Source organism: Abrus precatorius, unplaced genomic scaffold, assembly GCF_003935025.1.
Source record: "Abrus precatorius isolate BTA unplaced genomic scaffold, Abrus_2018 Scaffold10, whole genome shotgun sequence".
NCBI classification, from domain to species: Eukaryota; Viridiplantae; Streptophyta; class Magnoliopsida; order Fabales; family Fabaceae; genus Abrus; species Abrus precatorius.
In genome coordinates, this window is record NW_020874292.1 from 27,519,897 (window position 1) to 27,582,139 (window position 62,243).

General features: G+C 30.8%; 6 protein-coding genes and 1 non-coding gene across 7 annotated transcripts; 5 read left to right on the top strand and 2 right to left on the bottom strand.

Annotated features, from left to right (window-relative positions):
- The first annotated feature begins 2,940 nt into the window (after positions 1-2,940).
- Positions 2,941-7,424, top strand: LOC113852167 (arogenate dehydratase/prephenate dehydratase 1, chloroplastic-like). The gene is made up of 11 exons (XM_027482411.1): positions 2,941-3,220; positions 4,285-4,349; positions 4,429-4,521; positions 4,613-4,813; positions 5,051-5,131; positions 5,224-5,319; positions 5,911-5,988; positions 6,060-6,149; positions 6,245-6,312; positions 6,663-6,744; positions 7,371-7,424. The coding sequence occupies exons 1-11, from the start codon at positions 2,941-2,943 to the stop codon at positions 7,422-7,424; spliced, it is 1,188 nt and encodes a 395-aa protein (XP_027338212.1).
- A 4,546-nt stretch (positions 7,425-11,970) lies between these two features.
- LOC113873406 (lactoylglutathione lyase GLX1) lies at positions 11,971-15,158 on the bottom strand. Its single transcript, XM_027511515.1, has 9 exons — positions 15,064-15,158; positions 14,455-14,586; positions 14,242-14,366; positions 14,051-14,115; positions 13,750-13,962; positions 13,064-13,111; positions 12,843-12,950; positions 12,585-12,737; positions 11,971-12,242 (listed from the first exon to the last, which is right to left on the bottom strand). Exons 2-9 carry the CDS (start codon positions 14,562-14,564, stop codon positions 12,201-12,203), a joined length of 864 nt encoding a protein of 287 aa, XP_027367316.1. The 5' UTR covers positions 14,565-14,586; positions 15,064-15,158; the 3' UTR covers positions 11,971-12,200.
- A 9,755-nt stretch (positions 15,159-24,913) lies between these two features.
- LOC113847166 (5'-adenylylsulfate reductase 3, chloroplastic-like) lies at positions 24,914-28,033 on the top strand. Its single transcript, XM_027476084.1, has 5 exons — positions 24,914-25,072; positions 25,185-25,340; positions 25,467-25,590; positions 26,415-27,222; positions 27,333-28,033. Exons 1-5 carry the CDS (start codon positions 24,982-24,984, stop codon positions 27,561-27,563), a joined length of 1,410 nt encoding a protein of 469 aa, XP_027331885.1. The 5' UTR covers positions 24,914-24,981; the 3' UTR covers positions 27,564-28,033.
- An 11,310-nt stretch (positions 28,034-39,343) lies between these two features.
- Positions 39,344-42,241, top strand: LOC113845836 (glucan endo-1,3-beta-glucosidase 1-like). The gene is made up of 3 exons (XM_027473473.1): positions 39,344-40,876; positions 41,598-41,625; positions 41,731-42,241. The coding sequence occupies exons 1-3, from the start codon at positions 39,559-39,561 to the stop codon at positions 41,903-41,905; spliced, it is 1,521 nt and encodes a 506-aa protein (XP_027329274.1). The 5' UTR covers positions 39,344-39,558; the 3' UTR covers positions 41,906-42,241.
- A 614-nt stretch (positions 42,242-42,855) lies between these two features.
- On the bottom strand, positions 42,856-42,928 carry TRNAF-GAA. The gene has a single exon. It is a non-coding gene; the product is annotated as a tRNA-Phe (tRNA).
- Positions 42,929-48,102: 5,174 nt separating this feature from the next.
- Positions 48,103-50,789, top strand: LOC113852168 (L-ascorbate oxidase homolog). The gene is made up of 8 exons (XM_027482412.1): positions 48,103-48,249; positions 48,365-48,474; positions 48,586-48,856; positions 48,957-49,059; positions 49,144-49,489; positions 49,764-50,129; positions 50,378-50,456; positions 50,559-50,789. The coding sequence occupies exons 1-8, from the start codon at positions 48,103-48,105 to the stop codon at positions 50,787-50,789; spliced, it is 1,653 nt and encodes a 550-aa protein (XP_027338213.1).
- An 8,372-nt stretch (positions 50,790-59,161) lies between these two features.
- LOC113852169 (glycine-rich cell wall structural protein-like) lies at positions 59,162-59,635 on the top strand. Its single transcript, XM_027482413.1, has one exon. The coding sequence runs from the start codon at positions 59,162-59,164 to the stop codon at positions 59,633-59,635; it is 474 nt and encodes a 157-aa protein (XP_027338214.1).
- Positions 59,636-62,243: the final 2,608 nt, after the last annotated feature.

A 62,243-nucleotide genomic window follows, 5' to 3' on the forward strand; every position in this document is an offset into this window, starting at 1 on the left:
TATGTATAGTTTATTTTTGTCGATCAGTACAATCTTACCATTTTATTTTTGTTAAGTCTTCATGATGCATTAAACCATTTTAATTCCTTCCTACTCATAAATTCTCAATAAAGATATTAAATTTAAATTTTGCATTTCACAAAATCTTTCAAATTTCATTTTTTTTATTTTTAAACTTTTAAAATTATTTTATCTCAAATTTGTCTTAAAACTCTAATTATTTGATAAGAAATTAAAGATATGAGGATTTTATGTAAAAAAAAGTGAAAAAAATAACTTAATTATAACAATTAAAAATTGAGAGATTATATTACAATAAAAATCAATTGAAAGGTGAAAATTTATACATTAATCCTAGTGGAATGAGGAAAATTTTGATTAAGCCTTGCATATTTTTAATATATTGAACGATACACCTAAGGCAAAGTGAATGTGTCGAAGAGTTAGGGCCAGTAACACACGTTCTTAATATTGCAAATGAATATGTACCCAAAAAATTCAACATGAATAAATCTTTAAATAGAAAGTTTAATGCTATCTTTCATTCTATTTATAACACATAAATACTTAATTTATTAAGACCAATAAAAAGTAATATTAAATTTCAAAATTATAATTTATTCAAAAAATATTCATAATATTAATTATTGTCTTGTATACTAAATGAATGAATATGTCCAATTATATGGACAAAGGGTAAGTACTTTATTTACACAAATTTTATAATAAATAAAGGTATCATTTTTGTAATCATTAGCACATATAAAAATATGTCTTTATTTTTATAATTAAAATAAAAAATGTATTAATAACTTTTTTTTTATAAATGGAATGAAAGGTAACAGTTTATGTTTTAAGTGTTTAAATGTTTATTATGACTTTAATATTTTGTTTAATTTTATTCCAAAATGTTATCTTAAATATTTTTGTTGATTAAATTAATAATATAGATATTTTTTATAAAAATTATTTAAATTAGAGTGATGGTAGACATTTCTTGAAATAAATTTTTTAAATGAAATATTTGACTCGGTATTTTCGTGGCAAGGTTGTGATATTAACTTTTAAATCAGGAGTAAAAATTTAAGTAAAGCTCATTTTTAAGGCAGTGATTCTAAGCGACTATCAATACAATTTGTTGAAAATTACAGTCCAATTTTACCACAACTTAATAATTTCTGGGTAAATATGTGTCTATATACCATAAAAGAAAATAATTTAAAGATATTTTTAGAAGAGGGAAAAATTACTCTGATAATCTCCACATTTTAAGAAGGATTAATTTTCAATTGTTAGCTGCTATATTACAACCAAATAAGAAAGTAATTTTCAAGTTTTTTTAAAGTATTAAATAAATATATTTTTTATATTTTTTAAACTAGGTAATTGAGATGATTGTCGGCGTAATTATTTAGTAACATTTAATATTTCGCCTTAATTATGCTGTGGTCTAATTCTTCAATTTATTCAATGTATGTAATAGTTTTTTACTCAGTAAGGAAAACAAAATTAAAGACTGTATGCCTGTATCCATTTAAATTTAGCGGAGGGATGATTTGGACTCACAGTTTTTTTAATAAATTATTCATAAATTGAATTATAGAAAAAGAGGAGGAGCAGCAAGTTTGAGGTAGCCTCCTGGTTTAATCATAGTGGTTAATTATTGTGTTTTATAAAAATAAATGTTTAAATATAGTTTTTTGTCAAAATATATCAAAATTTAATTTTGTTCTCTTCAAAATTACTTATTCAAAATTTATATTTTTAAAATTATTAATTTTGATTCAACTTATTAATCTTCACATAAAAGTGATACATGGCAGAAAAATACACCTGACAATATTTAAGTTAATCACGTCATTATTTAACAGTGACTAAAAGAACAAAAGCAATAATTTTTTAAAATATTTAAATTTAAATTAAAAAATTATATAGTTAAATTAGTAATTTATACATTAAATATATATATATATATATATATATTTACTTAGAAGACTAATAAGTGAGTATCTTATTAATATAATTTTTATAGTGAATAAATATTAAAATAATAATTACTATATTTTAAAACTTTTTTATTTTATATAAAAATATTATAATAATTTTTTTAAAAATAATAGTAAGCAATTAATTACTAGAAAAATTTCTGCTTCATTCCACATTTAGATCTTTTAATAAGCTTTACATAAATAACAAAAAAAAATCTATTACATATTACTTTTATATATTTTTGTTTCCAAGTCTAACAATTAACAATTATGATTCAAACCTTTCCACATTCCTTACCATTTTATCTCTTACTGCCATTAATAGCATATTTTTTTATACTTTTAAATATTTTATTCAATGTAACTTACAAATAATTTATTTAAAAACTAAAAAATATTTAAAAAATTATAAAGAAGAATGTGGTGTTCCTTTTTAGCATTATATATAGACTTATAGTCAAAGAAAAAACTGTCAGATAGAAACAATAATATAAGATTCAGGTCGCCTAACCGTTGGTCTTTTACAACAGGTGTCTTGTGTAGTGGTGACTGGTGAGTTCATTGTTCAATTCCCAATATCTCATTTCATTCCAGGTACAATTCATTTCATAACTGATATCATATACATATTATATAGTAGTACATAAATCCATTTTTTTATACATTATAAAATAATAAATTTAATAATATTATATAATCTTTAATAAAAAAATAGTATATATATATATATATATATATATATATATATATATATAAATTTTTATTATATATCCTTAAACTTGTAGTTAATTTGTCTACTTATTTTGCGGGTCCAACTCAGTCTTCTTTCTCCTTGAAAATGTCATGTCATGTCTAGAAATCCTTCACCAACCCAAAGCACTTTGATGGGCGTGGACTTCTTCTCTGACTTCCATCAGACTCTACACTTTTGAGATTGGACTAACTGAGTTTGATGGCTCTCAAACTGAATGGTTGTTCCAAACCTCCTCAATTGGGCTTTGCAACTCTTGAGCGTGCTAATTCTAGGATAAGAGTCGATTTAACATGTGATCTTGAGAAATGCCGCAAGTGGGAATGTTCTTGTTTGAGTGCTTTGGCACATAGAGCTTTGACACCAGTTGAAGACGGGAAGCCTGATGTGAATGGAATTGAGTCTTCTGGGGATGCTGCTTTGGTCCGTGTTCAGCTAAATGAGTTGAAGGGGTTTCACAAGGATGTTAACCTGCTTCCTAGTGAGTTATACTTATACATGTCTCACATTTAGCATTTCTGTGGCTTGTTGGCATTTTGAGAATGTTTTGTATTTTTTTACTGATTTTTGCTATGTGACCATTTTATTCATACTCATATCAGTCTTGCATATCTCAGAATTGTACCTTGCATATTAACTTTTCTATGTTGAATAAACCTTTTTGGGCATAATTTTTTTATGCATGCCTTTTGTTTTTACAAAGAATTTGTAGTTGCAGCTATTTTGTTCTTTTTAGCGTTTGTGATTACACAATACACTTCTTGTTATCTTTCAAAATACTTATGTGATAATCTTTCACGTTTCTGTTAATGGATTTGGTCTTTCAAAATACCTCTATCTCTCTCTCTCTGTCTCTCTGACACACACACGCTTGACTATTCTCGATTCGTTCTTCACCTCTCCGTTGTTCAAATACTCTCTCTCTGTCTTTTTTATATAATAGACGATCTAAAAGTGTCTTATAAAAAGGATTAGAGTGATTAGTTGGAAATGCATACCACCCTTAAAAGAGATTAATGTTAGTGATATGATTAATTATGTTTGTAAATGAAAGATCAAAGAAAATCAATTGAGGAAATGCACTTGCATGAATAGGACATTCTAAATGTGCCGTAAGACACTAAATTTTTCTTCATGCTTAATCATGTGTACTGCATCTGTTCTCTTTCTTAAGATCCATGTGGAATGGTGAACTCAGGTGATACACTATCTAAAATCTTGACTCGGTATGATGAAATTATGAATTTTATCACAGCTGCATATGTTCAGTTGAATGATCATTGTCCCCACTCAACCAATAAATTAATGCTGCTCAGCTAATTATACTTCCATGTTTCTTGTATGAAAGTTATTTGTAATAATGAATCTTTAGATTTGTACCCTACTTTTTAGAAATAGCAATACGCTTCAAACTGTGGGTTCATGTTGACATGCACGCACATACACATGTTGTGTGAGCATGCAAAAAAGGGAAATTATATTATGCAACTTCCTATCCTTTTTCTCCTTCCTTTTAACATGATCATGCAACTTCTTTAATTGCAGAGCCATTAATGGCCAATGATTTTTCTTCTTTAAGAGATGGATCAAAGGTGCGGGTTGCTTATCAGGTACGAAGGTTGGTATTTCTTTCAAATAAAAGATTCATGGCATCACTGCCACTCCTAACTAGTGAATTACCTAATACAGGGCCTTCCAGGAGCACATAGTGAAGATGCAGCTTTTAAAGCATATCCAAAATGTGAGACAGTGCCATGTGATGAGTTTGAGACTGCATTCAAGGTTCCACCTTGTTTCTCTATGACCTCTCTCCCCCCATTTGATACATTGACTAATAGATTCTGCAATGATATATTTATATTCTTTTCTGCAGGCAGTTGAGTTGTGGTTAGCAGATAAAGCTGTTCTACCCATTGAAAGTTCAGTTGGTGGAAGCATCCACCGTAATTATGATTTACTTCTTCGCCATAGACTACACATTGTTGGGGAGGTGCAGTTACAAGTTAACCACTGCCTCTTAGGATTGGCAGGTGTAAGAAAAGAGGAGCTAAAAGGGGTTGTAAGTCATCCTCAGGTTGGTTGTCAAATATAATTCTTTTCCATCTTTTTCACACACAACCATGCTTTAAGATGCCAACAAACCTCACATTGGTACACTTTATTGGATTATATCTCAGGTTTACTGTCACTGTTCTACTATATAATTTGATGAATATTTTCAATAGATATGTCAGCTTATCTCAACATGCCATCTCTTAAGTGGATTTATGTGATTGCACAAACTTTATAATGATCTTATTCTTATTTGCAGGCTCTTGCTCAGTGTGAGATGATGCTTAGTGGTTTAGGTGTTGCCAAAATTACTGCAAATTGTACTGCTGCGGCTGCTAAGGTATATAACAATTTTTCTCTGCTCCACTAAAAGCAAGCGTTGATTAGGTTGTAGTGTAGCAGGTTCTAATAATTATTGGGACACTGTGACAGGCAGTGGTCTCAACGGGAATAAGGGACACTGGAGCTATTGCAAGTTCTAGGGCAGCAAAAATATATGGCCTTGACATTCTTGCAGAAGGAATTCAGGTAAAACTTCAGTTCCATGTTTTGGAAGACTCAGCTACTACATCATATAGGGGTGTTAGGAATTAGGAAGAGCTTATGAAAATAGCTTATCACTTCGAGAGGTTTTTTTTTAATTTGTTTCGATAAATTTTTTTGTATAACTTATCAAAACAATTAAGATCTTTTTAACTTATTCTACTAAATTTCAAGATCGAATGTTTGTTTAAATAAGTATTTAATTAAACTGTTTACCTAAATACATCTATAGTCTTGGTGAATGATTTTCTTTTATTGACGCAGTTTTAATATGTGAAATATGTGCGCATTGGAGTTAGGAGCTTATGCATTGATGAGCACTTCCAACTTATTGCTTTCCTTAGCTAGGATGCATGTCGCTTATTTATATATTTTTGTTCAGTTTCTATACTAGTTTTCTATGCTCGAGGATCTTACCCATGCAGATATGTGCATGGATGTCCAAAGAAAAGGCATTTAAGATTGCACTTCTTTCTGCTAATTTTTTACACCATTTTTAGCTATATCAAAAGACATGTTTGTTATTGTTGGTTATGTCAAGATTGAAGTTAAGCTGATTCATTTCCATCTTCATAGGATGATGATGATAATATCACTCGCTTTTTGGTACTTGCAAGAGAGCCTATAATTCCAGGAATTGACAGGCCCTATAAGGTAGAGAAAAAATAGTTATTTTATATTTACTTTTTAAGAATTTACTGATGAATGCATGGCTTCTCCACCAGACTAGCATTGTTTTCAGTCTAGAAGAAGGTCCTGGTGTACTATTCAAAGCCCTGGGAGTATTTTCTTTGAGGAACATTGATTTGTCAAAGGTGTGCTATAATAATAATAATAATAACAAGAATTAATTGAAATTTGAAGTTAAAATCTATGCTTCATTGCTCTCATTTCTTTGGAGTAATTTCAGATAGAGAGCCGTCCACTGAAGCAGTGTCCATTAAGGCTTGTTGATGATTCAAATGAAAGGAGTGCCAAGTGAGTAATGGATTTTGTTTCCTATTTGAGATTTTCCATGGCAGAATCGTGTAAAATATAGATTGACAATGCAATTAAATGATCATAACAGCTAGTAAGAGAAAAAATTGGAGGGCATTAGATGGCTCATAATATGTAGAAATCTCTTTAGTCATTCGAGTTAATAGATAATCCAACATATTGTATCTTTACTCTGAAAAGCATATTTTCAATTATGTAGTTCAAAATAGGATGGTAAAGCTTGGAAACGGGGGTTTTGTTATACTCCATTGGTACACTAATGATTCTGTTATTCTGGGTGGAAGCGTGTTGTGAAACTGTGACTTAGGCATGAAGTTTTCTGGTGGCAGGTACTTTGACTACCTTTTCTATATTGATTTTGAAGCTTCTATGGCAGACCCTCGTGCACAATATGCTTTAGAAAATTTGCAGGTAATATCATATTATTCTCTTACCATTCTATTTGTCTGTGAACTCATAGTCAACAATGCCTTTTCCTGTTCTAAACCTTGTTTTTGTTTTTAATTATTTGAGTGTCCATTCCAGCTCTCACATGTTTTATTGTTTCTCTGGCTTAGACTAGTTTGCATTCTACAATGTTGTATTGATGGTGATATTTCCTTAAGTGATTGATGATGTATAGAATCCTATGTTGTACTGCTTCATATATTAGTGTTGTTTCTACCTGCTGGTGGGCCCAACATGTCCCAAAATGTTGCTAGGAAGCAGCATCTTTTTTCAATTTTCTCCTTTTTTCTTTGTTTTTATTTTCGTTGGATAGATAGGAAAACAAAAACATCTAAGTTAGACAAAAATGCTCCACCAAGTGGAGCCCTCTCTCCCAAAACACACCAAATCAGTTGCATGCAACATTCTTAAAATTTCTGTGCTACATCTGTGCATGGTATATTCTTAAAATTCCAGCAGTCCTCACTATGTTTGCAAAAGGAATACTATTGGTATCTTTTTCTTTGCTGGCTTTAAACCTTTTTAGGACTCTTCCAATGTAGCTGTTAAATATTAACTCAAATTGTTTTTGGTTTTTTCCCTCATTACAGGAATATACAAGATTTATTCGTGTTCTTGGTTGTTATCCCATGAATAGATTATAAATGTCAAATTTCTTAGCAAGGAGCAACAGTCCGTGCTGTACATTTTACTGATCTTGGTGTAAGCCCTTACTGCCAGAGGTTCATCTTGAATCAGATACAAGAGTAGATAATATCCTTTGAAAACATTTTCCCTTTTACCTCATTCAAAGTTTTTTTAATCTCCAAAGGAGGAGTTTTGGAATGTCATCATAGTTTTAACAGATGGGGTGAATTCTAGTACAGGCATTTAGTTATTTTCTATCAACTGCAGATGTAATAGCATCAAAATTAGATACCTTCTTCAACTGTAAGGTCCTGGATAGTAGCTTCTATAGTTGCTTTTGATTTCTTGATTATGGCTTTTTATCTTAGACCCATGATATACATTTTAGAACCGTTTATAGTAAAGTAATTGCAGTAGAAACTTACCTTCTCAGTTTGCAAACTATATATAAAAACAATGCTCCATTCAATAATGGCAAATAAATAAATGACAAAAGCAGCTCGAGTTTCCTTTTTCATGAACTGCTACACCAAATCACCACAAATATTTTTTTTTGTTTCCCATCAAGTTTAATCCCGATCCGACCAAGTCGCACAACTGGATATGGTAGGTGAGTTTACAAAAATTTGGTATGTACTTGAAACTTTGCTTAAGTAATATCGAACCATTTGTTACTTGGACCAACTTCCATTAGTAATGTGCATAATATATGTTAAATATTAATATCAATTGGGTTGGTTTCATTAGAAAATGATAAGAATTGAGAACACCTTATACTAAAACAAAAAAACCTTTTTCTGAAAAGACAATTTCTCCTCATGCAAACTCACTTAGCGTTAGAAATTTGGAAATCTTGTAATTACAGTTTCAGGGAGGGGAAGTGTAGGAGCAGCTTGAGCTTTCATCAAAATTTGGTAAATGTATAAATAACATTTTTCATCACAATTTGCTGCCAAGAAAGCTGCACCGCTGTTTGACATCTTAGCTCCCTAAAGTTAAACTAACTTTCCCTTAGCAGTTGTATGATATATTAAATTCTTAAGTTCCTGTCCTACACAATAAACTAGCCAAAGGTATATGCTGATATCTTATTTATGGTGGGTTTAGCCGTTGTCCATGTCATTGGTTTTGCATTGTTCTAAAGACAACACTCTTTTTTGGAGTGAATTTGTTTCTAAAGTGCATAAGGATATGTATTCTAGTTATATTTTGTATCCTCATTTATCAAATTAAGCATGGTACACCCACATGTAACCTAATCTATTATAATTTTCCTTTTTCCATTCAATGCTTAATAGTTAATTTTAAAAGAATTACTTTGTTACTGAAATATTGTTTTATAAAAAAAACCTAAAAGCCCCTTATCAAATTTGGCATCCAATCAATTCATAAAAGCGAAAGAGGTTTGCTAAGTAGAGTACTCTTTCTCTTATTTCAATTTTCCTTTTATTTAAAACTCTTTCATTTCAGTATGTGTGTACTTATGCTGTCAATTCTCACGATTCGTGCTGTGTGTTATGGGCTTATTTCTCAGTGATCTTATATTTTCAATAGATAGTGCATAGTTGTGAATTGGGATGCTGACTTATCCGAAGGAGGCTAGTAATTGATAGGCTATTTGCCCTGATTATTCTCATGGCATATTTTACAGTTGCAAGCCCGATGCCCAACGGCTGACGGCTGACAAATTGAGCCAGGCCCGACGGTTAGCCCGCCTAGTCCATTGAAAATGGTGGGCGGATTTTTTGGCCCATTTAGCTCATCCTCAAAGCATAAGCTGGGAGGGCCTGGTACACCCATTTTTAAATTTTTTTAAAAAATTATTAGTTTAATATTAGTTATTATTAATATAATTTTTTTAAAATATTTTTAATTTTATGTTAATTTTAGACAAATGATCTCGTTAACCCATTGAATCTTGCAACTCATTTTTATTTTTTATTTGTAATAAACTGACATATTAGTCTGTTAACACACCTTTAAATACATTGAGTTAAAAAATTTAACTCACTTTAAAAAATAAGATAGAACAAGTTTACTCACTTTATAAAAAGCTTTTAACATGACTGACTCACTTTCTCACCCTTACTTGTAACAATGATTAACATATTGTTATAGGTTTTATATATCAATTTTTTAATATGTAATAATGGATATGATATAAATCTAAATATAATAATTTATATTAAATATTATAAATTTAATATATTGATACAATTAAATATTATATTTTTTTAATAAAATTTTAGTATTTATTAATTTTTTATTTTATGTAGAATTAAACAGGATAAAAAAGGAACCATATATGTAAGTTTATATAATAATTTTTTTTTAAACTTTTATCTAGTTGCAAGTTGGTATCTAAGAAATAAATTTTCTTTTTTTCTATTTTTCTTATTTAGGATGAGAATAGATTAAATCGCTCATCCAGAACTTATAGCTTAGTCTATTTAAGGCCTAACCTGTCTCAACTTGTTTATTAAAAAAGTTAAGTTTAGACTTTTGAAAAAATCTATTTAAATAAAGAGGTACATAAAACTTTTAAAAAAAATAGGCCTATTAAGCTAGCCTAATTAAATAATTATATTATTTTATAATTTTTATTTATTTGTAACAATTTAATGTAAATATAATTATCCAAAAAAATTACATATATAGATATATATAATATGTAATGTATAATATAATTTAGTACTTATACTTTAATAATATAATAATTATAATTATACTATTAGAGTACCAAAATTAAAATTTATTGTAAAAAAAAACTACCAATTAAAATATTGTCTGATTTCTAAAATATCTTAATCCATCATTAGAATTTATTCTTTCTTAATTTATATTCTAGTCTTTTTAATTTAAATACTTTTCAACTTCTTAATCTCATGACTGAATAAACTAAAAATAAAAGTTATTTTTGACAATTGTTTATTGAGTTCTACGTTCTAGTATCATATTTAGTTTTCTTTTCGTAATAAATATCATAATTCTTTACTTGGTATTCAAAATTACATAATATAGACATGTTACTTTTTAGATTATTTGAGATATAAAATTTTGTAGGTTTATTGAATATAATCATGTTGAAATATGATATTTGTGAAGCTATTTATGTATAATTTTTTTTACTAAACATAGTATTTAAATATAATTATTTGTCATATATTTTTTATTTTACTAGGCCTTTTAGCTTGCTAGCTCGTTGGCCTATTGGCCTGTTAAATTTAAATTTTTAGTATTATTTGAAAGTTTTAATATTAAATAAATTATTAGACCAAGTCAGATTTCTAAAAAGGTCAAATCAACCTAAAAATTTGGCCTATTCCATATTATAGGTCTAAACTAAAACTTTAGTTTTATATAGTAAGTCAAATTCATTTAACCTTAACCTTAGCTCCACTTAACTCATTCTCATCCCTATTTTTATTAAGGGACTATTTGATTTTAATAAATATTTATAATTTTAAAATTTAATTATAAAATTGTAACTCTTTTTTCATTCTTTTTTAATTTTAAAAAACACCAAAAAATATTTTTACTATTTTTTATCCAATTCTTTTGAAAAAAAAATAATTTCTTATTAAAGGCAAAGATAGATAATAAAAATAAAACATTTTTTTATTCAAACAAACCCTAAATTTTAAATTTTCATATTTTTATATCTCAATAATTATAATAACTTTATTTTATAATAGAACGGGCACAAGACATCTGATTTGAATATAAAGAAGATTATTGAAACCCAAATTTTATTTTTAATGTTATGCATATTGTTTCATAATATTGCTTCCATGTCATTATTTTTTTAGGTGCAATATCATTATTTGTTCATATATTTATTTAGGATGATAATTTTTTAAACATACATTGCCATATTTAAATCAGACTGAATTGCTTCAGCATTATATTTAAAATAAAAATAGAATTTTATTTCCTTATAAGCATTCGGCATACCTATGAAAAATCATAAAATTAGCTGGAACAACCCTGCCAATTAATCCGGCTCAGTTATAATTTTTTTTTCAGTTTAATGTGTTTTGATGATTCGTTTAGCTTTTTCCTGCTGAGCTTAAAACAGTATTCAAACTATATTTGTCAAATGTTACTTATTCCGTTGCGTTCTTAAAAAAAAAAAAAATCAAAATAAAGATGCTGAATGTTTTAGTTTATTTTCTATATGATTTCAAAATATTATTAAAACAAATCATACACGTGTAATTGTAGCACAAAGCAAAAGTCATTTAAAATATTGAATTACAAAATAGAAGCAAAAATACTCAAGTACAATACTTTTAAACCTTTCTGATATTAATCAAAATTTAAATTTCATTTCAGTAATTGAGATAATAGTTGATATTAAAGGTTAGTATTGGTTTTTAAAGTGAAACTTCAATTTTTATTTTTGAATAATTATAAATCCTCTTACCTTTTGTTTTTATGTATCTACTTCATTACTAAATGAAAAAAGTATAAGTTTTATGTTTTTAAGTTAATAAATTCATACATTTTTTATTTGATAGTGGTAGAAATTTTATGGGACAAGCAAGCTAATGTGTGGCAAGGGAGTGTGGGATGTCACTTCAGATTGTCTAGAATCGCAAACAAGCACTTGATAAGGATAATGAGCAAATGGAAGTTTCAGCTGAGTCTCGAGTCAACTATAGCCACCACATCAGAGAAACCATACAGAAAGACTATTACACCGATAACCACATGCTGATCACTCATCAAGCCAGACAACTTATTCATACAATAGTATTAGGACTTCATACTTCATGAAAAGCCAGGACTCTTCACTCCAATTCCTTCAGAAAATCTTGATTGTCAACCAAGACCTACAAAATTCATACAAAAATCAATCATATCAGCTACCTACCATTGATGATGGCAGCGAATTTAACACAAAAATATGGCACATGTTCAAAATGCAGTGCACTTCATTTATTTACCTCAACTATGCTTCCATATGATGAAGCATAATTATCGAAACAGATACTAAATATTAAACATGAATGGATATTTATAAGTTGAGACATGAGATTAAGCAAGGTTCTGTTAAAACTATCTACTATTATTTCAGCTCATATGCATAATTCTATAGTAAAACAAATTGAAATTAAGTCACACCCTCATTCAATATAAATTTAAAGAAAAAGCAAAAATATAAAAAAACTCACAGTCTTCCATCCATCTGGATCTAAGAAAGAAGTGATCTTTGTGTTAATGCCAGGGAGCGGCCCTGGTTGCCGAGTAATCTTCCCTCCAAGCTCTTGTGTGACTATGTTGACTACCTCACCACTCTTGTATACATCATCTGTACCAATAGCGACCTGTTATATGCACCAAACAAATTTTATCATCAAGGAGTAAAGACGTGTTTTGTGTTAAGATAACAAAACAAGGCCGCTGGAAGGAAATAAAACCCATAAACTAACCTGTGCATAAGCATTTCCCTTGGTGTATTCCGTGACACCATAGTTATACGTCAGCTCCAACACAGTTGTCTCATGCTCCTCTGCATACCCAAGCATGGCTAAAGTGTACTGTAGAATATGAATCATAATTTAGGAAGATCATAAGCAAGTAATGGCACTGGCATGAAGTATGTCCTGGCCAGTAAGTGCATTCCTAAGATCAAGTTCAGGAGGAAACTCACCTTGTATTCCGGTCTATCAACCTTCTTTACCACCCTCAAACCCAAAGCCTGAATAAATATTATAAGATAAGCACAAAGCCTAAGTTAGTTAAACCCACATGATTCAAGATATAAAAAAGTCAAAGTGTATCAAATGCAGTGTCATGGTTTCTTGTGTCCGTCACAAGCAAAAGCTCACAGTTCTCAACCCAAACCAAATCCTCAATGCCACACAATATAGAAGTTATAATTCAGTCTTTTTGTTGTTGCTTGAACAAATAGTAAACCACAACAATGTAGTTGCTCTACTTCTAGCATTGAAAGTTTGAAACTAATCAATGAAACTGATTTCTCAAAATCCTCGTGCAAAATTTCCACTGTTTCGGCCCACATCCTAGAATTGTTTTGCTAGTTTCCTATTGGAGCATAATCAAGGCAGGAGATCATCAGATGGACTTCATTCTTTTGTTTTAATCTTAGGGAGGTGATACCAAGAAGTATAGCATCAAAATATCAGCAGAATGTAAAGCTTCTGCACCGAAATCAAATAGTAATAATGACAAATTTATAAAATTTAAGTTGACAGACAATAATATTTAAGCAACTGTACTATAAGTGAAGAACCTAAAACAGTCTTGAAAGAAATGAAAGTGGTTTAATCATATTAAAAGGCATGCTCATGAAAAAAAAATGACACGGGCTGTTACCTTTTCATAAAACTTAATTGAGCGCTCTAAATCACCAACGCGAAGCATTACTTGGCACAATGGCTCAGGGGTTGAAGCTCTTTGGATGAGCTCAAAAGAGTATCCATCAGGATCCTTGACAAAGGCTATAACAGAGGTCCCACCCTTAACTGGACCAGGCTCCCTAGTGATGTTTCCACCCTTAGCTCGGATGTCTTCAACCAGTTTGTAAACCTATGAGTGGAAGAGATGCACACGTAAATTTCAGTACAGAAGTGGCAAATAAATGGTCAAGTTTTTGTGAAGGTAGACTCTAGCTTACATCTGGAGTTGCAATAGCAAAATGTCCAAAGCCAGTTCCAATATCGTACGACGTCACCCCATAATCTGACCAAAAAATAACATGTGCATATAAGCCATGTCCAATTCAATCCTCAACACATAACAGATAGTAAGTAGAATACATGTAACAAGAAAAGCTAACATATAAATAAGAATCAAAGCGCAACATACTATATGTTAATTCCACAACAAAATGTGATTGTTCAGGTCCAAATCCAAGAAAAGCATTGGCATATTTCTCTTCAGGAACATCCCTTTTCCTCAAAAGCTTCATACCAAAACATTCAGTATAAAACCTGATATAACAGTAAAAAAAGCGTGAGCATCTTAACAGTAAACACACATCATGGTGCATTTCAACGACCCAAGTCAACAAAATCCTACTTAATGGTGCGATCAAGATCACCAACACGGTATACAGCATGCAGGAAGCGGCGCCTATCTTTCTTTGGCCACTCCAACAACTCAGCATTAGGTTGTGTAGCATCAGCCATATTCAATGTGATTGCAAATGCTCTGCAACGCCATCAACAAGCCGAATTTAACATGGCATAAAATTCATATCACACAAGTAATGACCAGAAAAAAAAAAGTCAACTCGTTAACATAAATTACATACATAGTTAACTGAGTAACAAACAAACTGACCATGTACCCTTCACAGGTTTGGAATTAAAAATAAGTTTATAACTCGTCATTTGCCAAATGAATTTAAAATAAAATCAGAATTGAGAATATCAAATCGGATTAATTAAAGTTTAGGGTAGAAACAAAAGGTTCCTTGACGATTTAACAAGATGCAAAGCGATGGAATAACAAGGGTATATGGCTTTCTTATCAGCAATGGTGTCTTTTAAATGGTAAACACACCTAGGAATCACAAAATCTCATGATGGAAAGCACCAATTGTAGATAAGTGTTTTTCACAAAATCAAAGAGGGAAAAAACCCATTTCCATTGAGAGAGAGAGAGAGAGAGGGAGAGGTATCTAACCAGTGAGAATAGCGAAGACTGGAAGAGAAAGAGCGACAAGCGAATACGATCTGAAACATAAAACAATAGAGGACGTGTTGCTTTATGGTAGCATTGAGGGTGAGTGAGTGTGGGAGTGATGATAAAATAACAAGCTGTCACTTAGGTTCTCTACGTGGCGACTGGTTATGAATTAGTGTATAGGGACGGAGTTGCCGGTATGGTGAAGAATTGATGTCAACTTAACATTGCCCAACTAACCTTTGATTTTTGGGTGCGTGTCTGGCTTGGTTTCGGGACACCTTATGCAAAAACTGTTTTATTTATTTCAATATTAGGTAAAATTAATACTAAATTATTAATACTAAACATAACTCAGATATATATATATATATATATATATATTCAATATAATTTTAATTATAAATTTTATATTCAGTGATTCCTATGGCATGGGAAATTAATTCTTAGCGTAAAATTAACAGGCCCTAATTATTTGACTTGAACGTAGCAAAGTATCCTGATATAAATGACTTTTTTTTTTTTTTTAATTTAGGATAAATGTATAAAACTATAAAGCGAACATACATATTTGATTTAAATAAACTACATGTCTACAAATAAACTTAAAAAATATTTCTTTGAAAGTCTGATGCACTATTAATATAAACAATGTACTATAAGATCATTCAATTACGTTGATAATGTAATAATTAATCCTATAACAATGTCATTTAAAAAAAAATGTAGAATCAAATTGATATCTTCTTAACTGTTTTTTTTTTACTTGCATTTATTATTGACAATTTACGCATAAGATAAAACTTACATTTCAATTAAAATTAAAAATTTATTTTAATAAAATATTTATATTTAATGTTATTATAAATCACTAAAATAAAACTCTAATTTTAACAGGAGAATAACACTAAAAATATCTATACTTTTGCATCTATATTTTGTCCTTACATATATGGTATAATAAATCTTTTTAGCTATATTATTCATTTGCTTAAGTAGTATTAATTTAGTGTTTTCACCCATGTTACATTATTTTCCAATTCCGATTGTCAATACTTTCCACGACCGACATGTAAAAGTATTTATTAAATTCATATATCAAAGAATTAACATGACTTGAAAATATTAGTTATTTACGATTTTGTTTAAATATCTATAATTAATACTATTTTTTTCTTTCCAAAACCAACACTTGCGTGAACCACTTAGCGATGATTTCAAAGCCAAACTCTTTTTTAACAGAGTAAGTTTGTTTTAACATTTAACATTATGTCACCAATGAATCTAAAGTAAAGCGAATAGAAATTGAAGTCACATCCTCACTCGATCTACAAGTGAAAGAAAACTTAACAGTAATTTCCATTCATCTGGATCTAATAAAGAAATGATTTTCCTGTTAAGGCCAGGAATTGGTCAAAGTTGCTAAATAGTCTTTCCTCCAAGTTATAGTATGACTTGGTTCACTACGAATTAATTTTATCATTAAGAAGTAAAGAGAAGAGAAAGAAACCAAAAGAGAAGAGAAGAAACCAACTTAGGCCTCCGCAATCCTAATAAATTATTCGACTGCTTTAGCCTATTTGACTTCAGTTGCTGTGCTTGTTTACCATGCAGCGTATAAATTACTTCGTTCAAATCATTTAACATTGATCTAAGAAATGCCTAACACCCTCTATAGTGAAGGGCTTCCGGTTGCTTTTTCTAGTAATTGTCAAAGCGATAACTGTTCTCAGAGAACTGTATTTTTATCTAAAAGATGATTCTTTATGTCTGGATGATCCTCAAAGCTAGTGTTTCCAGCTTGTTGCCACCAATGTGTTAACTGGGTATATGATTAGCATTAAATTGATCTATCGTTAATACTGTTTTGCCAAATTGTTCTATCACTATAGAGCATTATATGTTTAGGTTTGAGAATGTTTATATGATACTTTTAACAGAGATTGGTGCAGTGGACATTCTGGTCAAAGACGCTTGCTCTTGTTCTTGACTTCTTGTTTTTAGTCTTTCTGGTCTTGTTCTTGTTTTGTTGGTCTTACTCTTTATCTTGTGTTTTCTTTGGAGTTTTTCAAATATTAGAATGAAAATGTTCTAACTCCTAATTCACACTTTTCCTCGCCTCATTTGAAGCCGACTTAAAATTTTTTGGCGTTCTATTTGAGTCCTTCAGAGGGAGCAGGGTGGTGTGATCATACAGGGATAATTTCTTTTTTTTTTTGGTTAAACAGACACAAGGAAATTTTTGTTGCAATACAAAATTTGGGATAGTGTTATTAGCGAAAACAATAGATGTGAAAAGTAACCCAAAAACGCTAGGCCCAACTATGAATTCTAGGAGTCGTCAGCTGTCATCATATTCTAAAAACTTGGCCCAAAACGTTTCTATAAGCTGTTATTGTTTGACCAAAATAAATAATGTTCTTGATCACCAAAAACTAAAAATAAAGTGTTCTTGGTACTTTTTTTTGGTAAAAGGAGGAATAGAATTACAATTTGCATAAATTAATTATAAACTATCGGCATATTTGTTTACCAGGTTTTCAACGTGTAGTTGACCAAAAAAAGTTTTTTAATATGTTTAGAGACACTTAATAAAAGTTTATACAATTATTTTATTAAAAATTATAAAATATTAACACTATAAAATATAATTTTTAATAAATAACATTATTTATTAAATTTTTTATTGTATGTGACTCGTTAAAAAATCATCAATTTCTATTACTCATCTTTTTTAACTCGTGTAACTTATTTGGCACCATTAATTAACCTTTTTTTCTTTCAACAAAAGATGTAGTAAAAGTTAAGGCAGTCTCCAAATGTCCATTTCCAAATACCACTCGTTTGTGTCGGCGATTTTATAATCGAAACGGCTTTGGCGTCTTGTAAGAAACTCATGGCACCAATTTGCCCAATTATATTTCAATTTCAATAATAACCAAATAATTAAGGGTACGGTAAAACTAATGATAAACATGATTAACATGACCTGCAGTAGCAATTTGGAAATGAACTCGATAATTTGTTTACTATTCAAATTTAGTCAATTAAATGATTCATTAAGCTTATGAATTTAATTATTTTTAACGAGGAAATATGCACCTCTTTTAAAAGGAAGTTAATTAAAATCTTCTAATAATATTAATGATGAATTGTTATTGTTATATAACCAAAAATTATTAAATTTTTATAATAAAAATTAAAAAATTTAACCTCAACCTTTAAAACTTAATTTAAAAATTAATAATAGCAAAATTTATTTACAAAAAACTAAATTTAGTCTTCTTTGTAAGAAACAAATACTTAATTTATCAATATCAATAAACGTAATTATATGTGATAAAGGTATATTTTCTTCTAAAAATATTCACAATATTAAATAGTCAAATAAATGTATTAAATTAAATGAATAAATGCATTCATTCTAATAGATGAATGGTAAATAGTCCACTGACACAAATCTTACAGTATAAAAAAAATTAAACAATTAATGCATTTAAAAAGAAATTTTATTTTTATATTTAAAAATAAAAATATTAAACTGTATATTATAAATAGATCTAAAGGTAGTAACATTAACTACACTTTTATATTTTTAACATAATAAATATATTTTTAATAAAATTTTGTGTATTTATACTCAAACCTAAAAATTAAAATTTATTCAACTCTTAATTTAAAATTTATACTTATTATATATTTTAATTAATTTATAGAGAAAATATATTAAAATTAAACTCTTTTATATTTCAACTGAATAATATAAAAATTTTGTGTAATTATATTTCATTTGTCTGTTCATGTTTAAATAAAAGCTAGTATAAAGGTTTAAGGTGAAAAGCAATTTTTAGAACTACTGAAAATGGATCCTTCATTTTATCTAACATATTTGAAGTATTAAATTGATCTTCTTTATTGGCATGAATGTTGGTATGGTTGTACATTGGATTAATTGAGATGGAGGTACCTGACAGAATTATTGCGAATACACATGGGGTTCGCTTTGGTTTTAAATGAAGATTGGCTTGTTTAATTGTCGAGGATTGGGGAGCGAGGTGAAGCGAAAGAAGGTGTGTGAGATTGTTTGCTTTGAAGATCTAGAGTTTTTGGCAATTCAGGAAACAAAACTTGAGATATGTAATCGCAACTTATGTGCGCGTCTGCGAGGTTCTATAGATTTTGATTGGATTGTCTTACCATCCATTGGCAGAATTATTGTGATGGAGGTACCCGACAGAATTATTGCGAATACACATAGGGTTCGCTTTGATTTTAAATAAAGATTGGCTTGTTTAATTGTCGAGGATTGGGGAGCGAGGTGAAGCGAAAGAAGGTGTGTGAGATTGTTCGCTTTGAAGATCTAGAGTTTTTGGCAATTCAGGAAACAAAACTTGAGATATGTAATCGCAACTTATGTGCGCGTCTGCGAGGTTCTATAGATTTTGATTGGATTTCCTTACCATCCATTGGCAGAAACGGATGTATGCTTTCACTTTGGGATACATCCAAAGGTAAAATATTTTTCTCCTTTTCTAGTACTGGATTCCTAGGTGTTTACTTGCAAGTATTGGCTACTAGAAACCTATGTGTTGTGGTGAATGTCTATGCGTCTTGTAGATTAAGTGAGAAGAGAAAGTTATGGGATGATTTGATCATGACAAGAAAGGGTTTTGGCAAATTTATGTGGTGTATATTGAGTGACTTCAATGTTGTGAGATAAGTGAACGAGAGGAAGGGTTGTCAAGCAGACCATGGTATCTCTGAAATGGATGACTTCAATTCTTTCATTCAGGAAATGGAGCTTGTGGATCTTCCACTTGTGGGTAAGAAATTTACACGGATAAGGGGGGATGCTTCTATGATGAGCAGGTTGGATAGAGTCCTTGTTTCTAGTTCTTAGATTGATTATTAGGGAGATAATTTTATTCATGTTCTGAGCAGAGATGTGTCTGATCATTGTCCCATTATTCTAAAGCACAAAGTAGTTAACTGGGGTTCAAAGTCATTTCGATTTAACAATTGTTAGCTGACTCATAAGGGAGTTGTGGAGGTGGTGGAGGAAGTGTGGCAAAGAGATATTACTCTTCCATAGGCTGCCCAGAGAGCTAGCCAGAGGTTGAGAAATGTTAAGATTGCATTAAAAAATAGAATATTGAGGTGTTTGAAAATGTTGATAAGGTGATTTCTGATTTAACAACAGAGTTGAGTTTGATTGATGATAACAATTCTGTGAGGAAACTTTCTGACGTGAAGAATGAGCATCAACAGATATTGGTTGGTGATATTTGGAAGGCTAAGAAGAATAAGGAGAGTCTCATAGTTCAAAAAGCTCGGGTGCGATGGGGGAAGGAGGACAATTTAAATATAAAGTTCTTTCATTTATGTGTTAACGGGAGAAGGAGACGAAATAAAATACATGCGCTTCAAATAAGGGAGAGATGTGTTGAAGAGGTTGACGATATTAAAGCAGGTGCGATATCTTATTTTGCATATCATTTTAGTAGTAGAGGTTGATTTCAACCTACTATTGATATTAATGATTTACCGAGAGTCTCTATTCTACATAATGAAGGATTTGTTAATGCTTTTTTGGAGGAGGAAGTGGAGAGGATGATTTAGAGTGAGGGGAATAAAAGTCTGGGGCTTGATGGTTTTAATTTTGTGTTCCTTAAGAGGTTTTGGGGAGTAATCAATGGAGAAGTGATGAGTATGCTTGCTGAATTTTTTAGAAATGAAAAATTGCCTAAATCTTTGTTATCCTACTTTGTAGCACTTAGTGCCAAAAGTATCTTGCTCACAATAGGTCACTGATTTTTGACCTATCTCATTGCTCGGTTGTCTTTATAAGATTGTTTTCAAGCTTTTGACAAATAGGTTAAAAGGGGTTCTAGATTCAATAATCTCAGAACAATAATAAGCCTTTATCCCAAAAAGGAACATGTTAGATAGTGTACTTGTAGTTGATGAAGCAGTAGATTATGTGCGGAGGCATAACAAGAGGTGTTTTATGTTAAAACTTGATTATGAAAAGACTTATGATTCAGTAGAGTGAAAGTATCTTCTGTTTATGTTACGTAGCTTTGGATTTTAAAAAAAAATGGGTCAGTTGGATGAAAGCTTGTGTGTGTGGGAGTAGTCTGTCAGCTTTGATTAATGGTTGTCCTACATTGGAGGTTCATATTAGGCGGGGCCTAAAACAGGAGATCCTCTTGCCCCTTTTCTTTTTCTTGTGGCAACAGAGGGGTTAGAAGTCCTTATGCGGAAAGCAGTAGAATGTAGGTTGTTCTCTGGTGTGAAGATTGAGGTTGAGGGACTAGATATTTCTTTGTTACAATTTGTGGATGACACATTGATTATAAGAGAGGTTTCGGTTCAGAACTTGTGGACTTTGAAAGAAGTATTGTGTAGCTTTGAGTTAATTTCAGGTATGAAAATTAACTTTCATAAAAGCTGTATATTGGGGATTAACATTGGCGATGACTTTGAAAACTTGGCTGCAGAGTTCCTACAATGTAAGATTGGTAGCTTGTCATTAAAGTATCTTGGGTTATAGTTAGGTGTTAACCCAAGGAAGCCTAGTGCATGGAAGGATGTATTAGAGGCTCTTAAAAATAGGTTGACGTCATGGAAGCATAGGTACTTATCGATTAGAGGCAGGGTAACTTTGATTAATGCCGTTCTTAGTTCTATGTCATTACACTTGTTATCCTTTTTTAAGGCACCGAAGTTGGTGATAAAGGAGATTGTCATTATCTAACAAATTTTTTTTTATGGAAGGGTGTTAAAGATAGATCCAAAATCTCCTAGGTGAAATGAGAAACGGTTTGTAGACTACGAAAGAATTGTGGCTTGGGCATTAGGAATGTGCATTGGTTTAATTGGACGCTTCTTGGTAAATGATTGTGGTGAAGTGTTAATTGTTTTAGTTTATTGTGGGTGCAAGTGTTGAAAGCTAGATATGGTAGACTAGCTTCTGCTATTCAGCGTCCACTAGTCCACAACATATGTTCTTTGTGGTGACGTGATTTGCTGGAGGTTATTAATCAAGGAAATTTATGGTTAGATGAGAAGTTGGATAGGAATATGGGTTCAGGTTTGCACACTCTTTTTTAGAAAGATAAGTGGGTAGGTGAAGTGCGATTGTGTGAGATATTTCTACGATTGTTTGCGGTGACGAGGAATGTTGAATCTTATGTATTGAAAAATAGTTTTCACGATGACACTAGGTAGGTTTAGGATGTTAGTTGGCGAAGAAAACTCTTTCAACATGAGATTTCAAGCTTTAATCTTTTGTTAGAGCTTGTCACTAGAGTTTCTATCAAAGTCCAACAAGAAGATAAATAGGTATGGAAGGCAGATTTTTCAGGTTGTTATTTAATGCAATTTGCGTATTCATGATTATTTGAACTTTTTGGTAATCCTAATAGTATAGATCAATGTACGGTAGACGCCTTGCAAAAGTTATAGAGAGGGAAGGTCCCTCTTAAGTGTCTAATATTTTCTTGGCAATTGTTGTTGAATGCACTTCCTTGTAAAAGTTTACTGATTGATCGTTGTGTTCAAATTGATGATATAACTTGTTGCTTTTGTCATGATTTGGAGGAACTTTTAACTCATTTGTTTTTAACGTGCTCAGTTTCATCTCAAATCTAGTATGTTATGGCACGTTGGCTTAGATTTTCACTGATTTTATCTTCAGATTTATCAACTCACTTGCTTTCTTAGGTTGGTATTGGTTGCAGTAAAAGAGAAGAGATGTGTTTATTAATTGTTTGGATAAATACAATGTAGTCTTTGTGGTTATATAGAAATAGAATAGTATTTTTTAATAGTGTTTTAGATGAGAAAGAAGTTATAGATTTTATTATTCTGAAGTCTTAGAAATTACTATTACTTAGTAGTAAGGAAGAAACTATTTTGTTAACAGATTAGTATCTGAACCTATAAAATTACTTTCATCTTAACTTTATATAAGTATGTTTTTATTTTTTGAATAAATATTAATTTTTTTCTTTATATATATATATATATATATATATATATATATATGAGTTTTGAGTTCTTCTTAAATTTTTTTTAATAATATATATTTTACTTAAAAAAATAATCTTTTATTAATATTGAATTGATCTTTTGTGGACGAAAAGTATGACGATTATAAAATATTAAGCTATATAATCATATTCAAAATATTTATAAAAATCATATAAACAACATCTTTCTTTTTTTTCGTTTGCAAGAGATTCGAATTACATACGAAGCTTGAGAGGTAGCAGTTGGAGGTAGTGCACGTTTGAAAATAACATAAAACAAGGAAAACTACTTTCCTAAATGAATTATGGTACGGATGTAATGAGATATTTATTATTTGGAAAGGAAGAAGCAACATAGAATTGTCTTGTTTAAATAAAATATAAGTGGTGTGGTGTGGCGCGTATGGCCACGCGTTGGATGGGTCCCACCGCATGAATATAAATCCTTTCGGATCCCCAAGGGTTAGTTTTTGGAAGCTGTTCCAGTCAATTGTTCACCCACGTCCACTAGTTTTCTTTTTCATTTTAAATTTAGATATAATAGTGTACATAAACATAATATAATATACTTTAAATGGATGAATTATATATCCATCCATAAAAAATAATTAATAAATAAATTTTTATTGAGTAAATTATAAATAAATTGATTTTTAAAATTTATTTATTCAACTCATTTGACACCGTTACTACTGTGCATAAACTCACGAAAAGTTATGGCTCATTTGAATTTGTTTTAAACATATTATAAATCATTGACTACTCTATTTATCAGTTCAATTACTAAATATTATCTTTGCACCTTTTTGGCTGCACAGGGCATTATATTCCGCGAACCTTCGTACCAACCTCAACACTTGAACAAACGATTCATTGAAATTGTTAAATATGTAATAAAGAGCAAAATGGCATCTTCAGATCATGGATTCTTTGTTGGTTCGTGAAACTTACCTCTCATAATTTTGCAAGTTGGTTACTTCCTTTGCTTTGCAGCCTCATGTTGATTGGTATCTTTTTCATAGCTAGCCGGTGGCTTGAATCCATCGTGCGCAAAATTCAATTACTGCCAATCACAATTTATTTATTTTTATAAAAAGGTACTGCACTAAAAAAATTAAGTTGGTGATCAGAAAATAATGAAATACAAGGGCGGTGGGGAATCCATGAACAGGGACCAAATTGGAATAAATAGGGATAGGGGCACCGAAGGCAAAATAATGGTAAAAAAGGGGAATAATACAAAAGAAAATCGGAAGGGGACATAAATATGCATGTATTCGATATATATGGTGCGGATAAATGATACAAAAAAGTTTTTTTAATCATATTTTCAGTGTAAATTTCGGAAACTATTTTAATTAATAAAATTTATATATTTTTTATAACATTTTTCAAACTTTTAATTTATTTAATCCTAAACACTTTTTATTAATATTAGCTGTAAGTAACATGTAATCTTGAACTAGCTGTAAGTAGCAATGTGAATCGATAGGCATAATAGTGCTTGTCAAAATTTTTAAAATAATAATTATAATTTCTAATAATACCAAAATTAGGCAACTAATAACGTTACATTTTGTATATTATAAAAAAAAGAGAATAAAAAAGAAAGAAGGGAATACTGAAAAGAAGAATCTGGGAAGATGATGAAAATTTAGAAGTGACATCTAAGTCTAAGTTGGCCGCGCAACCGAATAGAAGCCACGCGCCACTGGTTCCATTCCACCCAATAGGTTTGAGCCACGTAAGCATAACGAAGAGAGCTTGAATTGCGTCCAGGTTCAATTGTAGTTCTCTTTATATTGTAACCTTCTTTCTCTCTGTTGTTCCTTAGAAAAATCAACAGGTTCTACACTTGAATTTCTTAGCTTAGATTCATTCTCCAATGGCTCTCGCCGTTACTACCACTTCTTCGTCTTCTGCAGCAACATCATGTTCCTTCTTCTCGCGTCTCGGATCTTCGTCGGAGACAAAAGGTGCCGATCCCTTTCCTCATTTCAAATTTCCTTATCTGAATTTTCCGCTCTTTTTGAGGCGAGATTTCTCATGTGTTAGGGTTTCATTAATCCGTGCATTTTCTGTTTTCAGCTCCACAAATTGGTTCGTTTCGGATTTCGGAGAGACCTCATGTTTCGTCTGTTGTTGTTAATTTAACTCAAAGGCTATCATCCGTGAGGCCACTGAACGCGGAACCTCAACGCAAGGATTCTGTTGTTCCTCGTGCAACAACTATCGTTGCTCCTGGTATGTTTCCCGTGTTCTGTTATCAATACATTCCCTTATTATTGGGGGGGGGGGATTCTTCTTTTTTATCCTTTAATTGGATGCAATTGAAGCGTGTTATGATGTGCGATAATGCTGGATTTGCAGAGGTTACCGAGAAGGAGGAGGAAGATTATGGGCAATTGGCGAAAGACCTTGAAAATGCTTCTCCTCTCGAAATAATTGATAGGGCCCTGGAAAATTTCGGCAACGACATCGCTATTGCCTTCAGGTAGATTCTTAACATACATTAAGGTTTTGTTGCATGTTGCATTCCTATGTTGCATAGGAACTGGCAAGATACGACATGAAAATATTATAATTATTTAAAAACTAATATAAAGGTAGGACAAAATTTTAGGTTTAACTTCTTGGAAAATATATTAAAATTATAAGTACAATTAAATTTAAATAAAATATTAGATTTAAGTTATGATAATAATACTTTTATGGAAAATGCTGACCTTCCTTATAATTAAATGCAGTATTTTTTTAGAAGAAAAATATAAAAATTAATATTTTTTATGTTTTTTCATAAAAAATAATTTTAGATTATTAAACTCAGCTCACTAACGATGTTAATATAACCTTTATTATCTATTGGAAAAGAGATTTAAAGATAATGCAATTTTAAGCTTTAATATTGAGGCAGCCCGATAATCGACATAACGGGTGTTAGGTACGGGTACGACGTAGATGTGTTACCAATTTTGAAGTATAATTTTGAAGTATTGGTATCATAGTTCCTTTTGAATTACACCTTCAAGAATTGGTTTTTGGGCCGAATTATTGGTGAGGGAGCATATGACCGATAAAAGAGTTGTTGCTTTTTTGTTAGGTTGTGAGCTCATTTGTTCTGCTGGGTTGTGTGCTCGTTCATTAAGACGCTAAATTGCAAATTATATTTCAAAAGTTGCAGCTAGAATTTTGTAGCTTGCAAAGAAGCACAAACTATCTTTGTGACTCTTACTGACGCTAAATAGCAAATTATAGTAGGTACTTGTAACTGCGTTATCTCTGGATTTGGATTTTAATGAGTATCTTTTGACTTTGCAGTGGTGCTGAAGATGTTGCTTTAATTGAGTATGCACATTTGACTGGTCGACCCTACAGGGTGTTCAGTCTGGACACTGGGAGACTGAATCCAGAAACTTACAAGTTTTTTGACGCAGTTGAGAAGCATTATGGAATTCACATTGAATACATGTTCCCTGATTCAGTTGAGGTTCAGGCATTAGTTAGAACTAAGGGCCTCTTCTCATTTTACGAGGATGGGCATCAAGAATGCTGCCGAGTAAGGAAGGTGAGGCCTTTAAGGAGAGCCCTTAAGGGTCTGAGAGCATGGATAACTGGACAGAGAAAAGATCAGTCACCTGGTACTAGGTCTGAAATACCCGTTGTCCAGGTTGATCCAGTTTTTGAGGGAATGAATGGTGGAATTGGTAGCCTGGTAAAGTGGAACCCTGTTGCAAATGTGAACGGGCTTGACATATGGAACTTCCTTAGGACCATGAATGTACCTGTTAATTCATTGCATTCCCAAGGGTACGTTTCCATTGGCTGTGAACCATGCACAAGGCCGGTTTTACCTGGACAGCATGAAAGAGAAGGAAGATGGTGGTGGGAGGATGCCAAAGCTAAGGAGTGTGGTCTTCACAAAGGTAATATAAAACAGGAGGATGCTGCCCAGCTTAATGGAAACGGAACAGTCCATACAAATGGCTCTGCCATTGTCACTGACATTTTCAACTCCCAGAATGTGGTCAGTTTGAGCAGGACGGGAATTGAGAATTTGGCAAAATTGGAGGACCGAAAAGAACCATGGCTTGTCGTGCTCTATGCACCATGGTGCCGCTTCTGTCAGGTAAAATAGAATTCCCGGATCTTCGGTATTCTGATAAGGTTATCTAACTAAATTTCATTTGGTTTGAAAATTTCATTCTCTAATAAGATGTTTATTGTGAATTCTAACAGGCTATGGAGGAATCATATGTTGATTTGGCAGAGAAGTTAGCAGGGTCAGGAGTGAAGGTTGGGAAATTCAGAGCTGATGGAGATCAGAAAGAATATGCAAAGAGTGAACTGGAGCTGGGAAGCTTCCCCACAATACTTCTCTTCCCTAAACACTCTTCTCGCCCAATTAAGTATCCTTCGGAAAAGAGAGAGGTCGATTCATTGATGGCATTCGTGAATGCCTTGCGGTGATGGTCAACTGAGCATTTTGCTCAATGATCCGTCGTATAATATCGGCAATAAAATAATTCAGATTTTGGCAATTCACTGAAAGTGGGAATGGCAGTTTTGACAGCAAAACGAAGATTCTCAGCTTGTAGTATCATTGTATATTTTTAGATGACCTTCTTCACAAGTATAATTGTACTAGTCATTCTGTGAGGAGGATTTGATTTTCTGTATTGTTAGATGGGTAGATTTGTGGCTGGATTATGAGGTCTCTTCACTATCAGATTACAGTTTCTTAGATTTACCAAATTTCCATGACCGATCGAATACCAAATAACTGCCTTTCAGGGCTGCATGCAGTTCAGCATATGTCCTTCGATAAATAATATCCATATTGATTATGTTTTCGATGGATTGGTTTTGTTAAAATTTCTAGCCAACTGGAACTAGGACCAATTTGGCTTTGATCGTTGGTATCATATGTTTCTTCCCTGCATCGACAATGTTATTGCGTGTGTCCAGTAAGTATCCTTACAATGGTACTTTTTTAAGTTTAGGTAAATGTTAACAATACTAATATTAATTAGAGGGGAAAATACTTAAAATTTTAGTATATAATTAATTTAAATTAACAAGTGAACAATTAAAAATAGTTTAGATTTAGGAGGAAAAAAGGCATAAGTTATAAACTGGAATTATTTTAAAAGAGCAAGTAACTGAAACTTGAGGAAAATATTAACATAAAAAGGAAATTTCAACAGTAATTATTTATATTTTTTAATTAAAAGGCAAGATTTATATTTCGTCGGAATGAAATAAAATGTGGAGAAAAAAGAGAAGAAGTGGGATAGAATATAAATTACATAAGAAAAATGTGTTTGAATATATAAAATTTAAGAGAAAAAAAATAGACAAAAAATATAACGAATGAATAAAAAAAGTAAAAATAAATCATTTGAGCATATAATAATAATAATGAATTTAAATTTTATGTACTATTAATATAAAATTTTTACGGTATATATTAATAGTACATCAAGTCAGTAACTATTTTCCTGTTTTTTTATTTTATTTTTCTGAAAGAGAAGAATAGATAAAAGGGCATGTTTAAGTATACAATTAAACACCATTTTAATATGCTTTTGTCAAATAAAAGTACTTTCAGATTCACGAGTAGCGAAAATGGAAATAACAGTGGAAGGAACAACTGCCAACGATAGGAGACAAAAGGGGTTGTCAACAATATATACAAAATAAATAAGGTTTGTAGGTCTGGAGGATTGAAATTGAAGAATCAAAATTGATTTTGGTTAGGGTAGTAGACATAACAATAATTATGAAAAAAAAGGAATGAAGGGATTCGATTATTATCGGATATCTTCTTAAGATGTTTGAATTGAACACATTGGTAGTTGAAGTAAACACACACACACATACACACGTTGTGTTGGTATAAAATGGACGTGAACTAATCCAACAAATCAAAGCAATTCGATTTCTTTGTGTCGGTTTGGTTTGATCGGAATCACGTGTAACCTGAACTTGTATCCACCCCCTCTAGAATTTTTTATTATTATTTAAATATGCTCTTATCTCTGCCTGTTTTTTAAAATTATTTGCTATTTATAAGTCACAACTTAGTTCGAATCAAACTTTAAATCAAATCCAATTTAATTGGATTAAAAGTAATTTAGATTGGATGAATTGGTTTTTTTATATTTTTTAATTTAATTAGAAGGCAATAAATAAATTATTTTATTATATCCTCTACCATATTGTTAATCAAAACTTATTTTTATAGAAAGGATAATATATAATGACAATAACATAAAAATATTTAAATTAATAAACTTATAAATACATTAGAATAATAAGATACATCTATATAAAAAAAAAACTAAAAATATAACTTTAATAATAAAATTATGAACATCGTTGATATTTATGGGAAATAAAAAGTATGACAAAATTTAGAGTGACTCTTATATTTTTCCTTTCATTATTAAGATATCTTTTTCAAAAGCTTTTAAACTTTATAATTATTGATTAAAATTGGATGGTTTAAAATAAAATATATAAAACCCGTGATATAAGTTACATTTATAAAAATATAAATTAATAATTTTATGTATATATTCTTGTTCCTTCTTCGTTGTCTTTCTCATTTTCTTCTTTTTTTATTCTCATTTTGTTCATACGACATGGATTTGCTCATTCTTTACTTCCACTAATGACTACGCAGTTGAGCATTATCAAAGATTCAGAAATAACATAATTCTTTACACAAAAAAAATGTTAAAATTTTAGAATTTAATTTTTTCAAATCTCCTTTAAGTATTTGGAATGAATAGATCTTGAAAAAATTATATGAAATGAATATATAATTTGTATAAATTTGAATTATATGTTAAAAATTATGTCCCTTCAAAGTTTACAAGGAAAAACACCAAAACTAAAAAATTTTCACTATATTTTACATTGATTCTTTAAAGAAAATGAAACATAGTTAAAAAAAGATAAAAAGTAGAAAAAATGTAAAAAAATACTATTTTTAACATCGATTCTCTTATTTAGAAAGTAACATTTTTTTACTTTCTATCTTCTCCTAACTACATTTCATCTTCTACAATGGTTCTAATGGAAAGGCAAAAACCAAAAACTATATACTAGGTGCTCGTAGACCCCCTAGCGAAGGAAGCAAAATATCTAAATTTGTTCCATTTACGTGTGTGTGCATTCTTTAAATTCGTTCGTTAACTTTGCTCTTTTTCTTGTTTCTTCAATAATTTACTATTACTCTTTGTCTTTGCCAAAATGTTTGGGTTATGCATTCCTCTGTCATTTGTCATAGGTTTTAGTCTGTGGAGTACTCTTTGTATTTATTACAAGTGTTTTTTTTTTTTTTTTTTTTTTATCATTGTACACAATATCCATCTTTTGTTTTCACAATCTCAATTTTACACTTTTACCCTTTATGTGCTAGGTATGATAACGGTATTGTACCATCAAGTGCTTTTTTTTTTAACTATAAATCTTGGCCATTGGTTTACCATAAAATTAAATCAATGGTTTCCAACCACTCAACTTTTACTTATTAAAAAGCTTAACTTTCTAATAAGATTTATTTTCCAAAATAAATTGGGGGGGGGGGGGGGGGGGACGTAGACCCAACACTTATCTTAAATCCATGCATGAATATACTTGAGCCATTGATTACTTGGTGAGATTTTGTACTTTCAAGCTGCTACTGATCCCCCCCTGCAAACACTGCAACAGCTAAATGAAGTGGGGCGTCGAAGTACTGAACATTCGTGAACAATCCAGCTATTTGGGTTAATGGCCGTTTATCATGGGATGCTTGTTTTATAGTTAAATAATTATTTTTTAATATATAATATACATGTAATGTGCTTAATTAATCAATGAAACAGCAAAGAAAAAGTAACAGTTAAACAACCTGTATTGTATTATGAAATTTAGAATTTCAGATCATAAGAAAATACTGAAGCAATAAATTGTCAGCAATTACAAAAAAAAAAAAAACAGAAGTTGCAGAAAAAAGAAAAGAAAATGACATACAAATATTCTAAAAAGGTTAAGAGAGAGAAAGAGACAAATCACACAACCCACACACTTTTTCTTCTAGCAATATTTCTTTTATAATCGCGTGGTCTCTCACACGAAATCCTTCAATGTAAAATTGACTATTCTTTTTCTTCCACTCTTGCCGTTAGCCTTGTTTTTTTCTCTCTTTACCATGTGTCTATTGGGTCCCACGTCCTCTACACGTTCATTACATGTAGCTGCTTCTATTTATGAAGTCTCTTTTACTCTCTTCATAACATTTCTCCTCCCATGAAAATCAACCTTGTCCTTAAAGTTGAAATTAGGATACTCAATTTGCGAAGTGAGCACATCTTTCTAGGTAGCTTTAGAGATATCCAACCTTTCTCATTGGACAAGTACTTGAGGTATATGTTGATTCTCTCAGAAAATGACTCTGGATTGTAACGCCTTAAGCGGTTGGATAACTAGACCAAATTCATTTGTGAGAAATGGCAAAGGTAGATATTATTGTTGATGTTCTCCTTTGCACGATTTTAATAAAGAAACATGAAAAAATGGGTGGATCTTCATTGTAGGAGGCAATGATAATTTGTAAGTAACAGGTCCAATCCTTTTCATTTTTGGAAACGGACCAAAATAATGAAGGCTAAGCTTATGGTTTCTGCGAAGAGCTAATGAATGCTGTCGATATGGTTGGAGTTTAACTAGCACAAGGTCTCTTTCTTAGATCTCCACATGAACTTGTTTCTAATCTGCATATTTCTTCATCAGATTCTATGCTTTCATCAAATTTTACTTGAGACATAACAGTACTTGATCATGATGCAAGAACATTTCTTGCAACGAAGGGGGTTTAGTGACATCCCTTACATATTTAGGAAGATTAGGAGGGTCTCTCCCATTAATCGCTTTGAATGGTGTCATGCTAATATTGGTTTGGAAGGAAGTACTATACCATTATTCTGCCTATGGAAGCATCTTACTCTAGCCATTCAAATCATCAACCATGAAGCATCGTAAATAGATCTCCAAGCATCTATTAAGAGCTTCAGACTGACCATTAGATTGTGGATGGTAGGCAGTACTCATAGCTAAGGTAGTGCCACTTAGCTTAAGGAGCTGGTGCCAAAATTACTTGTAAAGACTCTATCACGGTTTGAGACTATTGACTTTGGTATCCCATGCAACTTCACAATAAATTTCATAAATACTTCAGCTACTTGCTTGCTTGAATAATTTGCCTTAAGCGTGGATAAATGTGCGTATTTAAAGAGAACGATTAATGACAACCATGATCACTGTGAAGCCATAAGACGGGGGAAGGCCAACAATAAAATTCATGGTCAAGTTTTCCCAAATCTATTGAAGGATAGGGATGGGCTATAATAGTTCTGCGGGTAAAGTAGTGGATGATTTGACTTGTTAGTAGATTAAACATTGTTGGACATATGATTTAATATCCTAGTGCATACTCTGCTAGTAAAACTGGGTAGCAACCTGTGCCAATATAGGCGCAACACCCAAGTGGTCACCTGTCCCAACCATGCGGTCGCAATGGTACAACAAAAATATTTTTTAAGAAAAATCAGTAGAGTCACCACCAAAGTTTATCAAATGAAACCTTGAAAAAACTTAAAATTTTGATCTTTAAAACTAAAAATAGATTTGAGAGTCATTTAAGTGTAGAGAAGGTGTTAGCACCTTATAACGCCCATTTAAATAACGATTACTTTAAATTAATTGTAAATTTATTATAATTTTGAAAAGTATTTATTTAACTCATAAAAATAAATGTTGTTATTTTTATTTTAAAGAAAGAAAATTTATTTATTAAAATATTAAGTCATATCTTAGAAAGAAGAAAAAAAATATTTTTAAAACTGTTTTGACTTAACGAGTCTGATTCTCGCTCTTACATATCTTTGAATGTAATGAAAAACTCAAAGTCACGTAATTCTATATAAAAAATTATATAATTATTTTAATAATTAGAAATTTATTTTAAAATTAATTATATTTTAAAAAAATAAATAAGAATAATTTATATATTTTAAGATACAAGATAGTACAACTATACATGTTACCCTATGATAAACAATACAAGAGATGAAGGAAAATCACACATTCATATTGTAAATCATTGTAAAAAGTGTGTTAATTAAAATTAAATATTTTAATTTAAAAAAAATATTTTTAATATACAATTTAATTCAAAAATTTTAATATTTAAAGAAATTTAAGATAGCATAAGCTATACATAAATATCTCATAACTTATTCATCGATCGAAAATAATGTAAATTGCACATCCATGTCACAAAACATTATATACTAAAATGGAGACGTATACATAAATAATTGAATATTTAGTTATTTAATTTCTTAAAATTAGAAACATGATTTAAAATTTTTAAATATAAAATTAATTGTATTTAATAAAAATGTTTAAAGAGAATAAAATAATATATTTAAATTGATTAGTAAAGATAAATATTTAATTAAGAGAAGTTAAAATATATTTTTAATAAGTTTGTATTGTGTGAGACCAAGATAACATTGGTATACGAAGGTCCTAAGCAGCTTGGAGTTATCACCATGTAGAGTAATAAATTCACCATTCAAGTAAAATTTCAAAGTCAGCACACTGTAATTTGAAATATGGGGGGCCAAGGTTGCCAACCAAGATGTGCCCAACACCAAATCTGTGCCAGAGACCGGTAATAAATACATTAGAAGAGTGACTGTATGATCGTGTCCTGAAACCTTGAGTTTCTTGAGTTACTGTATCAAACCTTCATCTGTCAAGGAATTTCCATTGCCCACCATAAACTGGAAAACTGAAAATGGGTTCAATTGGTAATTTCAAGTAATTTGTAAGTCGAGGTTGTAAAAAATTATAAAAAATGCAGCTGTCTAGCAACATCTAAACAGAGACACTTTGAATAGAGCCTTAGAATCGCAATGTACTCACCCCATGAGAGTCTTTAAGGGCGTTGAATGAGAGATTATGGTCCAAAATTGGGTCATGGTTGGTATGAGTAAAGGGCTCATATAAGTCTGTATCATCAGGAGGGTCTCCGGTCTCCTCATATTGTAGCAATAGGTATTATTTATTTGACTTATTTATTTATTTAATACAAATTTAAAAGAAATTTTTAAATCAAAATAAAAAAAGATATTTTCCCTGTCTGGGGCTTTTTCTGCCTCGTTAGTAGCAGTTTCGTCTTTATTCTGGACGAAACTATTTTTTTTAATTAACCAATTTTGTCTAAAAAGGAGACAAAGCTTACTTCTTTTTCCACCATCAACATCATTTATTATTTCATTATGTCTGCTATTGTAACTCTCCACAACCCACTTCTTTTTCTCTTTCCTTACTATCAACATTATTTATCATTTAATTATTTTTGCTCTTATAACTCTACACTTTCTATACAATACAACCAATTTCTTTTTTTTCCCACCACCAATCTCATTTATTATTTCATTATTCCTACTCTTATAACTCTATACAACACAACCCATTTCTTTTACTCTCTCTTCCCACTACCAATCTCATTTATTATTTCATTATTCCTACTCTCGTAACTCTACACAACACAGTCCATTTCTTTTACTCTCTTTTCCCACAACCAACCTCATTTATTATTACATTATTCACGCTCTCGTAACTCTATGCGTTCCACACAATAACATAACCTATTTTTTTTCTCTCTCTTCCTACTGCCAACCTCATCTGATTGGGTCATGTGTTACTAGAGGTGATGCAATTTTTGAATTTCCTTTTTTCATCTTGTATCTGGATGAAACTACTACACGTGTCACGTTATGAGAGTTTCGTCTCTTCTATAGACAAAATTGGTTAATTAAAAATAAAAAATAGTTTCATCATGAATAAAAACAAAACTATTGTTGACATGGCAGAAAAAAGCCCCAGATAGAGAATTTTTTGTTTTATTTTAATTTTGGAATTTCTTTTTGTATTTGTATTAAATAAATAAATAAGCTTGTTTATTTGGACATCTATGGTTTGAGATGAATTTGTCGTCATAATTATAGAACAAATCTTTCTCAAACCTTTCTCTCAACGGATTTGCATTTCAGTAGGGGCGGTGTTTTTGACATTCAAAGGTTTGAATGGTTGGGAAAATAGTTTCATGTTTGGTGGAGGTAACAGAAGTGGTAAGACATTTGTTTTCTAGTGTTGTTTTGTGTTTGGTTTTGTCTTTGAGGTTTTTGGGTTGCTAGATGAAAAGTAAGGTTTCATGTTAGTGTTGTATTTTTCTTCAAAAAGTTTGGCTAGGGACACAGCTTTAAGAATCGAGTTTGGTGATTGAGCTAATACATCTCTTCTAATTTCAGATTTGAGGCCACTTAAAAAATAATCCAATAAGGCATCTACTGTAAGGCCCATAATGCAATTAGCCAAAGCAGTGAACTCTTCGTAATAATCATTAACAGATCACAATTGTGATAGTTTAAACAGAGCATATCATAGGCATTCATAGGGAGAAGTACCAAATTCGAGTTCTAATGCCTTAGTAAAACCTTCCTAGGAATGGAAGGGGATGTTCTTTTGCATCATCTGAAACCAGGGTACAACATCTTTCTCCAAATGGATCGCAACAATAGGAAAGCGTTGGAGCTTAAGGGTGGAGTAATACCCAAAAATTGCTCATCCTTGAAGATCTATTACAGAACATTTGTACCATTAAATTTAGGGAAATCAAGCTTAATATTCCTTACCTAAAATGGCAGATTGTGATGCTTTTAGAGCTGGTTTTTGAGTTTGGACCACCATAGTTATTCTACTTGGAAACGTCATTGATTGCCAACTCAAGCTTCTCAAAGTGTTCGGTATAACTAAGATTGCATTTCTCCATGAGGTCCAAGATTTTCTTCACATTGGTGTCAAGCTCCTTGAGGCGTGTGTTTTTGGCCATGCTGGGTATGAAAGCACCAAATGTAACGTGCTTAATTAATCAATGAAATAGTAAGGAAAAGGTAAGAGCAAAATAATCTATATCGTATTATAGAATTTTAGAATTTCATACCATAAGAAAATACTGAAGCAACAAGCTGTCAACAATTATAAAAAAGAAACAGAAGTTGCACAAAAAAAAATGACAAAAAAAATCCTAAAATGGCCAAGAGAGAGAAAGAGAGAAATCACACCATCTACACCATTTTTCTTCTAGTAGTTTTCCTTTTATAATCATGTGGTCCTCCACACAAAATCATTTAATATAAAATTGACTATTCTTTACCCTTGTTTTTCTTACTCTTTGTCATGTGTCCATAGGGTCTCATGTCCCCACGTGCTCATTACCTACAACTACTTTTATTTTTGAGTTCATAACAATACATTTCAATAAAAATATATAATTTAAATTTATTTATATAAAGACACATTTTATTTCTTCATTTATCAGTTTATTGCTGTGTCAAAAGAAACATTGTCTATTAAACATTTTAGTGCATGTTTTGTATGGTAGTTTGTATTCTCCAAACCATGATTTTTAGAGTAAAAATAGAGTTCATCTACAAATAATTTTAGAAAAAAATTATGGTAGAGTGTATTTCAGTATGATTTTAAATTTTAATCTATAATTCACTAAATTATAGTTTGCAATATATAAATAAATTACATTTACATAATAATAATAATAATAATAATAATAATAATAATAATAAAGTCTTGTGTAGTTACTTGACGTATTTAGAATTAAAATAATTTGTAAGCAATTGACTCAATTAATTTATCATTATAAAAGTGAAATCCTCAACTTGTCCTATTACCTCGTAATAGCATCAAGTTAGAGAATAACTGACATGAAATGATATGAAATAACATTAAACTGTTTTTTTAAAGATATTTATAGTAAACTCTTCATTAAAGTAATGACTACATATCAACAATATAACTACAATAACATGTGATTACCCCTATCTTTAAAATAGGTGTTCACAAGACCTATTTTAGTAATCAACAATTAAAATGCATAGTCACAAATTAAAATGCTTAACCATTCAAAACTTGTTATATACGTCAAATCATACTTAATAAACCTGTTTCTAGCAAAGATAAAAACTCAAACAAAATGATAAATCAATGCTTATATAAAAGAAAGAACTCTAAGCCTCGAGTACATTACATACTTTATGTTTATCCATATTCTAGCATTAAATTCTTTCTAAATTAAACATTAAAGTGTTTCTTGCAAGAAACGTGTACTTAGAACACGCTGATACTAAATCATAATTATACAAATTATTTTCAATTGATATATAATTATTATTTAGGTTAAATTTATTTGTATAATTTTAAATTCTAAACTGGAATTTAAATTGAAGTTAAAAATAATTTTTTTATTAAACTGAATCTTTGCAAACTATAAACGAATCATATTTTCATAATTACATTCATAATGACTAAACAAACCATTTACAAATGGTATATAATAGTTATTTAGGCCGGTCTGGCTTTTTGTCTATTTTCCTTGTAAAGTGTTAGTGGGCGGTTCAACATCATCCTCACGTTCTTCCAATTTATGAAAAAGAGAGTATTTACTAATTAGTGGGCAAGAGTTGAGACATCTCAATATCCTTCCCTTTCCTATTATTGATCTTAAGTCGGCTATCTAAGCAAACATAATGATTGTTATTCTTAAACTAATTATTACGATTGCCAATGAAATATAAAAGCTTCCAAGTGGCAAATAAACGGTGGTACCCAAAAGTTCCTTTTATGAGATCAAGAAAGCAATAGGTTAAGAGCTATTCAAATATTTGACAATGGTAGATTTGACACATGCTATAGTTCGATATTCATTAGTGTGGTAAGTATGGTGACCAAGTCACTGGTGTTTTATGTCAGTGCTATTGCTTAGATCGGTCATGTAAAATTAGTGTATCTTTTACTTTTACATGTAGACGTCATCGTGGAATAAGAATTAGACAACATATTTTAGAGAACTTTTTCTAAAGCACACGCCGCAGAGGATATGCTCTTCTCAGCAAGAGGAAGTTACACACACACATATATATATAATATGTATTTAGTAAAGTAGATTATATATTATATATAAATGATCACAGCAAAAAGGTATTGAACTGGTAGATGTTCTTAAGCCTTTAGTCATAAAGTTGGAGTCTTTTTTTTGGGGGGGGGGGGGGGGGAGAGAAATTTGACAAGATGAACAAGTGGTTCACTCTTAGTTAACAATCATGTTTATAAAATTATTATGTATCAATGTTCTGATTTCTTTATCAACATTCTATCTGTTTTGAGAACGTGCCAGAAGTTGGAAGTAAGAAAAGCTTTTGGATGCACCACTGAGCAAGCAACGTCTCTCTGCCCAAGCCAGGCTGTTCTGTTGAAATTTAAGAATTTAAAGTTCAATTTAAACTAGTCACAAGCATCATTGATTTATGAAACTAAAGCCATTGTCTTCCCCCTCAGAACTGTAAATGGTTCATACAATAATGCCACCATTTTATTCATTTTTCTTTTCTCCTTCTAAAGTCAATTTCCTTTATCAAATTCAAGCCCCGTGAAATGTTTTTATTTTCTTCTTTCTCTACTTTGCTTTAAAAAAAAAGTCAGGCTGTATTTGGACTAGTAGTCATAGATAGTTTCTTTCATAATTAATTATAGTAAATTGAAGATAATATATTTTATACTATATATGAAATTACTTGTATCCCATAAAATGTTTATAAATAATTTAAATTATAATTATGGTGAGATTTTTCACTTACAGTAATTTTATCTGACTTAATTAAAATTATCTTTTATTAAAAATATAATTATGGTCTAAAAAGAAAAAAATTTATGATTACAATAAAATGATTTTAATTAAAATACTGAAAAAGTATATCAATAATATTTTACGGTATAATATAAATGTATTTATGTTTTGTCATTTATTTTAATAAAATATTAAAAAATAAGAATAAATTTAAAACATTAGTATTTTATTTTTTAATATTAAAATGATTTAAGATAAAAAATAATAATTGTTTGAAAATAATAATTACTAAATTTTAAATTATGAGAAAATAATTTAAAATAAAAATTTATGTCACTTTCACTTATATATTAATTTAATACTTCTTAAAATTTAATTCACTAATTTTGTAAAACGCACATAGTAATAATAAATACGACCGCATCAATTAAAATCATAATAGTCTCTCATCTCTGATAATAGAGACAATTGAGGAAAGAAGAAGGTGTTGAGTGTAGAATTTGAAGGAAGGACTCTTTCTGGACCACACAACAGACAACACAGAATAGCGCAGTAAACTCCCCCGTATTTTGCGTTCTGCTCATAAATCTCTGTACTCTACACGCCTTTGCCTCCACTTCTCCTATGATTCCAATTTCAAACTCCCCAAAATGCTGCAAAAGCCTCAAGTGGAGCACAATGAATTGAATTGCAAGTGGAATCATGACAAACTCCATTCTCAGCACCCTCTTCTTCTTACCTTTAATTCAACTCGTTGCTACTTCTGACCCATTCGTCGGCTTCAACATTGGCACCGACGTTTCCAACCTCTTAAAACCCACAGAAATCGTCAATTTCCTCAAACAACAAAACATAATTCACATCCGTCTCTACGATGCAGACCCCGACATCCTCCGAGCACTGTCCGACACCCACATTCGCGTCACCATCAGCGTGCCCAACAACCAGCTCCTCGCAATCGGTTCCTCCAACGCTACCGCGTTTTCCTGGATCCGCAAAAACGTCGTCGCTTTCCACCCCCGCACCCTCATCGCCGGGATCTCCGTCGGCGACGAAGTCCTCACCACCGTCCCATCCTCCGCTCCACTTCTCCTCCCCGCCATCCAGTCCCTCCACGCCGCCCTCGTCGCTTCCAATCTCCAAAACGACGTCGTCGTTTCCACCCCTCACTCTGCTTCCATCATCCTCGACCCTTTCCCTCCTTCTCAAGCTTACTTCAACCAAACCCTCTCCTCCTTCATCCTCCCTCTCCTTCAGTTCCTCTCTGAAACTAACTCTCCCTTCATGCTCAACCTCTACCCTTACTACGTCTTCATGCAGAACAAGGGCTTGGTTCCTCTCGACAACACCCTCTTCAAGCCTCTTACCTCTTCCAAGGAAATGGTGGACCCCAACACTCTGCTTCACTACACCAACGTTCTCGACGCTATGATCGACGCTGCTTATTTCTCCATGAAGAATTTCAACGTCACCGATGTTGTTGTTCTTGTCACCGAAACGGGTTGGCCTTCCAAGGGGGATACGAAGGAGCCTTATGCCACTAGGGAAAACGCTGTTACCTACAATTCAAATTTGATTAAGCATGTTTTGGATCGTAGTGGAACCCCTTTGCATCCGGAAATCACTTCGAGTGTTTATATTTATGAACTCTTCAACGAGGATTTGAGGTCCCCGCCTGTGTCTGAGGCTAATTGGGGTTTGTTTTATGGGAATGCTACGCCCTCTTATTTGCTTCGTGTCTCTGGAATTGGGACTTTTCTAGCCAATGATAATGCCAATCAGACGTATTGTATTGCCATGGATAGTGTTGATTCCAAGACTTTGCAGGCTGCGTTGGATTGGGCATGTGGGCCAGGCCGGGCTAATTGTTCTGAGATTCAACCTGGGGAGACTTGTTATCAGCCTAACAATGTCAAGAATCATGCTTCTTATGCCTTTGATAGCTATTACCAGAATCAGGCCAAGTCTACTGGTTCTTGTGACTTCAAAGGTGTAGCTACCATCACAACCACTGACCCCAGTAAGTGCTCATCATAAATTTGTAGTGCAGTCTCTTTGGTCAATTTACCAGTTTTGATATTGCTCTCGAATTCGTTCAATGCTCAATTTTAGTGTTGCTAATTGCTTCATGGGAATCTGGGATTTTAGTATGTCATTAGATTTTTTAAGGGGTTCCATTTTTTATGTGTTTAAAGTCCTTCTTTGTTTTTCCTGATTATATTGCTTTATGATGCTGAGAGAGAATCCATGGTCTAAGATGAAGAAATAAGTATTTCTATTTACCATTGATAAAAAAAAGGGGGGAAATTGGAGCTGTGGAGAGGCGATGATTACTCAAATGAAGTGCATTTGTACGTGGCACCCACATGTTGCAAAGGCACTTTGACTTGACTCTACTTTATGTGGGAAATAATGAAATTTGAAATAAAAAAGAGGGAACTCAAGATAGCAGTGCCTCGTTCAATAGTGGAACGATGAACCTTCTCTGACTACTGCAAGGATTATGTTAAATGTTTCTGGATCACTTTGATATAGACATTGCATTTGTTCAAGTATTTTGCAAAGCCCAAGTATATCAAGTATTCAATGCAAGCATAATTTCTCAATATCTATATAGATATTGCATTTGTTCAAAATGGGCTCCACATTTTTTATATGCCGTTCTTTGTTGTCTATTCCCAGTTTAACAATTGTGATTAATATATTTTTTTACCCACTCTTGTGGGGAATACCTTTTGCAGGTCATGGCAGCTGTATATTTCCTGGAAGGTAATAAATTGTTTTATATTGTTCTCTGGATCTGAACTTTTTTTGTATTATTAAATTTAATCACTTGCATCTTTACCCGAATGTGTTATCCTTCTATTGATGCAGTAAGAATTTAAGCAATAAGACAAAGCAAGTGGTGAACACTACTCAATCAAGCAATGCTGGGGATAGTTTAAGATTCAGCAGATCCTTTAGCAGCATCAAAATAAGGGCAATCCACAACTTTTTGCACATTTACTTGGTTGCTGCTTTCCCCGCCATGTTGTTATTCCTTTTGTGAGGTGCAAATAATTCTCTTTGCTGTGTTTTCTGGGAAAGAGAAAAGGATGGTGAGATGGGGGATATGATGGATTATTTTGTATTTCTTAGAGCAAAGGATAAGGGAAAAGTGATTCTGGATTACCTGCTTTCTAAACTTAGCGCTTAAGATAGATGCTCCCCTTCTAAGAAAGTAGGATATATAATTTTTATGCGGGGAGTTCTTGTAACTAAATATGTGTCTCTTGAATTTTTATTTGTTAATTTGTGTAGCATTTGAGCATAATGGAAATGAATCTTCTTATATGAATTTTGTGTACTTACACGGTTATGACTTTATGTAAAAGAAGATATCGACACATCACTGTTTAGTATAGAATTTCTCTGGATATTGAGTTTAAGAAAAAGTGCTTGATATATTTCCTATAAATTTGATAAGATATTCTATATTTTAGAATCGAGGTTATGATTTCTCATGTCAAATATACCACTAATTTTTATTATTTAAAATAAAATTAATAGTAATAATTGTTCTATATGTAAAAAAAGTATAAAATACATTTTAATTTACAAGTCACGTTAAAAATTATCTTCAAAAAAAAATCTCAGACTATAATCCATTTTAAATGTTATTTAAAAAACAAAATAAACTCAAACCTGGTGATTTCAAGTCCAACGGAATTCTGGTTTACAATTTCATTACTTCAGTCGAAATAATTTGATAGTTTTATATTAAATAATAAGATAAGAAACGAACCAATTGGTGGTGCCTGTGGTTTGCCTAGGGATCATTGTGGGTTACTAAGGAACGTAACCTAATGCTGGTTTTTCTATCTGGTAAAAGCAGTGTTACAAACTTTGGATGCTGTATTTTGAGAAACACGTGACCACTATTTTGGCACAATTTTCTATTTTTCACTTCGTTCCCGGGTGTGATATTTTTAAAAATAAAGTGAATGAAAAAAGGGACCGTGCGGTGAGCGTGGATCGAACACGTGACCTTCAGATCTTCAGTCTGACGCTCTCCCAACTGAGCTATCCCCGCTTGGTGATGATTGATACTCTATTAATCAGTATTAAAAACTACGAAAATGAAAAAAGAGCGAGCAGAGTATAGAAAATAAGAAGAGCAGAAAGTGACACTAAGCCCTATCAGCAAGAAAATATCTCTCTTTAGAGATGTGCCACCATCTTACTTCCCAGTCCAATTTGAGCAAATCTAAAGAAGCACAAGGATGAGCACTACTACAGCCCTCGTTAAAGTAATATAAAATATGTTTTATTAATAATTTTATTTAAAACCTGTTTAAATTAAATAAATTAATGATATAAATTCTTAAACTTTTTCATATTAATTTTAAAATACATAAAAAATTGTGTTTAAATAATTATTCCTTATCTAATATAAAAAAATCTAAATAAAAATATAAATGGAGAGAAACATGGTTTTGTATATACATGTTAAAAAAAGGAAAATAAATTATTATATTATAAGTAAATATTTTATAAGATTATTTATTCCTTTTAATATTATACTTTTATACTAATATTATCATAATTGTATTTATTTATATGTATGATAATTGAATAGTATATGTTATAATTGAAGAGAGAAAAAATCTAAAAAACGGACAAAATAGAAGTCAAAGTTAAAGATTAATTTTACTATTTTTAAATTAAAAATAAAACTTAAAGTTTACTTTTATCAAGGGTCCAAAGTCAATAAATTAAATATTAAATGAAAATTAAAATATTTTTAAGTATTTTATTTTTATTTATTGTTTATCCCCTTTATTATACTTAAATAACTAACTTTAATCGGCTTATATATTAATTAATTCGATATCTAATAAGAAATACTATTAATTATTAGAGTGTAGATTTAATTAATTTAAGAATAACTATAACAATAATTACTTTATATAATTTTTTTTATAAATGTTAAATTGTATCAATTCAATCATTCAATAATTTTATATTAATACGTTGATAATATATATTAAGTTTTAGATTAATTAGATGTTTGTGGATGTAAAATTTTACCGTTAATATTTACTTATATCTTAAAAATATATCAAACATTAAAATAAATTTATCTGATTACTTTTTATTTTTTTGTAAATTTTATTTATTTAAAAGCATGTAAATTAACATTTGAATGAGTAAAATTTAAGATTCATATAGTTATTATACGAAGTAAGTATGGTTATAGTTACTTTTTAGGGTGATTAATTATTTTTTTGAGGTTGAATGATAAATATTCTTATATGATAATTGAATGGATTGTAAAAATTAAGAGAGAAAATAACGTGAGAAAGTGAATAAAATAAAAGTCAAAATTATTGGAGATTAATTTTTCTATTTCAAAGTAAAGTAACATTTTGATGAGATGAGTTTTTTCTAATGTAAAATTAGGAGGAATAAACTTTTATTATTAGATCTCATTATGACAAAATTAAAATTTATAATTCATGTGATTTTTATTTTTTAAAAGTCATTTTATTTTTTAAGTAATTATATAATTCTTAAATTTTATAATCAAAATTATTTATGTATAATTATATAGTTTAAATTTATACCTTTTACTCTTTTAAGAATAAGTTTTTCTCACTAGATACACTCTACAAAAGAGATTAAAAAAATAAATTATTTTAATAATTAAATATAGATATAACTAACCATTATATAAAATAAATTTTATCTTTAAATATATTTGATAAAAAATAATTTTAAATAATTAATTTTTTAAGGTATTAACCATACTAACATAAGTTAGCAAATAAATGATATATGAGTGAGTAGTTATTTTAATTTATTAGATGTATTTTTTAAAAAATAAATAATTTAGATCTTTAACTCATAATTTAATAATATTATTTTTTATATATTTATGATTTATTTATTAAAATTTTATAGTTTTATTTTATAATAAAAATAAATTTTATATTAATAAAACATTAAATATCATTTTAGATTTTTAAGATTCTTTGTAAATTTTATATACGAAGTTCATAATTTTCAAAAATAAAAATTTTACATTTATTTTTACAATTTTAATTCATCATTAAAATTAATTTTGTATTGATAAATTGTTTAATATATTTTAGATCTTTTTTATGTCCTCTCTATATATTAGACATATGGTTTACATAATTTCTATAATTTTTGTTTAAGTTATATTTTTTTTACTTCAACAAAAATTATAAATAAAAAATGACTTATGTAATATCTAAATTTAATTTCCAAATAAAAATTTTCACAAAAATGCGAATAATAAAATTTCCATTGAATATAGTTTTCCATCACGAGATTCTGTCAAGCATTTGAAAACAATAAGGGATTACAAGTTTATATAAGTGACTGCTACGGGATTAAGTCAATTACATCATAATTTTAAAAATAAAATTTAAGTCCTATAGCAGTTCATCCGTCTCTTCACTGAGTTTGGTGCTGATCGTTTTGATTACCTGGAAAATGAATGTAAGGATGAGTACTCTACACTACCAAACACATAAGCAAGCATAATGTCTCACCTTGCACATAATTCACATTATTTCTAATACACTTCACACAATACAACATTACCATACATATCATTTCAATTCATAACCGATGCACTCATGGCACCAAAACATGTATACACGCACGCTCATAGTGACACTGTGATCATAGATTTTCACCGTAAATGGTTGTTGGTTACCCTCGCTTCATGTATACCACGTGGGCATTCACGAGTCGCTCAGCAAAGGTAGTAGTCAGAGGTCTAGACAGGAGGAGAATGTGTGACCCGTGGTGCACCCGGTCCCACAGTCGGTGTCACCACCACTCTCTCTTCCTCAAGGTATTTCTACCATCTCCATCTTCAATACTCCAGTATATCGCTGAATCATTAACAGCACAATATAACGGTGTTAACATGCCCCATCCACACACATTTCAGCATTTAGTCATAATACACAGCACAAATCCCACAATCATTTATTTTACACGGCTTTTAGGCCTACATTTGTTTGCAATAATCATTCTCAATACATGGCACAAGTGCCCACATGCATTTGTAACATAATTCATTTCAACCACACACACAATATTCACCCATCACGGGTTTCCACATGCTATCACACTTCACAATACACATCAATTTCCATCAAATACATATTTCCTACCCTCTATCTTATCTACATTGCAATATTCATCAAAATACACGACAATCAAACCCAAAGAGATAGGGTAAAGTCCTCCTTTACCTTGGATTGAAGACCCACACTCGAACTCGACCACAGAAATGCTTCTCACACGGATTTCAGCCTAAAATATATGGAAAAACTCCATGAGAATTTAAGGAAACCAAGAAACAAAGAAAGGGGGTGAAAAACGAAAATATTAACCATTAAAACTCACCTTCAAGCTTTTCCAACATGAATCCAACCTTCAATCAAGCTCTCGAACGGCTTTGGAAGCAATTTAATCAGTGAGATAGGGTTTTGAGTCAAGAAAATTGAAGAAATTTTGAAGGGAAGGTGAGAAATAACCCTTCTTGAACCCTAACCCCCCTTTAAATCCTTTCTGGTCGCGACACTCTCGCTGCAGCAAGGAGACCTCACTACAGCGACACCCTTACGCTACAACGAAAAACTTAGACAAAACTACACTCTGGTTTCTACAGAATCTCGCTACAGCGAGATTGCATCTAGAAATGCAGCCCAAATTGTAGCTTTGTCGCTACAGTGAGACACTCTCACTACAACGACAAGGCGACAGTTTCACGTCTTCCTCCTAGGGCCTTCTTGCTACAGCGAAGCATTTCTCGCTGCAGCGAGAACACCTTACACCAGAATACTTAGTAAAAAAAAAATCAGTCCAACCCTAATCATCCAATCCATCATACACACACACACATATATATATATATATATATATATATATATATATCATTAAATATTACTACAAAATTCAGGGTGTTACATCATACATCTGTTTTAATACACAAATTTGTAGCTTTTGTTCTGTTATGTTTTCTGAACTCTATATTTGTTTATTTGCTTTCAAATATTACAAATACTATAAAATTCAGGGTGTTACAACTTACTAGATAAATATCACTTAAGTGGAGCTAAGAGTAGCAAGAAGGGAAGTTAGGTTAGCTATAGAGAGAGAAAAAAAGAGGATTGGGGATTATAGGAGGAGGTGAGAGAGTTAGAGTAAGGAGGGATTAAGATTCTCTTTCGTTTTGACGCGAATAGAATGGTCCAGTGAAGCAAAATTTTACATTTTCACTTAAAAAAAAAATACAAAATCAATATAACTGGACGTCTAGTTATGAGAGAGAATCCAGATCCAGTAAGAAGAGCACAAGGAGCTAAGTATTAGGTGCAGGTGTCAATAGGAGGTGTGGGTAGAGGAGATTAAGAAGAAGGGGCAATGAGAGTTTTGTTCACTTGAATGGAACTTAATTTTTTTTGTAATTTTTTTAGATGATTTTAAGGAAAAATATAATTGATGGTCTAATCTTTATTGCAATGGAAAAGAATTGATATCTGTCGTATTATACACTAATTCACTTTATCCATCATTGCTTTATGATATTATTTGTTATGGTTAATTTTAAATTAATTAATTCTTTTTAGCAAAAAAAATAAAAAAAAATAAAAGAAAAATAAGATAAATTTTATTACAATTATTTTAACTCAAATAAATTATTTATTTATTCTCGTTAAATTCAAATTCTTAATTTTGTTATGATTGCTTTTCATTAATTATTTTTTACTTTTAAAATTACAAGTCAAGCACTTTAGATAAATTTAAAGTTTAAGAGCATTTTAATTCCAATTGAATCTAATGAACGCAATTTGAGTCTCTTGCCGTTCTATATGTATTCAGCAAACAACTAAACAAGTATATGTATTTGAGTCTCTTGAAAATTGAAATCTGGAAGGAGAGAGAGGAGGCAAAATATTATATTGAAATTAAGAGAGTAATATAATATTTATAAAAATAAATAAAAGATTAACTTATTAACACACAAAAAATTTCTTTCCTTCCCATTTTTCTAAAATTTAACCTCCAAATGTATCTTCAGGTTCTTTGTTAATTGGCGCTAAATCTTAATTTTACACCAGGTCGAAAGCTTCACTAAAAATAAAAATAAAAAATAAAAAACAATCTAGGTCTTTTTACAAGTTCTACTGGTTTTGAGACTGAGAAGAAAGTGTATTGACAATGAGACCAAGCGAATCTCTTTCTTCTCTCATTCTTGTTTTTGCAATCACATTCCATTGTACTGGCATAAACTGTGAAGACCCATATAGGTTCTTTAATTGGAGGGTCACCTATGGTGACATTCACCCTCTTGGTGTTAAGCAACAGGTTCTTTTCCTTAATACTTTATTCTTTCTTAGAGACTTCCATTCTTGATTCCTGAAACAAATACATTATCTTTTTCTTTTATGGGTGCAACGTGTTTCTTGATCTCAATTTGCAGGGTATTTTGATTAATGGGCAATTCCCAGGACCTAAAATAGACGCGGTTACAAATGACAACTTGATCATCAGTGTGCATAACTACCTTAAAGAGCCATTTCTCATATCATGGTACATTTCTTGTATCTTATTTCCACTCCTATAGTCATGTTTTGATCATCAATGTCTCATAATGTTCTGTTAATTGAATGATGATGGTCTATATTAACATATGGTGTGCAGGAACGGCTTACAGCAAAGGAAGAATTCATGGCAAGATGGAGTCTATGGCACAAATTGTCCAATCCCACCTGGGAAGAATTTCACTTACGTTCTCCAAGTGAAAGACCAAATTGGTAGCTTTTTCTATTTCCCATCTCCTGGAATGCAAAAAGCCGCTGGAGGATTTGGTAGAATCAGAATTCGGACTCGTCCTCAGATTCCTGTTCCTTTTCCTCCTCCTGCAGGGGACTTCTCAATACTTGCTGGAGATTGGTTCAAAACAAACCATCGTGTAAGAACCATTTGCATTTGTTTCAATGTTTTCCTTTACCACTATCTTCTCATGTTCCCCTTAGCAAATACTTACCCTTTGTTTCTCTCTTTTGTTATAGACACTGAATAGAATCCTTGAGAATGGTCATAATCTTCCCTTCCCTCATGGACTTATCATCAATGGACGTGGTTGGAATCGAACCACTTTTACCGTTGATCAAGGTAAAATACCAAATAACCTTAACATTCATGTCTAAAAACTGTTGCATCATCGATGTTATTATTTTTTCAATGTGTCATATGCAGGTAAAACTTACAGGTTCAGGATATCCAATGTGGGGCTCACAACATCCATCAACTTCAGAATCCAGGGCCACAAAATGAAACTTGTAGAGGTAGAAGGATCTCACACCATTCAGAACATCTATTCTTCCCTTGATATCCATCTTGGGCAATCCTACTCTGTGCTTGTCACAGCTGATCAGCCTCCAAAGGATTACTACATAGTTGTCTCTACAAGATTTACCAAACGGATACTCACAACAACAGCTACTCTTCACTATAACAATTCGTTCAAAAGGGTATCTGGTCCCATTCCCCCGGGGCCTACCCATGACATTGCTTCCTCTCTTTTTCAGGCCAGAACTATCCGGTATATTTTGCCAACTTATTCTCTATTATAACTAATGAAATTTTCATGTGCATTAGAAGTTGAAGTAACTTAACACTAACACTAATTAACACCTACTGCTTATTGTGTTTGCAATATATATTAATCATAAAACCTTACCTTTTAAGAATTAAAGCAATATTCAATTTCTTCCATTTTGATGAGTGTGTTAATTCTAGAAGAAACGGTTTATAGAATTCACTTTAGTAAATTAAAAACTTGTGATGATGTTTGGTTTCAATGTTCCTGATACTAGGTGGAACCTGACAGCAAGTGGACCTAGACCAAACCCTCAGGGATCATACCACTATGGATTAATAAAACCCACTAGAAGCATCATTTTGGCAAACTCTTCCCCTTTTATAAAGGGGAAGAAGAGGTATGCAGTCAACAGTGTCTCATATGTTGCACCAGAAACCCCGTTGAAGCTAGCTGACTACTTCAACATCTCTGGTGTTTTCTCTGTTGGAAGCATTCCTACCACCCCTACCAAGGCCAAACCCCACCTCCAAACTTCTGTCATGGGGGCTAACTTTCGTGAGTTTGTGGAGATTGTGTTCCAAAATTTGGAGAACTCCGTGCAGTCATGGCATGTTGATGGCTATTCTTTCTTTGTTGTAGGGTAAGCTCGTAGATTCATAACATTTTTAACATAAATTGAATTACACTGGATAAGAATTAATGTATAATAAATTTGTATTAAATATTTTTAATATATCAATAACTTTAAATGCTATGATTTTTAATACAAAAAATTATTATTTACAATTTTTTTTTATTATATATCACACGTTTACATATTTATTTGCACTTCAATTCAGGTACCTAAGATTTCAATATCATCTTGTGACATTATTATTATTATAATAGGTTTGGTAGTGGGCACTGGACACCTGCAAGTAGAGCAAACTACAATCTAAAAGACGCTATTCCTAGATGCACCACTCAGGTAAAAAGAACACGTGTCCAATTATTGGTCAGAGTACATGTGATGTAATTCCATAAGCTTATTGTAAAGGTTTAATTTGATTTTTGTTGGAATTGAACATAGGTGTACCCTAGGGCATGGACTGCAATGTACATGGCGCTAGACAATGTGGGGATGTGGAACATAAGGTCTGAGAATTGGGGAAGGCAATTATTGGGGCAGCAATTATGTCTGAGGCTGTATACATCGTCCAACTCATTGAGGGATGAATATTCAATCCCAAAGAATGCAATTCTTTGTGGCAGGGCAAGAGCTTGCCACAACACGCTAGGCTTTTCTAATTTAAGATTTTGAGAGGATCTGTTTACATGCTTTTCTCATTTGAGATTGCCAATGTTACTACCTCTACGCCATACACGCCTGAATTTTACTGTACATAGTTTACCTTGAACTTGGACTCGTTAATGAGTTCGTCTCATTTTTTATTTGATGCGAAGCCTCTGCTTTCTTTTTTTCTTTTTGAGTCAAAGATTCAGCCTCAGCCTGCGTATGAACTATGAGAAGAGACCCATTAAATTCAAATGTTTTGCACATACTGGGATATGGTGTTAATTTTCAGTTATTCAAATGATTAAGTTAAATTCAAACGATCTAAAGAATATGCAATTTCATTTTTGAAAGTAACAACTTCTGTTAATTTGGTTCTTGAAAGTTTGTAAATATAATTTAGTCTCATATCTGTCTATTTACTTCATCACAAATTAGTGCTTCTTAGTTTCACGAAGTTGATCACCGAATTTGGAGACTAAATTTTCACAAAGTTGACGTGTTTAAAGTTGATAAAGAAAGACTAATTTTTCATGAAGTTTATAAATTTGAAGAATAAATTGCATTAAAAATAGGTCCAGGTTAGAAATAAATTAAAGAATATATAAAAAGGAGGGTTATCTATCTTTATATATAATTTGTAAGATTTACTTTTCAATTTTAAAATTAATCTTAATTTAAATTTAAATTTAAATTTTTTATATATAATTTTTAAAAAATCTATTTATTTAATTTAAGATTATTTAACATAATAAAATATTTATTATTAATAATTAAAATATTTGTTTAGTTTAAATTTATAAAATTAATGAAATTTTAAATATTTATAAAACATATTTTTATTTTTATATTAATTTAATAATAATCGTATATCAAAATATATACTTTTAAATAAATCTGTCACTAAAATAAAGAGTCATCAATTATCAATGTACACTCTGTATAATAAAAGCCCATACATATACGCAAACTTTCAAGAATTGATTCAATATATACACGTTGCTATTTTAAGGGATAAGAATGTATATTTATTAATGGAATAAAAGATATGTGTAAAGATTGGAGGGTGAAAATATAGGATTGTTAAATTAACCCAGAACAAATTAAGGTGAAACATTTTGTACTTGGGAATTGCGATTACGGTCAATATGCTATTGATGGGGAAGCTGAACTTGTTTGCATCTTTGGTTCCTAAGATGAGCAAAAATCTTCTACCCCCACGGATAACTTTGTCGTTACTATATGAAGAGAGTCACAATTCACCATCGATCACTCTCGTTCAGCTTTAGTTATTCAATAAAACTGTGATTGTTTGTCAAGGTACTTTTATGCCAAATAGTATGCAAAAGTAAGAAACACGTCAGTTGTTAATAAGTCCATAAATGACAATTCTTTTGGATGTGCATAAGGATGTTGATCAAACCAAAAGTCGTTTATGATTCAACAGGCACTTGTTGAGACAATGAAAGCCTATACTTTACATAAATTGTATGATGGATCTAATAATTTTGGAGTTTAGGTCTAACTTTGTTAGATGCTTTTTATTAAACATAGTTTAATTTTTTTAAAAGTCTAACTTAACTTATTAATTTTTTATGATCTATTCTATAATAAAAAAAAGTTATCTATAATATAATATAAATAAATGTGTAAAAAAATAAAGAAAGATGAGATGAACAGACAGTAGATGTAATCAATACAGCGTAAATATAAACTAATGTTATAAGTGTAAGATATATTAAAAAATTTTAACAAACAAGATTCTCTATTAGACGGAGAGACACTTTTTAACTCTAAGAAGGATTAAGATTTTTAATTTAATATTTTATTTATTTTAAAATTTAATTTATTTAATATATTATTATAAATTAGAGAATATATACAAAAGATATTTTTTAACTCAATGAAAATGATTAATATTTTTAATTAAATATTTTATTTATTTTAAAATTAATTTATTTAATATATTATTATATTAAATTTTTTATATAAAATTATTTAATATATTATTATAAGTTTTAAATAGGTTATTTTAATAATTTTTTTAAGTTTAAATTTACCTATTTAATTAATTAAATTTTTTAAAAAACTTAAATTAAGTCTATTATTTAAATAAGATAGGCTAAGCGTGTCTAACCTATTTTTATTTTTAATATTAGTGACTCATTATTTATTTAGTTTTATTTTTCTATAAATTTATGATAGAGATGAAAATTATTACTCACATACACTTTAATTGATATTAAATATCTAATTTGATGAAACAACTATTTTAATAATTTTTTAAAGACGTTAAATTTTATGAATTTAATTGTTGCATTAAAAATTTTATGAAGTAAATTAAATAATATTTTATTACATTATTTAAATTATTTTTCTGTAATATTATGTATAAAAAAAATAATCGTCGTGGACAATATAACATATTTAAATGAATAAAATTTAATATTTATTAAAAAAACTTAGAAACGTCATTTTATTAAATGATACTTATCTAGAGTCCAAAGAAGCTTAAATGACTTCAGACTTGGAAAACAGCTACGTTATTTATATTTTTAAAAGTTAATATTTTATATGTCATACTATATATAATTATTATTTTTTATTATTTTATTACTTTTGTATATATCCCTTCAAAAACTGCCATTTGTTAATAATTTAATATTAAATTAGTCATAGCATATATATGATTTTTTCAATAAAAATTAAATTGTTTATGTAAACATTATAAGGTATATAAACAAATAAATATATTATGCTCACAAATAATTTTGTAGACAAAATTATTAATAATATAAATCTTTAAAATTTTTGTAACGAGTTATTTTTTATTTGGCATAGAATGTATTAATAAATATTATCTTAATATATGGTTTTTTTTCTTATTAACAAACAGTATATTAAGCTTATATACCTTATATTTTTTTTACTTCTCTGTTTTCAACTATCACGAGTCATGAGACTCTCTGAACTTTGATACTATGTTAATTTTATGAATGAATTCTATCCAAGTCCCTTAACATAAGAAGAGTGGTTGATCTATTATTTAAGAGATTAGGTTTGAAATTATAACTTTGGCTAAAATGTCTAAAGTAGTTGAATTTATAAAGCTTTTATTATCTCCCTAGTTTACTTCTCTTATTTTAAATATTATGACTGAGTACTATGATGTCTTAGTAAAATAAATTTTAATTGTTGTTATTGTATTTTAACTGCCATGGGGGATTTAGAAAAAGTAAAAATAAAGAACAATGGGACTCTATTTTCGAACAATACCGTACAAGTGAAGAGAGTTCCCTCCCTAAGTGGAGACAATTTGTAATCTGTTCTTCATCTTCTCCATGCCACTCATTGTCCTGTGCGTCTCCAAATCCTTCCAAGCCAGAATTTCACACTCTAAAACCGCCTAAGCTGCATGCGTTAGCGTTTACACAACCTCGTGTGTGTGTGTGTGCGTGTGAGTGGAGAGGGGACATCACGTCTAGACACTGGCACTTGGTTTCAGTTCAACAAAATTGGCATTATCTGCGGAAACTTCCATGCATGCCACCAATCTCCATGCATATTTACATGCTCACCAATGGTAACTCCTTAACGAGGTGTAAGCATGGGAGGAATCCCCGACATGCGAAGCATGTCTACGTGGCAACATCTGTCCTCATCTAATTGGCTTAATCTTGGAGAAGCATGCCGTGAATGTACATTTTGGCCTCAAAATCAGGAGCTTTCGGTAATGTCCCGAATGAATAAACTTTATTTGCCTTAAAAATGCATTGGCTTTGCTTCATAATAAAGAGGGATGGCCGGGGCCGTTGTTGGTTTCTTTGCTACATTCAATATTGCTTATGTCATGCATCTTTGTACAGTATTTGACCATGTCTTAACTCTTCTCTATATGCCAGCAATTTCCCATTTATACTTTTCCTTTCAAGGTTTTACAATTGTTGTAACGTAGCTTTGAAAAACTTGTCTTGACTTTTCAATTCTTTATAAAATTTTGTTTCTTTTGATTGGAAAGTATAATGGTAAATGACTGTTACCTCTTGCTGGTTGCAGTTAAATTTGACTTGGTTTTTTTTTCTCAGTTGACATCAGTTTTTTGTTGGCATTTAATTATTACCGTCTCGGTTAATCGATAATTAATTAGTTCATAAATCGAAGAGAAAAATAAATTAAAAAGTAGGCGAGGTTTAATTTGATTACCTTATAATTAATTGAAAAATAAATACCCTCCAAGAGATTGAACAAAAAATTAAAAGGGGAAGCTAGCAATCTATTTATGGTTCTTTATATTTTTCCAGCAATAATCAAGTACAGAGTACTTGGGTATAACTTGCTTTCACCACTGTTAATACTATTTATATTGGTACGCAGTTGTTGAATTGTATTTATAATAATAATAAAGAAGTATATAGAGCTGATTCTTTTCCTTAAGAGACAAAGAATGTCTGGAAAAGACCCAAGGAATGTCTAAAGAAAATGATATCACGAAGACCTCTGATGCAACGGCCCTTTCACTTTTTAACCTTTCATTTTCACCCAATCATGAAGGCATTTTTGAACAAATTTTGGTTTCTGAGTTTCCGTGTCTCAAGTTTTCCTTTTATCCATCGAAACTCTCTAGGACTTAAACTGACCCTTCGAAGAGGGGTAACAAAAGCTGCACTAAAGGACAACCCTTTCTGCTACACAGTCTTGCTTGGTATTTATTCTCTTTTGTTTCTTCATAGACCACCACCTTCTCCTTCCCCTTCTTCTACCTTAATTAACTCGCCTCAACAAAAAAACAAAACACAACACAATTCAATGAAGCCTGAAACTGACAGTGAGAACTCTCTCAAAGTCTCACCAACTCCAACCATGTCTTCTTCTTCTTCTTCTTCTCTCATTAGCAGTGTTGTTGATAATAACTCCTCACACCCTTCCGAGTTAAGAGCGGGTCGTCGTCGTTTCAGATCTCATCAGCTTCCAGAGATAAGCCTGAAAACCCCTATGGTTAGGCCTTATGTCCGGTCAAAAATGCCTAGGCTTCGTTGGACACCAGATCTCCACCGTTGCTTCGTGCATGCAGTTCAAAGACTTGGTGGAGAAGACCGTAAGCTTTTTAACATTTATATGTGTTAACGTTATTTAGATCCTATTTCATTCACTTTTAATTCTTTCCTAGTTTCAGGCTTTTTTTTTATCATCTCTTAAGTCTTCATTAACAAAAGCCTTAATTTTTAATTGCTATGTTAATTGATTCGTGAACTTTTTTTTTTAATGCTGTTTACATATCGATTTGGACTTTTAGGGGCCACTCCAAAGTTGGTTTTACAGCTCATGAATGTAAAGGGGCTTACTATAGCTCATGTCAAAAGCCACCTTCAGGTACTCTTTTCTCTGAATTATTATCTCTTTCACAATTTCTCTCTTTTTGTATTCATTTTTCACTCTCTACTTTTTTATTATTTTTCTTTCTTTTCTATCCCATCATCAATCACTTCTCTTACTTTCCCTCACACTTTTTTTTTCTTTAAATGTCCCTCCTTCCTCCATCTATTATAACAAAAAATTTCCTTTCTCCATAACCACAAATAAAGTGACCGGGAATGAAAAGCCTTATTAGTTCACCTCTGGTCTTCTTCTTTCTTTTTGTAAAGAAAAAAAATATTTTTATTAATAATAAAAAATTCCATGATTTATTATTAATTTAATGCTTTAAAAATTCCTATTGACAGATGTACAGGAGCATGAAGCACGAGCACATGAGTCAAGGTATATAATTGTAGTGTACATCAGTTACTTATGTGCATGTTCTCGTGCCACGGATGTATGCATCTTCTATAATGAAGAAATAGGTAGCTGTAGACGACATTAGACATTTTGTTTGGTACAATAGAGGAAATTAGATCAGTAAACACTGAAAAGAAGATATCCTTATAGACGAAGAAAATAAAGGAACCAACCAGGGATAGTGGACGTCAGCTTAACAGGTTGATTCCCTTTTCCGTGACCAAGAAAATGAACCAAATATCAAATATTCTTCGAGATTTTGTTCCTAGAAAAATAACTTTTAGTGTTTGAGTAGTAGTACTACTCATGTTTCCTCATAAAAAAATTAAACAATTATATAATATACCTTGTAATAAGCATGGAGTAACGTTTTCTTGACCTCATTAATGACGTTTCCTTAATATGAGGCTTTACCTAATATGACCAATTAAATTGTATTAATTAACTTGTATTTACCAGCAGTAAAGAAGAATGATGTGGCACCTGATTTCCTAGCTTCCACATTCTCCTCAACATTTGGCCCAAGCCCCCAACAGAGTCACCAAAGGAGAAGCGAAACTCATTATACGCAAGAGCTTGCTCCCACCCAAGCTAAATGGTATTTCAATTTTTATTTTGTTTTTATCGTTTCTATCTTTTTGACGGTGCGTATAATATTTTTTAAACTCAGTTTTGTGCTCTTATGTCAGGAATCATCGTGAGCAAGACAATGGAAATCGAAGGAGTGCATCGATTATAATTTGTAACGGCGATGAACAGAAGATGCACTCCTACATCATCTTCGGGGATCTTTTCAGAAGCCAGAGTGTCCATGTAACTCCTTCCTCTCAATGCCTCGTTTATTTTGGAGTTCTACAATTCTGACTCATAACTTTTGTATTGCTTTTTCCATATATATATATATATAATTTTCAATATAATACTTTGACTTTTTCTATCTATTTAAAAAAGATGTTATTTATTTACCACAATTAGAAAGCCAAAGGAAAGTGGTAAAAATTAAACATGTGTAGGAGTAGAATTTCTTTTCATTTTGTGGTGCATAATAGAGAATTTATAAGATATCTATACACATTACATAGTTGAACAGTTAATTCCAATTTGTTTTATCAGGAGAATAAAAATCCTCCTGAAAAGGTATCACTAGGGGTTGCCGGTTACAAAAGCGACCGCGAAAGATTCCAAGACATAACTGCATTAGGAGAGAGAGGGGGTGAAGACATGCTGTCCCTGTCAATGAGCTCATCAAGGGCTTCACATCCATTCATGAATCGGAACCACAATAGTCCAGATGCGAATGATGTCTCTGTGGAGCTCACGCTCTCTTAGAATCATGCACATAATAATAAGCCTTTGCGCTCGATCCTACATTTTTGTGCGTGACCTTTGAAGAAAATGTAACTCTAACGCTAGTTCAGTTCAGACTTTTTGTGCCCATTATCACATGTACTCCAAAGTGCACCAATTAAGAACATAATATTAATTAGTATATAATTAATAATATATTATTATATACCCTGTATCCGAACTAAGTTCTCTGTAACTTGATTAGTTCCTACTTGATTTCATAATTGTAGCTGTATTAATTGTTTGATTTCTAATTTTGGTTGTGGAGCGTGTCTGTCTCATTTATCCTACTTGTATCATTTTGTTCGCTGGTGTACTTGGCATTCACTCCTTTCGGCATTTATTTTGCAAGTGTTAATTTGTTTTGGCCCCAAAATAGAAGGTATTCCTAGTAAGTGTCACTAGTTAAGGAATATTAATTATATATATTTAATTGATGTTTTTAATTATTTAAAATTATATGGGTTAAAATAAATACTTTTTTTTTTACAAGAAGCGTTTACTTTTGTGTCCTTACTAATGACGACTTACGTTACTGATTAAAATTTATCATTAAAAAAATAATATTTTAACATATTGTATATTTTATCTATATTTTGAGGATTAGTTTAAGTTTACTTAGTTATCCCATATAAAAAATAATTCTTTTTTTTTTTTACATTAAAAGTTTAGGTGAATTGGGTCTTCGAGACTTACTGGAGTCGAGGCATGTTTCAAGGGTCAAATAACATATTATCTAAAACTCACATCTTTGTGAGGTAAGAATACAATCCTTGCTAACCGAATAATGATTATTATATTGATACAAATAAAGTTAAAAGTGTTTTAAAAAATTAAGATAGAAAATTGATACAAATTTTAATATAATATCTTTATTATTTATCTACAATAAAGTTATTTATTTCATAATAAAATTTATACAAAACCTTATTTTGATGTTATATTAGATCGAGACTAGGAACTATTTCTTCGTGCTTGTAGAAATTATGGTTGTTGGAAGATTAAGTGATTCATATATTTACACTACATAGCACATATATTATGGATCATATTGCGATCGAGCACACCCCACTCTAGTACTAAACTCCCAAAACTAGTAATTAAAGGCAGAAGTAGCTATTGGAGCACGGAATACGTGGGGCAACGGCAATGTTTAAACACCCAACTCCACATTTTTGGTGTATATGTGAGGAGTGGAAAATCTATATATTGTGTCTCTCCGCACCTTCACTTCTTGTATCATACAGCATTAATTGTCTTTATATATATTAGTGATAATGTTTACCAAGTTGCTTTTGTTTGCTTTTCTTCCTGCAATTACCAGCTGCCAGGCTTCTAATGCAAGAAAGCTTGGAGGATTTGGTGAAGAGAAGACAGTTCTTAACCATTTACATGCCTATGGCGTAGGTGGAGGGTATGGTGGCGGAGCAGGAATTGGGGGAGGAGTTGGACTTGGAGGTGGATATGGAGGATTTGGAGGCGGTTATGGTGGTGGAAATGGAGGATTTAGTGGTGGAGGAGGTGGTGGGATAGGCGGTGGGGGAAATGGTGGATTTGGTGGTGGAGGGGGTGGTGGGATAGGCGGGGGTGGAAATGGAGGCGGTAGTGGGGGTGGCAGTGACTATAGTGGTGGTGGAAATGGAGGAGGAGGAGGCGGCGGCTATATTGGTGGTGGTGGTGGGGGGATAGGCGACGGATATGGAGGAGGCGGAGGCGTTGGCGGAGAATTTATGAATCAGCTACGACCTTGACTTCAAGTTTACCATTACACTTCTTTTTTTGTGACAGATCAACTTGCACGCAGCATGCTGCTCTCATGCGATGATTTCAAATCCACCTTAGTTAATGGCATTCGTATGGCTTTTAGTAACATCAATTGAGGAATAAGCTTGTAGTTACCTTACTGAATGAATAACAGAGACCGATTTTAGGATTGAATTATCTGATAATTAATTCTGCCAGGAAAATTACGTTTTCTTTTCTGGTTAATTCCAAAATTTTTAACACAAGAAATATCTAAAATCCCAATCTTCTTTTATATATATATTTGGCTTATTTGGTAGAATTAGTGAATAGCTAAAAAAATCAGATGAAAGATGAATGTTAAAAGAGAAAAATAAAAACTAGTGAATTAAATTAAAAATATTTGATAAAATTAACTATATATTATAAAATTTAAAATTTGGTAATTATATTTCTAAATAAATTATAAATTTTTAATTTTCTCTCGTTCAAACATATTTTTATTAAATAAAATAAGATAATATAAACTAATTTAGATATATTTTTTTATAATTTTATATTATTAAAAATAATATTTAATGACGACAATAATTTTTAAAAAGTTGAATTAAAAGAAGTAAATGTAATAATAAGATTTTAAAAAATAAAGATGAAAGACAAAAATTATTAAAGAATAATAAAAATAAAAATTTACTTTCAGTTAAAAAGTATTTTTTTAAATGCTAAATACCACTTTAGTTACTTTGTCAAACAACTTTTGTTATTAAACAAGCTTTTTAAGCCAACAAAACGAGCTTTTAACTAGTTTAAATGTTTTTCTAACACATTATTGTCTCTCCACCTCTCAATAAATAATATTTGACTTTCTTTAAAATAAAATGATAAAAAAATTAAAATAAATTTCAAGTTAAAGTGTACAATAATGCTATAATATCGTTTAGTTTAAACTTTTATAATTATTTCCCAACTTAAGTGATTATGCACTAGCTACTAGCTACAAGATGTTGCAAATTATGCAACTTACGTAAAAAATTTAATCATAACATTTATTAGAATAATTTTTTTAATTTATTAAAATAAATTTAATAAATTATATAAAAAACTTATTGAAATGAATTACAAAATTATAAAAATCATAAACCATTTCTACAAACTATCTATAAACTCTTTCAACAGCTCTTTATATAATTTCAAGATTTTTGTAATGCGAGAACCTTAATTATAGTTATTTGACATGTAGTGTGGTTTATATTACGGGATTTAAGGAATAGAGCTATGTTTAAAAATAAATTTGGTCTTTATGGGTCTTTCTCTGTAGATAGAGAGAAAAAAACTCACACACCCCTACTAATTATTCACTTAAATATCTTTCACTCTCGAGGCACATAAAATTTACATGCACTACCTGTTTGTTATTCATTTACTCGGCAGAGGTATAATCGAAACAGTGAGAGAGCAGCTGTTTCATGAATATGAGATGAGTTGAATTATGACTCCATGAAATTTGATTGAATTGAGCAGTTTATATGGTGCCAAGCAAGGTTGTGCTGTTGTTTAATTAAAGTGGGCTGGCCTATCGTCAATTTGAATATAATCTATTTATCAAATGAACTAATAAGTATAAATTATGGCAATTTGACACAAGGAAAACTAGTTTTTGACAGATTTCCAAATTCTTATAGAATTTTTTAGTAATTTGTTTCAAAGAACAAGACTCAGTTTAGGTAAACATTTTTTAAAAATTATTTTAAAATATAAAAATTAAATAAAACTTCTCTTATAAATTAAAAATAACTTATCTTTTCAAATTTTACAAAAGTTAAATGAAAAAACTTTTAAAAAAATAAAGCAACATAAATTGTTTCTAACTTGCTAAAGAAATTTTATTTATTTTTATTCTGATTTTTTTATTTTACAATTTTTTTCTAAAAGCTTACCTAAAGGTTGCAAATAGTCTTGACTGGGTTGTTGGTTATATTTTTAAAATGAATTCTAACTATTCTTTTTTCAGTAATCTATTTCTCCTTTTGCATTGGCACGAATTTTAATTTTCCTTTAATTAAAAAATTGTTCAGTGAAAACCTCTCTTAGAGAGAATATTTAAAACATAATTGCTATCAAATGATTAAATTGGGTTGTAAGATATTTATGATAGACAGTGTCAGACATAATTTCATGTTGCTTCTGGGAATGGATAGACAACGGGAAATCTATGTGAATGGGAAAATATTCTCTTTACAAAAAAAGGCTAATACATATTTCAAAAAAAATAGTTGAGTCACATAAAATGATGGAGGAAAGAAGGGAGGGGGTACAATAAAATGGGCACGTGGAATGAAAATATTTATAAATCTATAATAGCAATAAAATATTAACCGCGAATCGGTGTGAAAATATATTTGAAGGATAAGCAATTATGCTCTAGCAGAGACTGTGGTTCACTTTGACATCATTATTAATGCCTATTCATGTAAAAATTGTATAGAATTGATCAGAAGTGGCAATGGGAGTAGTTGAGCTTCACCAAATACTGAATATCTTATAAATTTGATTAAGATTTACTTGTCGTCAGAAAATGACAAGAGTTACAAAGAATAATGATTTCTTGCCATATTA

Coding starts and splice junctions, on each gene's coding strand:
- LOC113852167 (XM_027482411.1), top strand. CDS start 2,941: ATGGCTCTCAAACTGAATGGTTGTTCCAAACCTCCTCAATTGGGCTTT. Junction 5,320..5,910: donor TTCTTGCAGAAGGAATTCAG/GTAAAACTTCAG, acceptor CCATCTTCATAG/GATGATGATGATAATATCAC. Junction 6,313..6,662: donor TCAAATGAAAGGAGTGCCAA/GTGAGTAATGGA, acceptor TTCTGGTGGCAG/GTACTTTGACTACCTTTTCT.
- LOC113873406 (XM_027511515.1), bottom strand. CDS start 14,564: ATGGCTGATGCTACACAACCTAATGCTGAGTTGTTGGAGTGGCCAAAG. Junction 13,963..14,050: donor TTGCTATTGCAACTCCAGAT/GTAAGCTAGAGT, acceptor TTCCACTCATAG/GTTTACAAACTGGTTGAAGA. Junction 12,243..12,584: donor ATCCAGATGGATGGAAGACT/GTGAGTTTTTTT, acceptor TGAATTTTGTAG/GTCTTGGTTGACAATCAAGA.
- LOC113845836 (XM_027473473.1), top strand. CDS start 39,559: ATGACAAACTCCATTCTCAGCACCCTCTTCTTCTTACCTTTAATTCAA. Junction 40,877..41,597: donor CATCACAACCACTGACCCCA/GTAAGTGCTCAT, acceptor TACCTTTTGCAG/GTCATGGCAGCTGTATATTT. Junction 41,626..41,730: donor AGCTGTATATTTCCTGGAAG/GTAATAAATTGT, acceptor CTATTGATGCAG/TAAGAATTTAAGCAATAAGA.
- LOC113852169 (XM_027482413.1), top strand. CDS start 59,162: ATGTTTACCAAGTTGCTTTTGTTTGCTTTTCTTCCTGCAATTACCAGC.
- LOC113852168 (XM_027482412.1), top strand. CDS start 48,103: ATGAGACCAAGCGAATCTCTTTCTTCTCTCATTCTTGTTTTTGCAATC. Junction 49,490..49,763: donor TTTCAGGCCAGAACTATCCG/GTATATTTTGCC, acceptor TCCTGATACTAG/GTGGAACCTGACAGCAAGTG. Junction 50,130..50,377: donor TATTCTTTCTTTGTTGTAGG/GTAAGCTCGTAG, acceptor TTATTATAATAG/GTTTGGTAGTGGGCACTGGA.
- LOC113847166 (XM_027476084.1), top strand. CDS start 24,982: ATGGCTCTCGCCGTTACTACCACTTCTTCGTCTTCTGCAGCAACATCA. Junction 25,073..25,184: donor ATCTTCGTCGGAGACAAAAG/GTGCCGATCCCT, acceptor TTCTGTTTTCAG/CTCCACAAATTGGTTCGTTT. Junction 27,223..27,332: donor CATGGTGCCGCTTCTGTCAG/GTAAAATAGAAT, acceptor GAATTCTAACAG/GCTATGGAGGAATCATATGT.